Below are 72,089 nucleotides of genomic sequence, written 5' to 3'. Positions count from 1 at the left end.
AGTGTGAACTACTAAAGGCTTATGCTAGCTTCCTGTTCCAAAGAATGTCCTCAGGCAAACAGGAGTTATGGTGCAGAGCCAAAGACTGAATGATTAACAAAAGACTGACTCGTTTTGGCTCAAAGAGAGGAATAACTCTGAAAGCCTAAGTCATGTTCCAGAGCTTCCCCACATGATCGAGATGAAGCAAGTCTCCACCTGAGCACTACATACTTGCTCAGCTTTTTACCACCTTACACTGGTCCCATTACTCCCCTTCTCTGGGCAACATCCCTTTGGAAACTTGAACAGAATCCACATCTCAGGCTCTTGTATATTATCTAACTGAAGACAACATCATATTTTCCTCAGAGAATATACCTTCTTTCTATTATGGAGACTAAGCACATAAATAAAATACCTCTAAAATTAAAACAAACAAAGCCAAAACAAATTATCTGCATACTCAGTAAAAAAACAAACTTTAGGGGTTAAAAAGAAGTTAATCATAATAGGTTATGCTAAAACTGGAGGGATAACCCCACCTTCCCTTCCTACTTCGAAAATAAGTGATGGGATTGTGAAATGTTATCTTGGTCTAAACTTGAAATTGAGATTCTTACAAAAATTCAGTGTTCAGTTATTCATTCTACAAAATGGAATAATGCATAAAATACATCAATAATCATAAGAGAAATTGTGGAGGAACAAAATGCACATAAATGTTAGGGTAAAGAAAATAATAAAAAAGTTTAGAGAAAATTATGTTCATAAAGCCAATGAATCTCATAATTGATAAACAAAGACTTCTAGCCCACCTGTAATTCCCTCCAGAGCGTTTCAAACTACATTAATTCTTAATAAACATAAATAACTATACCAAAAATTCTTACTTCTAAGGCATGAACTAGAATGCCTGTCACATTTTGAATAATGTTTTATTGCTATAATGTAAAGAGACAAGATTAGGTGGTAAATCAATTTCTCACTGTACTTACTGAAATTTTAAATTCTTTTCTACTTATATATCCCACAAGAGAGTGACCAAAATAATCTGGCTTTATAGCGATAGAAGTCTAAAAAGCATTTGATGTATACTGTCTTTAGAAGGAATCTCTAATTTGTTACTTATATATATAATAGGACAACTTTGTGGTCAATTAATGTAGGAGGAAAACACTAATGCCTGTAAATTTTAATATTTAGTTGTACGTAATTTGTTTTCCATAAATACTGCCTTGTTGAAAACATAGGAAAAAAAACACATCACATGAAATTTGATGCCATCTCTTTTCAAGCATAGTGACATGTCACTTCATACAGCATGCTTTGGAGTTACTAGGCATGAATTTGGTAAACTTATCATGCTAACATAGTACATCATTCATAATAAAAATATGCTTGCAAAAGAATTAATTTCCTGGATTAAAAAAAGTGGGATTACGCTTTTAAAAAATTGAATAACATAAAATGGAAAGGCGAGTGTAGAATCTCCATATACAGATATTTTGCAAGTTAATTTTATATTAATTCAGCTTATTGTTGATTTGATTTTGTCAAAAGTAGAGTCAGATACTTAGCTAAAGGATTTAAAACAAAATATTTAACCTGAGGGTCAAAAATATCTAAGTACCTGTCTTAACTTTCTAATAGGAAAGAAACCTGTATTGAACTAAATAAGAAGAAAGTATAAATTTTACCTCCTAAATTTAAAAAAAATTGGGGTGTGGATTTGGAAATGTCAAGAAAAATGATAAAAGCTGAAATGGGACCAGTTGTCATAAGTTTAACTTTACTGTTTTTTTTTTTTTGCAGGTTTAGAGAAAGTAAATCCCAGTGTGAATTGATTAGTTTCCCCCATAAGTATAGAGTTTATTAGGCAGTGATTATCACTTATTCTCCATTTCCGTGGAGAAGCTTTAAATGAACATGAAAGACATTTACATTGGGTACATTTATGAAGTTCTTAATGCCTGCCTTTACAGCAGAAATGTCATGATAGCATCTTCAGAAAGAGAATAGACTATACACTTTACTAGAAAAAAATGCCTACCAGCATAGAGCAGTTGAACAAGATGGATTCTCAAATCTCTTTTACCTCAAGATTTTATATATGTGTTTTTATCCCCCCAGAAATTAGAGCAGAATGAACTGCATTAAGAGCTGTACCCACAGAGGACACAAGCAGGCAGTTTGCCACAGGCTCTTACTTTCACAGCTCTGACAATCATTTTCTTTCTTGACCTGTTTGGAAAAAAAGAAAAAAAACTAAACTTTTTACTGTAACTTTGTATACACAGTTTTTGTACCATCTCAGTAGACCGGAAACCCTTATATATGAATTCCCTTTTAATGCAGGAGTAGCTCGCCATAAAAATCAATGTGTTCTGTATTTGGTTATGAAGCTGTCAATAGAAGCCTTTGTTGATTCATGATCTTTTTTTTTTCTTTTACTTCATTATAGGTTGGTCTTGTTATTAAAATTCAGCATTAAGACAAAGTTATTGTTTGTAGTGAAAGTCTGCAGTGAAGAGTGGAGGAGTGAAAGGAAAGGCATTTTCATAAATCATCAATGATCCAGGGGCAATCTTATGGAAATCTCCCTCCCACAACATGTTGATTTGAGTCTCTGATGAAATTGTGCAGGAGTAAATTATTCAACTTGAGAAAAACAAGTTTATTCTGATAAAAGAAAAAAATAGTAAAATGGAAAGGAAATAATTTTATAGATTACTATATGTGGCAAAAATATTTTCTTCTAATTGCCTCAAAATAAAAAAAGTTTTATATTAATTGCCTCAAGAGTTATTCATGATGTCTCTTGTCTGTTGGATTATTCTTGTCTTATGTAAAAGTATAGCATTTATTTCGGTGTTTCTCAGACAGTGGAATGGAATGGGTGCATATAATGGGGGACCTTCAGCCATCCTAGAACACTAGTCTTCTGATCTAGCCTCTAAAGGGGCTAGAGTCCCCTGATCTAACAGAGGATGGGTTGGGTAGCATAATAATGAAATTGAAATAGTTAGAAATTCCTAGTCTGGAGCCTCCTAGACAAATGTGGGCCACCAATGTTTTTGAAATCTATTGACAAAATCTGTTAGTATGATGGCAATTATAAAACAACAGACTCTTAAAAAAAAGGAAAAAAGAAAAGCCCCGATTTATAGTAGTGTCTGCAATTTTCTGTGGTGTAAATATTCTAAACAATGTTGATTCCAGACTAATGGTATATCACTGAACACCAGGGGAAAATGTATAGTAGCATACTATTGTACTTTATTTATGGCATACTGAAACCACAGAATATATAACCTTAAGAGTATAGATAAAAGTATATTCTGAGTTTGTGTTTTTTAACTATTTGCCTCTTTAAAAATAATTAAAATGTACATCTATGCAATTTGAATAGTTTTTTTTTTCAGTTTGAAAATTCCTGAAAAAATAAAAAATAAAAAATTGGTTCTTATGAGCCAGGATGAATTGGCTCCAGCAGACTATTAAATACAGTCACATTCTCATATATGTGCACACACATACACACACACGTATGTCTAATTCGAGCTGCTATATTATAGACAAATTGTAGTAGTTAGCCCTACATCTAAAGTCTACAATGTCAACTACTTTAAGGATAATCTGGCGACGGGATGCCTGGGTGGCTCAGTCCGTTAAGCAGCTGCCTTCGGCCCAGGTCATGATCCCAGGGTCCTGGGATCAAGTCCCACATCGGGCTCCTTGCTCAGCAGGGAGCCTGCTTCTCCCCCTCTCTCCCTCTGTTTGTGCTCTCTGTGTCAAATAAATTTAAAAAAAAATTAAAAAAAAAGGATAATCTGGTGACCAAGATTAAAAAAAAAAAATCGGTCAATACAAAATAGTATTTGCTTTGGGAGCCTTTCTTGAGAGCTTAGGGAATTGTCCATAAGACACTTACCAAGACACAGAGAACTAAAGTTCCAAATCTTCAGTGCTTGTGGCCATCTGATACTAAATTTAGGAGAACTGAGTATACATGACATAAATAATACTCCTAATTCTTAGATGATCCTTCTGTCCCAAATTCCCAGTGAGGGTTCTATCTTGGTGTACTGTAATAAAACTCCTGGCAAGTGTCCTTTTAACCCAATCAATTTTTTTTTCTATGAAACAAAATCATCCTTGTTTGTTCTCTTTCCACTTGGCCTTCTTCTGCCTTGAAATGCCCATGGGAAGAAGAGGATTTCCTAAGTAGATTGCAGACCATCCCCAGTAAGAGATGGCATAACTTTACATAGCAAGCAGAAGGAAGAAATTTTGACTCTATTTTCTTTTTTAAAATTTTTTTTCAAAGATTATTTATTTATTTATTTGACAGAGAGAGACACAGCGAGAGAGGGAACACAAGCAGGGGGAGTGGGAGAGGGAGAAGCAGGCTTCCCGCAGAGCAGGGAGCCGGATGCGGGGCTCGATCCCAGGACCCTGGGATCATGACCTGAGCCAAAGGCAGACGCTTAATGACAGAGCCCCCCAGGCGCCCCTTTTTCTTTTCTTTTTTTTTAATGAAGATTCCATCCCAAAGTACAATGGCTCCAGTGTGCCACTGATGAAGTTAAATTTAAGGAAGGAAAATGGCATAAAAATAAACTTTTAGTTTTTTCTTCATTATATATGTATAGCAAGGCAAGGATCAGAAAAGTGAAGTAATTAGTCCAAGAGTAAATAAAATATAATAAATGCCAATGTGTGAACCCAGGGATGCCTGGCTTTAAAGCTCATCCTCCCACCAGCTCCTCTTAAACTTAGTTCTATATTAAATCTCAAAATTAAATGAACACTGAGGGTTTTAAGTGTACTAGTTTGAAATATTAGTCCCCAAATACTCCTCTATTTCAAAGAGTCTCAGTGAAATCTCAAACAAAGAAACTGCAGTTAGCTTTCAAGGGAGAAACATTATGAGAAAAGACCGATGATACGAAGTGATGATAATGGTAAATAAAATAATTAAAATTAATTCATTGACCAAAAAATCAGGCAATTTAACACTTGTTCATAAGAATATTTCCATTATTCCATAATCTAATTCAATCAAAATTGTGCAAATTAGACGTAGAGACATGGTCTAAGATAGTGTTTTCAGAAGTTTTAGAACATGGTTCAGAGTGGGTAAAAAAAGAAAACAAAGCAACTTTATGTCATGACAGAGCACATATACACAACACTAAAAGCAAGCAAGCAAGCAAACAGAAGTGTTACAAAGCAATGCTTATTCTTGTTAGGTAAAACTTCCCCTGTTTGACCTATTCTATGTAATTCATTGACAATACTGCTCTGACCCACTAAACTGGCTTCATGCCTACTACTAGATTACAAACCACAGTTTGAAAATTATTTATATAAGGTATACAACACTTCCTAGCTTCGCTAAAATTTTTTACCCTATCTTTTAATCTTACATCGTTTCACTAAATCACAGAAGAAAAGATGAAGAAATTATATAAATGACCTAGTGTCAGTTCTGTTTTTTCATTCACATCTAAATATAGTATTTTTTGTTTATATTCCTCCTAAGCAACCACTAAATTCATTCTAATTTTTGGTAGCTTTTATTGATATGCTTTCTTTGTTTTATTGGGTAGAAATACTACTTTGAAACTTTCACTCTCTCATCCTTGATCTGGATTCTGGGGTCCCATACAACTCTTCTTTCCCTTTCCTGCAGGACACCTTAAATACTTGAAGAAGTCTTTCCTTTGTCACCTTATTTATTTATTCAAGAATATAAATACCCAGTTATTTAATATCCTCATATGACACAGTCTTGAGTATCTGCATTCTCCTGGCCACTCCTCCTGGAGTTTACTCCAACTCATTTACACTCTGGTTAGAGCACTTTGCACAGAACTGAGCACCATTCTGAAGGGTTGTCTCTCACTAACTCCCTTTAACTTTAACTCTCCTAAAATCCAAAACATTTATTCATATATTCCTTTCATATCCTCTTCATCTACTTCCTTTTTTACGTGTGAAAATTTATTATGGGACATAAAATGCAGACTTCAACTATGAATATAGAATTGATCTTCAAAGTTATTTTCAAATACTGCATGCAAAAAGAATTCCTAGCTCGCAGTTGTTAGATCATGTCAGCCAACATCCAATCTTTCTCCAAAACACATGACTCAATAGGATCTGTTTATTACAGACCTGCTTAGATTGCCTTTGGTATTTTTTGTGTTGAAAGATAAAACTAGTAAGGAATCATCTTCAGTTAATTGAACTTTTTGTTGTAGCTGAAAATCTAGTGTAGTGACCTCCAATTTTCTTCTCTCCTTAAAAAAAAATTCAGAAACTCTCATCTACTTAATGACTTTAGTTTTGGGTTAAAAAGAATTTGGACAAAATGGATCTATAGAGGTAGAATGGTGCTGTGGGGGAAATTGAATCGATAGATAATTAAAAGAATTTAAAAAATTAAGATGATATTAGCTTAGAAAGACTAATCAAACTTTAGTGAGTGAAAAGTAGATCTGAATTGTCTCACATTTTTCCCATTCATTTAACACCTATTTTTTGAGTACTTAGTTGTGTGCTTTTTGTTGTTGTTTTTTTCATTTCAGCCAAACTCTTTTTTGTATTAGAACTTGCTTACTATTGGAGGACTAAAGGATATCACCACTCTCAGATAACTTTCTCCTATTTTGAAGCCTTTATTTTATTAATCCACAATTGTCTGAGGTTACCATTATGTTATTCTTTTTCTAGGAAGTGAATTTTAACTCAAAATACCTTGAAACAGTTTCTTCTTTCTACTAGCCAAAATTAGCTACAAGATTGCACCATCCCAATGCCTTTTCCAAACTCATTTTTTTTTTCCAACTGTCAGTTTCACATGCCATAATTTAAATGTCAGGAGTTATTGGGTCCAAAGAGAACAATTAATGGTTACTTTCATTTATGTCTTTCCTGATGGGAGAATAGAAGTGCCCCGTGATTAATCAAAGTTATTAAAACAACTTCAGATGTAGTCTTTCAATTTAAATTCCACGTCTCTTCTCCTGTCATCCCTTCCTTTCTAAAATTCCCAAAACCCCTATATCATGGTCTTATTCTGATAGTACTCTACCAGATTTTGAGCTTTGAAAATTTTTTCCTTGTTTTAAGAGTTTATTTATTTATTTGAGAGAGAGAGTGAGAGGGCAAGTGAGAGCACAAGCAGAGGGGTAAGGCAGAAGCAGACTCCCCACTGTGCAGGAAGCCAGATGTGGGGCTCGATCCCAGGACCCTGGGACCATGACCTGAGCTGAAAGCAGATGCTTAATCAACTGAGCCACCCAGGCACCCCATTTCTTTTCCTTTTTAATAGGTCAGCACATCATAATCATAGTCTGCAGTATTATTTATTCCCTCTCTTTGTCTCTCTCTCCCTCTCATTGATATTGGTCATAGTTTTTTAGGAAGATGGCTGAAGAATGAACCAGAGGTTATAACTTATTGGTCTCCTATCCTGAAACTACCCATCATCCACTAATTGACCAAACCACACTTTAGCTCTATGGCTATCCCCCAAGAATGCAGTGACTCTGGGATAGAGCATAAAATATTCTCTCTGCCTATTTGAAGTATGTAAAAGTAATTCAAACAACAAAATTGATAGACTACTCAAAACACTATTTTAAAGAATTCCTACACATAAAATTTAAATTCTAGCCAGTGAATACTTATTAAACAAAGGACCATGGTTCTTAGGTTTTACACGGGGAAACTGGGTGACTCAGTTTGTTGAGCACCTCTCTCTTGATTTTGGCTCAGGTCATGATCTCAGGGTCGTGGGAGTAAGGCTCATGTCGGGTTCTGTGCTCAGCACAGAGAATACCTGAGATTCTCTCTCTCCCTCTCGCTCTGCCCCTCTTCCCTCTTGCAGTCTTCCCTCTTGCTCTCTCCTTCAAATAAATAAATAAAATCTTTAAAAAATTATATATAATAATCCACCTTTTTATGTGCCTATTTGATCTCATATCCATTTAATGCACTTCCCCTATTCTGCACCATATATTCTGCCCTGCAAACTACATTTGCCTGGTACCTTTGTGTATTCTCTTTTAAAGTAGATTTGATAAATGAGAGGCACTAGCAAGAGACTGGAAGATAGGAATTCCATGCCCTCACTCTCTCTCTTTTGGGCTGAATCTCTCACATTGTCTACATTTTCAATGTGGTTTAAATCCCCCATGAACAGCCCTCCCTTTCATGGACACGGCTCCTATTGGAAGTCCCCACTGTTGTTTCAACTCCTTCTTAGCCAAGACTTCAGGTTCTAGTAATACTTTTTTTTTTTTTTCTTGCTCTTCTATGTCTGGAAAGGTAAGAGCTAATATTGTTAATCTTGAATCACTTTCCCACCTTTTTGGGATATTGATCTTATAAGATTTGTAGTTATTAGTTTCATTTATTCCAGATATTGAACTAATTGGAATGGGATTTATTTTCCTGACCTGACTGAGACTAATACATTTTGAAGGGGTTCTGTATACCTGAGTGAATCTATGTGAGCTGCTGGGTTTCAACTTCAGTTAGATTCCTTGGTAAAGCACTTTGGAGTGATAGGAAGGAGGATCTTTCTCCACTTTATTTCCATTCCCCTAGCTGGAACCATACAAATTTCCATTAATCTAAATAAGCCTATCACATTTTATCACAGACCTTATACCAAAATCTATTATGTTAACAGCTAAATGCACACTCTTAAAATAACAATCAGAGGAAGAGATCATTGGGTACTATCCTTGACTAAAATAGGTCTGACTTTATGAATGATATATCTGTAGCCTAGCATTGTGATATTAAGGAAAGAGTTTGTCCTCACTGCCTATTTTCTTGCCTATGACATCAGGAAGATGTCTATTAAAAGACTTTTGAATGTAATTAATTGATGTGTATTTGTACTTAGAAAGTAATAAAGTATTAAAGCAATTTAAGACATATATGATTAGATGTCCACAAGAAAATAAAGTTCTAAAAAAAAAAAAAGTTCTTGGGATGCCTGGGTGTCTTAGTCAAACGTCTGCCTTCAGCTCAGATCATGATCTAGGGTCCTGGGATGCAGTCCTGCATTGGGCTCCTTGCTCAGCCGGGAGCTTGCTTCTCCCTCTGCCCGCCATTCTCCCATGCTTGTGTTCTCTCTCTCTCTCTCTGACAAATAAATAAAAATAAAATCTTAAAAAAAAATACTTGACCTGAAAATTATTCCTATTCTGATTAGTCCTTCTAAAGAAAAAAATATAAGCAATCTTATGTCTACACAATTTTTTTCACACCATATTATTAAAAAGATATCTTTGGCAAGTCTCATTTTGTAATGTGTCTTTCTGCATGATGATTTTTAATTTTCTTAAAATTTATATCTGTATTATTCAATGCTAGTTTTCAAGCTCCATCAAAATTCAAGTGAGTCATTCATTAATTTTTTTAAATGCAAATAATTAAACACTCAAAGTTCTGCCTTTCAGACCAAAGCAGGTTTAAAATACATAAACCCATTAAGGGGAATTCAATTCTTCCCTAAGAATAATTTCATTTACCAGTGCACCAAAAGTTTTCATCAGAATTTAAGTATGTGAAGTAATCTAGTATGCTTTACTTAGCATGGTACTTGCTAATTGATAGATATCTTAACTAAATTTTATAAACATTTTACCCAAATTAATAATTCAGAAGATATGTATATAAACCTCTGATGCAATGTCCTAATCCTTATACCAGCTGAGTAGGCACATATATTAAAGAATGTAGACCTTTTAAATGTCCTCAATTACATCAACTTCTACAAAGATGCTCCTAAGTATGTCCTGGTCAATGCAAACGTATTACAGTGAAATCAGCTGAAGTCCCTCTGCCCCTGATGTGGGAAATCTTTGATCATGTTGCTGTAACTCTGGGCCAAGTTGGCATTTCTGGACTGGTTTTGTCTACCTTAGTGCTCTATATTGGTAAATAAGGAAACAGTTTGGGAGTGGAAAGTAGAAAGTTGAATCAAGGACACCAATGAGTTTTGTTTTTGTTGTTGTTGTTGTTGTTGTTGTTTCCTGGCTGGAACCAGCCTTGTCTACTCTGGGCTGCAGCAGGCCTGACTGACCACAGGTCCAGTCTCCAGAGTCTCCCAAGGACACTGATGACTTTTGAGGCTTATAAGAACCTTCATTTTATTTCCTGCTTTTGACTTTAATATCCCACATTGCCAAATAGCTAAAGAAATGCATGTAAAGTTTCTTATCCTAGCTAACATCCATTTCATAGAGACCATTAGCTTCTAGTGACCCTTATTTCTTGACTCTTATAAACCCCTCTGTTCTGACACTTGTACACCATGACACCATATCACTACCAAACTGTCTTGATGTTGGTGCCATCCTATGCAAAGCAGTTTGTCCTGGAAGCAACAATCTGCACTATGCTCCATCAACTTTTCCAGCCATTGTCTAGTTTTGCTATCATTAAGACAGTATAAATTATAACTGAAATATACTAAGCCTTTAAGTGAAATTTAAGCCTTTACTTAAAATTTATTAAGTAAAATCATGCAAACTAAAATTTACATTATTATTACCAAATAGATGAAATACAAAGCCTAACTGTAACCAACATCCACAACTGTTGATCTTGCTTTAAAAAGCAATTCTTACTTAAAAAATTAAATTGGCTACCGTTTCCAAGCAGCAGATGAGTAGGTTTGGATCTAATTTTCTGCTACTGCTGAGTTTAATCTCACGATGTCCTAATTTACCTCTTCACTCTCTCCTTCCATTGTGTCTTTCAGATTCACCATGACAACTGCTTTTCTATTCACTTCTTCTATAGTTTCTTTTATCTTATAATTTAGAATCCCCTTTGCTCCGCCTAATCATGTTCTCATCCTCAGAGGAAAAGTTATGTATTTAACCTTATATATCCCTTTAATTCTTAGAAGTACCATGAGGACTTCATTTTCCAGAAAATGTCAATGATTTTTAATTTTAGTTCCTGAATGTTAAAACAAAAATCTGTGTGTTCCCATCTCTAAGATGCCTTAGAGAGGAACCAAGATAAGGAATCAAACACAGCTGTGGTAGATTAAATATGACCTCAAATTCATTGCCATTCCTCCAACCTAGAGAGAGTCTAGTTTCTTTGCTTTGAATCTGGGTTGATCTTAGAGACTTTCTTGACCATATACTATAGCAGGAATGTTACTCTGAGACTTCTAAGTCTGAATCATAAAAAGCCTAACAGATCCTGCCTAGGTTTCTGAGAACACTTGTTCTTGGAGCCCTCAGCCACCATGTATGAAGTCTAGCTACCCTGTTGTAGAGAACAAACAGCAGGAGATTACATGGAGAAAAAAAAGTTGTGCTGGTCTTCAAGTCATCTCTGCTAAAGTGCCAGACATATGAATGAAGCCATCTTAGACCATCCAGACCACAAGCTGAGTACCATTGAGCGACTCCTGTCAATACTATGCTGGAGAGAAAAGATCCCCCTGCAGAACGTTCCCTGTTGTTACAAAGTCACAACATAATAAGATGTATTAAATGACTGTTGTTTTAGACCACTAGTTTTTTGTTTGTTTTTTGGTTTTTTTTTTAAGATTTTATTTATTTATTTGAGAGAGATCATGAGCAGGGTTGAGGGTAGAGGGAGAAGGAGACTCCCCACTAAGCAGGGAGCCTGATGCAGGACTCAATCCCAGGACCCTGGGATCATGACCTGAGCCGAAGGCAGATGCTTAACGACTGAGCCACACAGGCACCCCTAGGCCACTAGTTTTGAAGCTAGTTTGTTATGCAGCCATAGATAAGTCGAACACAATTCAACTTCAAATGTATTTGCTGAGCTCATTGGTCAGATGACCAATGATAATAAGATTTCTGTGAGACCACTTATTACCCACAACCATGATGCAGGTTATATTTGGTATTTAATAATTCAAAATGTTGTGGAATCTGGGACAAATTATCTTGAGGTATTCAAATTACTAAACATTTAAGTTGTGATGCACCTTATATTAATGTCATTTTATTTTATAAGCATTATGATTTTAAGAGTCTTTTTGGAAATCAACAAGTAGTAGATTAGGAATAGGGAACAACTATGTTTAGAGTGAAAGTAACTTTATTCAAAAACTCCAACTTCCATTCAAAATCTCCCCAAGGAACAAATGTGGTGTGTGTGTGTGTGTGTGTATGTGTGATCTACGTCAACATTATTTATGGATTGATTTTGTTGATTAGTGGGCTACATTAAAACCAAGACACAATCTCAATTTCACTAGGTCTTAGGTTATATGGAAATATAAAGGTTTTCACATCCTGTCATTCTTAATTTTTATGACTGTATCTGCCGATTCAACAGCTTCTGCTGGCATAAACTGTGAATGTCTGTGAAGCAGTACAAAGGATAACAGGACAGCCATTAGCGCTTAGGTAACCCTCTCACGTCCTGAGGACATTACTGATGCTTCTTTTTGTTTTTGTTTTGTTTTGAATACATACACACCTGCAGAAATATAGGGCTGTCATTGTAGACTACTTTTAAGAAAGGCTTAATTCAATAGTTAGAACTTTCATAGAGGTAGGAAAAGAAAAACAAAGAAAGCTTATTTACGCTAAATGTGTTTGGTATAAGTCAAAATTGAATTGTAAATGGGGTTCCCAGCAACCTAACAAAGAAGCATAAGGCTTTTTCCTTCCATCACCTATGTCTTTATTCTACTTTTCTAACCACTGTCACCACCTAACTCTTGAAAATAACAAACCACCAACCAAACAGCGTTTTGCAGGTAAGCACTGTGGTCCTAATTTTACCTTTACTCTATAAGAAAGAAATTGAAATAAGCAAAATATGAAACTTTATATTATTTTACCACCAGCATTTAAGAATTTCTCAGATCTGTACCTCTGAAACAAATAATACATTATATGTTAAAAAAAAAAAGAAGAAGAAGATAATAGGAAGGGAAAAATGAAGGGGGGTGGAATTGAAGGGGGAGACGAACCATGAGAGACGATGGACTCTGAGAAACAAACTGAGGGTTCTGGGGGGGGATGGGTTAGTCTAGTGATGGGTATTAAAGAGGGCACGTCCTGCATGGAGCACTGGGTGTTATGCACAAACAATGAATCATGGAACACTACATCAAAAACTAATGATGTAATGTATGGTGATTAACATAACATAATAAAATAAAATAAAAGAATTTCTGACCATAATTTTTGTGAAATTAGCAAACGTCTTTGATATCTACATGCCCTGCTAAAATGTGTTTAGTTCTTTTATGTTATTTTTTTTTTCAGATCAATCTGGTTGGCTTCTCAATGTGAGAAATATATGAGCTTTTAAAACACAGACATTAAAATGTTTTAAATACTATTAAAATAGAATGACCTTTAAAAGATACAAGTTGTTGGGGCGCCTCAGTGGCTCAGGAGTTTAAGTGTCTGCCTTCGGCTCAGGTCATGATCCCAGGGTCTGAGGATCGAACCCCGCATCGGGCTCCTTGCTCCGCGGGGAGCCTGCTTCTCCCTCTCCCCCTGCTTGTGCTCTCTCAATCTCTGTCTCTCTCTCTCTCTCTCTCTCTCTCTCTGGTTCTCACTCTCTCCCTCTGTCAAATAAATAAATAAAATCTTTAAAAATAAATAAATAAATGATACAAGTTGAAATTAAAAAAAAAAAAGAAAGCCTATAGATTCTAATCCCTGGGTGAAGCAACTGGATTCTAATGAAAAGATCAGGTATATCTGCACAAAAACATAAAATCTTGACTTCTGTAAAAGGGGAACTTGAATAGTTGTCCCTGGTGGAGGCTTTCTAAAATTCCACTGAAAATACCCATGAAGATACTAGAAATACAAAATAACCTTCCCTACAACTCATAAAATATAACAACTCCTCAACCAAATGACAAATTTGATAGCAAGATCATGAATAAATTCCATACTCACAATATGGTAATTAGGAAAAACTTGTTCAGTTCCATCCTATTAAACAGATCACTTATAAAAGTAACAAGGGTTACTTGTATCTCCCATGTTGCCTATACTCACATTGAAGATTCCAGGGAGCCTGTCATGGCACTATCAAAAAACTGAATTTCTATGTCTCTTGAATAAGGAGTCAGAATTTGGTTTCCTTCTGCCTGTTTCATGCCCAACCCCCTTTATCCCTCTTAGAATATGGTCTCTTATTTTAAGAAATAGTGCTGCCCTCAAAACTACCAATACAAAGGACCCTAAAGTAGTTTTGGAAACTCCTTGGGAAGAGCAAAGAGTGGATGGTTTTGATGATTTTTTAAATTTTTTATATTAAAACAAAAATAAAAACAACAACAAAATCAGGACATGGAGATGAGAGAGGTTTCCATTTCTGGAGAATGGAGGATCACTAGGAGGAAACCATTTAAAACTGAGAAATTAACCCAAGGGTTGTAATCATCAGTTTGCTGCTTTGTAATTAGAGACCAAGATAACAATGGAAGAAGAACTTAAAGAATTAAAATAATAACCATAAGTTTGAACCCAGAGCCCTGGGAATAAACACAGCAGAACCAGGAAAACTCTTCTGTGAAGATTCAAAATAATATGTCTCAGAAAATTATCTGCTGGAAGATACCATGTAAATTTCACAGAGACAATGAGATAATAGAAGAAAATTGCAAAAAGTAAAAATAATGGTTAACTAGAGAGTACTTCTTATAGTGAAGGACACATATTTCAAAAAAGGAGGATTAATCTAGATGATATGAAACCAGAGTGAGCCATTACTGAAGAAAATAATTTGTTGAAAAGAAAAGAAGAAAAAATATTTAAAAAGTAGTTCTTAAAGGAAATAACTCATTAGAGAAGAAAAAATGATAAATTGAACAAGAAATAAATAAGAGAAGAAAGTCTCCAGCATGACAAATTTAGGTCTTTAGATTAAAAAGTTTGAGTGTCAGATGAACTAACTTAAAAAAAAATCCACTTGTATCTTGGTGAAATTTATGAACTCATATGATAAAAAATATATATAATCTGTACAGAGAGAAGAGTTGATGCATAAAAGAAAAAAAAACATTAGCATAGGAGTCAGCTTCTCACCCACGATACAAAAAACTAGACGTCAGTGGAATTTACAGACCTCAGAAAAATAGCTGACTATATATTCTGAAAACTTTTCCAGCTACAGAACACGGAAAAATGCTTGATAAAATACTGCAATCATTCTCTTTCCACATAAATACAAGCACACAGGTTTGGGTATTAAGAAAGTAAGGGAAAACCAGCCAGTGTAACCTCAGCATGAACTATGAGTTGCCCAGAAGATACTTGCTGACAAAAATCCTTGAGCCAACAAAAACCCGGTAAATGGGACTGACATTTTTGAGGACACTGCAATGCTTCCAGTACACCATGAGAAAGGTTAGAAAATAATTTCCCTCTTGCAGAATCATGTTTCTTGGCTGTACATTTGGATGGAAAATAAAGGGTCTCCCATAAGAATTTGTACACATAGACTTGCCCTATATATATTTAGGATATGCAGGTACTTTTTCTCTATGATCTGAAAACCATGAGCTCAGAAATCATTTTAAAGTGCTCCCTTCTTAGCAGTCCTCCAATCTACCAGGAAAAAATAACTAAAAATTGTCTCTGGAGTAACATAGCTTAAACCCAGACTTATGAGGTCACCCAAATGTGAAAACAGATTCCTGAATAAAGAAATGTACATGAACACATCAGAGAAGAAACATAAGTAAATATTTGAATTAGACCCATGAGTATTTCATATATAGATAAATATCTATGTAGATAAAGATATTGTCAGAAAGGAATATAAAATAAGTATATATGAAAGTTAATGAAATGAAAGGGGGGCTAAAAAATGAGCAAATAATTAGAAACTAGAAAAATGGCAAGATAAATATGAATAAGTAGGTATAGATTTTAAAATATTTTTAAATTAAAAATTAATAGGCTAATTTAAGGGAAGATTAGAAATAACTGAATATAGAATTAGCAAATTAGAAACTAGATCTGAAGAAATTACCCATTTAAATATAAGAGAAACTAAGAGCTTTTGTGGTGAGGGTGGATTGGGGGTGTATATTATTTTTCAAGGCAGAGGTTTCTGCATCATATTCAAGCAACAAAGTGAGCACTAGCTTCTAACAGAGAGGTGTGGGCCTCATCTGATACACATATGAGTGAGAGTAATCTGGAGATTGCAGCTATTTGAGAGAATTAAACCAAGTATCCCTGCTCCACCTTCCAAGGGCCTGGACCGTTGTGCAGCTGATAAGCCAGAATTGAGAATTCAACCTTCCCAGGAACTGTGCTATTCTTACATTTAATCCCTGCTTTATCCTTAGCTTTTTCTGCCTTAGTCTGCAGACAAACCCTGGCTTTCAAAATATGCCATCTTCAACTGGTGATTCATCACCTTCAGTTTTTCATTCAATGTACCTATAGCACCCAACAAGAGCTGTCCAATTCTATAATCCTTTTTAAAATATATATTTTTCCCCAAATCACCAGATACCTGAGATATTGGAGACATCATCGCACTCTGGTATCAGTACTCCATTAGTGCTTACCCTTGGAAAAGATTCAGTAATTATATTGAAACAGCATTCCAGGGATTATCAATTCTCTACCTACTTCCATTGCTGGGAATCCTCATTGTCAACCAGCCAATGAATAAAGACGATTTGTAGGACCACTTTTAAAAAATAAAGTTTGTTATTTAGAACAGTTTTATTTTTTTATTTTTATTTTTTTAAAGATTTTATTTATTTATTTGAGAGAGAGAGAATGAGAGAGAGAGAGCACGAGAGGGAAGAAGAGGGTCAGAGGGAGAAGCAGACTCCCTGCTGAGCAGGGAGCCTGATGCGGGACTCGATCCTGGGACTCGAGGATCATGACCTGAGCCGAAGGCAGTTGCCTAACCAACTGAGCCACCCAGGTGCCCTAGAAGAGTTTTAGACTTACAGAAACAATGAGAACATATAAAATTCCCATATACCCCAATACCCAATTTCCCCTATCAATAACATTTTGTATTAGTATTGTACACTTGCTATAAGTAATGAACCCATATTAATACATTATTATAACCTAAAGTCCATAATTTATTCAGATTTCCTTAGTTTTTACCTAATGTTATTTTTCTAAACCAGAATTCCATCCAGAATACCACACTGTACTTCACTGTTGTGTCTCTTTAGGTTCCTCTTGACTGTAATAATTTCTCAGTCTTTATTTTTTATGAAAATTTAGAGGAGCACTGGTCAGATATATTGTAGGATATTCCTCCATTGGAATTTGTCTGATGTCTTTATGATTAGACATGGGTTATGGGTTTTGGAGAGGAAAATCACTGTAGTAAAGTGCCATTTTCATCATGTATTATAAAGGGTATATGCCATCAACCTGATTTATCACTTTTGGTGATAGTCTTGATCATCTCGCTGAAGTAGTGGTTGTCAGGTTTCCTCACTGAAGAATGAGAGTTTTTTAAACCCCTCCTCTTCCTACTGTGCTATTTGGAATGAAATCACTATGAGAAAGCCACACATAACAACTGGAGAGTTATACTTTTTCTTTTTAAGGCAGACAGATAAATTATTTGGAATTCTTCTGTATAGATTTGTCTTTTCTCCCCCATTTATTAATCTACTCAATCATTTATTTGCATAAGTATGGACACATGAATATTTCTCAATACTTTGGGCTATAATCTAATAGAACATCATTTTTGCTCAAATTGTTCTAGCTTTGGCCATTGGCAAATTTCTCAGATGCTGCCTCAGATATGCCTTTCATTAATTTTTTTCAGCAGGTCTTTCTTTTTGTCACTACAGGAAGCTCCAGGATCATAATGTATATTTCCTAAATAGGAAATCCAAAAATCATTCCAAGAATCAGCCAAGAGTAAGCCTTTTCTCAAAGAGCTCTGGTTCTACTTATTGAAGAATGGGTGTTAGAAACCTAGAACTGAGTGTTAGGTAAACTCATTGCTACTGGGATACAATTTCTTTGGGGCCCTTTAAGCTAACAGAGCAAAGAAATGTATGTGTGTATATTAACCCTTACCTAGAAGTGTATATACCCACACCCATAATTATCTTTATTTGTAACCTTCTGTGTTATCTGAGCTAAACATGAGTTCATGCTGGTATCTCCAATTCTAATGCATTATCATGTAGATTATTTAGCTTCCTTAACTCGTTCATCTGTAAATTCTCACATACAACAATGACAAATCTGGCTTCCACCATGCGCAATAATTTGCTTGCTTCATTCCAGTGTACATATATAGCAATACACGAACCGATAACTACCCTGTAGGGGGAAAAAAAAAACTTTATCAACTAGAGTATAGGGCATATATATATACATATATATGCAGTTCCTTGTGCCTTTAGTCTTTAAAGAATTTTACTCATTTGCAAACTTGTCAGCATTCTTTCCTCCATCTCCTTCAATGAAATTGTTTCATGTTTGTAGTAGAGTTAGAGTATCTTGAAACAATTTACATTTCCTCCTGAGATCTCCCTATCTCCTAAATGATATTATTAAAATATCATATATTAAGGTTCATTTTCTATGTGCCATAAATTGTTATGGGTTTTGACAAATGCCTATGTCATGTATCCATGACTGGAGTAGCATACAGAATAGGTTTACTCTCCTCAATATATATCCCCAGCTTCACCTATTCATTCCTCTCCTCTTTTTTTTCCCTAATTCTGGCAACAATTGATCTTTTCACTCCTTTTATAGCTGTACCTTGTCCAGAATGTCCTAGTAGGGATCACATCATATGTATTCAGTTATATGAATGTACCACAGGGTTTTTGTTTTGTTTTGTTTGTTTTTTAATCCATTTACCTCTTCAAGTACATCTTGGTTGCTTCCAGTTTGGAGAGAATATGAATAAAGCTTCTATAAACATTCACATGCAGGCACTTGTTTACACATATGTTTTCATATTAATTTGGTTAATACCTAGGCATGGCACTGCTGGATGAGACAGTAACACTATATTTTGAGACTGTCGGCCCTCCGGTGTAATTCTGTGCCACTCTGCATTCCCACCAGCAATGAGTAGGGCTTCCTGTTGCTCTGTATCCTCAGCATTTGATACTGCTACATTTTGTTTTTATTTTAGCCATTCTTATTGGTATATAGTGGTACCTCATTGTTTAAATTTGCAATTATCTAATGACAAATTATATTGAACGTATTTTCATATATCCTGTCATCTGTACTTCTTCTTTGGTAAGATCTTTCAGGTCGTTGGCCTATTTTTAACTGACTTTTTCTTATTGAGTTATACTTGTTCCTTGCATATTTTGGATACAAGTCCTTTATCACATATGTATTTTGCAAGTGTTTCCTCCCATTCTGTGGCTTATCTTTTCATTCTCTTCACAGTATCTTTCACAGGACATTTTAATTTTACTGAAGTCGAAGTTGCCATTTTTTTCTCTTGTAGATCTTATTTTTGATGTTGTATTTGATGGCTCATTGCCAAACCAAAGTCACTTACATTTTCTACCTTTTCTTATAAAGTTTTATAGTTTTCAGTTTCATATTTAGGTTAATTGTCCATTTTTACTTATCTTATGTGGGATAATACTCTATCTGGACTCATTTTTTTGCATATGGGCATCAAATAGTTCCAGAGCAATTGTTGAAAAGCCTATCCTTTTTCCAAAAATTGCCTTTACTCTGTTGTGAAAAATCAGGTAACTATATTTATAATATATTCTAAGCTATCACATCCATTTGTCAATGTGTCTACTTTTTTCTAAAACTGCACTCTTTCCATTTCCAGTTATTTTCATCCTTGTTCTTTTTCAGCATTGTGTTGACTATTTTGAGTCTTTCTCATTTTCATATAAACTTTAGTTAGCATCAGTTTGTTGATATCTGCAAAAAGCTTACTGGAATTATAGTTAGCATTGTGTAGAATCTATAAATCAAGTGGGGAAGAACTGACATATTAAAGGTCTTGATTATCCTGATCTAGGAACATGGACCATCTCTTCATTCATTTAGATCTTTGATTTCTTTCATCAGAGTTTTATAGTTTCTTACATATGGGTCTTATACATATTTGTTGTATTTACACATAAGTATTTCAATTTTGGGAACTATGTATTATAAATGGTATGTTTTTAATTTCAAATATCAATTGGAATAGCAGTTCTAGTTTCAATATGACAGCAGTGAACTTCTGTACATTAATCTTGAGTCTTATAACTTGCTGTAGTTATTTATTACATCTGGAGGATTCTTGTCAATTCTTTGACATTTGCTACATAGATTATCATCATGTTATCCATGGATTATAACTTATTTCCTTTATTCATCTTATTGTACCAATTGTGTCTACAACTGTGAGAACAAGATTGTTGATAGGGTACATCCTGCCCTGTTCCTGATTTTACGGGAAAAAAAATCCTGTTTTTACCATTAAGTATGATGACAATGGTATATTTTTTCACAGGTATTCTTAATAAAGTTGAGCAGGTTTCCTTCTGTTACTAGTTTGCTGAGTTTTTTTTTTTTTTATATTATGAATGACTTCTTGGATTTTGTTAAATGCTAACTAGAGCTTCTAAATAACATTATTCACTAAATTATTTTTTAATTTTTTATTTAAATTCAACTTAATTAACAGATACTGTATTATTAGTTTCAGAGGTAGAATTTAGTGATTCATCAGTTACATATAACACCCAGTGCTCATTACCTCAAGTGCCCTCTTTAATGCCCATCACCCAATTACCCTATCCTCCCACCAAGCTCCCCTCCAGCAACCCTGTTTGTTTCCTATAGTTGAGTCTGTTATCGTTTGCCCTCCTTTCTGTTCTCATCTTATTTTATTGTTCCTTCCTTTCCCCTATGCTAATCTGTTGTGTTTCTTACGTATAAGCAAAATCATATGGTATTTGTCTTTCTCTGTGACTGACTTAGTTTAGCATAATACCCTCTAGTTTCACCCATGTTGTTGCAAATAACAAGATTTCATTCTTTTGATGGCTGAGTAATACTCCATTTTAAATATATACCACCTCTTCTTTATCCATTCACCTGTTGGTAGACATCTGGGATCTTTCCATATTTTGGCTAATATAGACATTGCTGCTATAAACATTGATTTTTGCATGAGCACCTTCAAATCACTGTGTATCCTTTGGATAAATACCTAGCAGTGCAATTGCTGGATCTTAGGAAAGTTCTATTTTTAACATTTTGAGGAACTTCCATACTGTTTTCCAGAGTGGCTACACCAGTTTGCATTCCAACCCACAGTGTAAGAGGGTTCTCCTTTCTCTGCATCCTTGTCAACATCTGTTTTTTCCTGAAGTGTTAATTTTAGCCATTCTAACTGGTGTAAGTTGGTATGTCATTGTGGTTTTGCTTTGTATTTCCCTGATGCCAAATGATGATGAGCATTTTTTCATATGTCTACCAGCCATTTGAATGTCTTCTTTGGAGAAATGTCTGTTCATGACTTCTGCTCATTTCTTGACTGTACTTTTCGATTTTTGGGTGTTGAGTTTGATGAGTTCTTTATAGATTTTGGATGCTAGTCCTTTATCTGATAAGTTGTTTGTAAATATCTTCTCCCTTTCCATAGGTTGCCTTTTAGTTTTGTTGACTGTTTCCTTTGTTGTGCAAAAGCTTTTTATCTTGATGAAGTCTCAACAGTTCATTTTTGCTTTTGATTCCCTTGCCTTTGGAGACATGTCTAGCAAGAAGTTGCTGTGGCCAAGGCCAAAGAGGTTGTTGCCTGTGTTCTCCTCTAGGATTTTGATGGATTCCTGTCTCACATTTAGGTCTTTCATTCATTTTGAGTTTATTTTTGTGTGTGGCGTAAAAAGTGGTCCAGTTTCATTCTTCTGTATGTGGCTGTCCAATTTTCTCAACCCCATTTGTTGAAGAGACTGTCTTTTTTCCATTGGATATTCTTTCCTGCTTTGTCGAAGATTAGTTGACCATAGAGTTGAGGGTCCATTTCTGGGTTCTTTATTCTGTTCCATTGATCTATGTGTCTGTTTTTGTGCCAGTACCATACTTTCTTGATTACAGCTTTGTAATACAGCTTGAAGTCCGGAACTGTGATGCCCCCAGCTTTGGTTTTCTTTTTCAACATTACCTTCGGCATTAGGGGTCTTTTGTGGTTCCATATAAATTTTAGGATTGTTTGTTCCAGTTCTGTGAAAAATGCTGATGGTATTTTGGTAGGGTTGCAATGAATGTGTAGATTCCTTTGGGTAGCATAGACATTTTAACAATATTTTTTCTTCCAATCCATAAGCATGGAATGTTTTTCCACTTCTTTGTGTCTTCCTCAATTTCTTTCATAAGTGTTCTACAGTTTTCAGAGTATATATCCTTTACCTCTTTTTAGGTTTATTCCCAGGTATCTTATGGTTTGGGGTGCAATTGTAAATGAGATCAATTCCTTGATTTCTCTTCCTTCTGCCTCATTGTTAGTGTATAGAAATGCAACTGACTTCTGTGCATTGATTTTATATCCTGGATTCACTAAATTATTATATTTACTAAATGGTAGTTTACTGGAGTTATTATCCAGTGAACTAAGATATGAACAATAAATATATGCAAGGATTTAAAAGGGAATGGTGTCTCATTTATGTTATATAATATTATTGCCTGCATATACAAATGGAGACAAAATAAGAGTCAACATGAAATAATGAAGAAATCAAAATATAAAAAAATACTACAGAATAGGAGAAGAAAAGTTTAGTGACACCATGTGGGTAATAGATATCTCAGAAGGAAAGAAATGTAAATTAAAATTTGTAATATCAAAGATATAATGATGACACATTTCTGAGAATTAAGGCAGATAGAAAGCTTCAGATTGAATATGCTCATAGAATCATAAATAGGAAGGATACAGGAAAAGCTAACCTAGACATATTATAATGTCCTTAGAGATTGTGATTAATTTAATTTTAAGTTTAAAGAAAAAAATATAGATTAACTACAGAAGACTAAAAATCCAGGTATAACAGAATTTTGAACACTATATTAGATACAAACAGATAATGAAATATTTTTAAGTATTCAAGGAAAAAATAAATTCTTGGTTCTATATTTAGTCAAATCACCATTCAAATGTGATGGTCTACCTAAAATGTCCAGAAGCATTTAGTCCTCAGAATATTTACAAAAGACTCACATTAAAAATATATGATAACTTGGGTGCCTGGGTGGCTCAGTTGGTTAAGCGACTGCCTTCGGCTCAGGTCATGATCCTGGAGTCCCAGGATCGAGTCCCGCATCGGGCTCCCTGCTCAGCAGGGAGTTTGCCTCTCCCTCTGACCTCCTTCCCTCTCATGCTCTCTCTCTACCATTCTCTCTCTCTAATAAATAAATAAAAAATCTTAAATAAAAAAATATATAACTTATTCAACCATTAAAAAGAAAGAATAATTAGTAGACTTTAAAAGATATGAGATGTAAAGCTGATCAAATAATTGGTTACTTATTTTTGTCAAAAGGAAAAAATAAAAATACACAAAGAAATACTATTTAAAAAAGAAAAAAAAGGAGAATGCAAATCCATAAAACCTAAAATTGAAATTTAGAAAGTAATAAAATAATGGGATGCTGTGATTTTGTTAGATTAACACTTGTTAAAGGAGAACCTGGGAGACACAGTCAGTTGAATATCTGACTTGGTTTCTGTTCAGGTGGTGATCTGCAAGCTGTGAAATTGAGCCCCATGTCAGACTCTGTGCTCAGCATGGAGTCAGCTTAGATTTTTCTCTCCCTCTGCCTCTCCCCTCTCTCTCTAAAATAAATAAATCTTAAAAAAAAAAAATCTGTGTAAATTAACATTTGTTAAGTGGAGCCCCAGGTAGAGTGTTGGATGTCAAGCCATGGTTCAACAAAGATCCAAGAGAAAATAAAATAGAAAAGTTTATTACTCAGAGGTCATGGAGGAGGTGCATGGGAAGCCTCAAGGGGTCACATGGGGAGATCAGAGAAGGGTGAAGGCAGAGTGCAAGCAGCAGGATAGGGCCCATGGGTAGAGTGATTCTGGTGTTCCAGAGTTAAGGTCAGATTGGTCAGTTCAAACCAAAAAGAGCTGGGGTTTTGATAAGCTCCACAGAGTTTTATCTAAGGAGTGTACTAGGGGAAGGATCTGGGAAGCAGGAGAGACTGTCACCAGAAGCACTGGGGAAGTCACATCAGGAACTTAAACTTATGACTCTGCTGACTGTTATTTAGGACATGGACTGATGACAGGGGCTAATGTCAATTCTAGGCCCCTGTAGGCCCTCAGTCACACAGAATGGATATGAAGGCAGCAATATTATGCAATTGTTTAAAATCTTAACATGGGAATTTAGGGGAGGCATGGAATGGTGTTGAACAATTGCGATCTAATTGTAAGTTACTGGAAAGATTGTATCACATACAAGTCTAGGGATAGTCTATCCCTCATTGTTGCTGAGTCTTTCTCCTTAATTTCTTATTGACTTTAGTTTCTAGATCACTTCAAATCTTTCTAATATGACTCCTTATCCATCTAATGTGACTCTAATAAAACTCCTTATATATCTTAATTCTCCATGACTTTGATACACACGTGGATGATTCTCCCAATATTCTGGCATCTCATTTCCTTTAACTTTCCTTCAGTGGTCTTGTCCATCACCCAGTATCAACTGCACATTCCATGGCCATATTGTACAATTCTTCTTTGCCAGTAACTGCAATCCTTCCATAAATTTCATATGCTACATTTTCTCATGACCACAAACCCACATAGGTGATACATATCACCTTCTCACTACTTCAACTACCTGACTCCACAGTTCTTTGCACACTAACACATTCAACCTATTTATTCTTTCACCATCCTGACTCTTCCCTTTTTACCCATCTAAAATTCCATGATTATCAAATCACTTCCTTGCAAATATCCTCAGTTTCCCCGCCCTCAGATTGACTCTTGCATCATCATGCTCACTTGCTAAAATCACCCCTGATTAAATATAATTCAGCCTACTCCACACCCACACTCATGCAACTGAATGTGGCTGTAGAAAGGAAAAAGAGCTATATTGACAAGTCCTACTTTAATCATGACCATTATCATAAAGTGGTCTTTAAATGTTGTATAATGATTACACTGTATTTTTCTAACCATATATTCCACCATTTCCCTAGATAACTATGTGTAACCTAAAAGCTATGACATATCTTCCCCTATACTTACTCTCAGCTAATGAACTTTTCCTATTTCACTGGAAAAAACAAAAAACAAAACAAAACAAAAAAAACCCTAAGCAATCAGAAGCAAACTTCCACAAACTCCCACAACTTCTTTTCCCAACCCTTCACCATCTGCACCCGTATTATCTACCTTCCCACCTGTTACTATAGTGAACCATCTGTGCTCTATATGAAGCCAATCTCTCCACTTGCATACTAGATATCATCCCCTCTCTGTTACTTAAGGAAGTGGCTCCAAGGATTTTTCCCTCTCCTGCTTTGTTAATGTTCCCTCTTCATCATTTCTTTTATTTGAAACATTGGCCACAGTTCATCCCTCTCTCCTTCTACACTTAATTTCTAATATACCACGATAACTTGGTTGTTTCTTACTTCACCGATTATTTTTTCTTAGTCAACTTTTCTCTCAAAACCCTTAACATTGAAATATCCCATGATTCAGTTCTTGGTTCTCTTCTCTGCTTTAATGACATTAATTCTCTTTGTGGTATCTTTAAAAACTGACCAAATTCTAGTGAGTCACAAATTTATATTCATAGCTCAGATTTATTTCCCTAAATCCAGAACCATATCCGACTCTCTTTTCAAAATCTCCACTTGGAGTTTTAATAAATATCAATATTTCATATCCAAACTGAACTTCTGTTTTTGCCTCTCAAACACATCTTATACATAATTTACTCCTTTGAGTTAATGATGATTCATAATCTGATTATTCAAACTTAGTATCTCACCATTTTTCTCTAAAACATCAAATATAATATTCTAGGAAATCCTGTTGGTCTACTATTACAAAATATCCAGAATCATATTACTTGTTAGAAACTCATAATTAAAATCTTGACACTTTCTAGCCATCATCATTTCTTAGGTAGTTTTTGTAATAAAGTCCTGTTTCCCTTCTTTCGTCTGTATCTAAAAAAACACAGTGATCCTTTTAACATATAATACTTTTAATTTTTCTTGCCTTTAAAGCCATTTTGTTGGTCTGCATCTCACTCAAGGTAAAAGCCAAAATCCATATAATAACACAGAGACTTGTGCAAAAGTTCCCGTTGGGGTGCCCGGCTGGCTCAGTCAATTAAGCATAGAACTCTTGGCTCAGGTCATGATTTCAGGGTTGAGATCAAGCCCCATGTGGGGCTCCACACTCAGCATGGAGTCTGCTTGAGATTCTCTCTCTCCCTCTTCCTGTCCTCCTCCTACCACTTTGACATGCTCTCTCACTCTCTCTCTCTCTCTCTTAAATAAATAAAATCTAAAAAAAAAAAAAGTCCCATTATCTCTTTGAGCTCACATTTACTACTCTGTCCCTCATACACTCTGCCACCATCACTCTTTCCTCTTTGCTTCTCCTCGGACACGCTAGACATCCGCTTGCCTTTATACTTTTGTACTGGATTATTCCTCTGGTACAATTTCACCCCAATATTTTCATGGAAAATTCCTTTATCTGCTTCAAATCTTTGCTAAAATTTCACCTTTCCAAAGAACATACCCTGACCAACCTGTTTGAAATAGTGATTCATGAACTCTATACTCCTTTGTTTTTTCCATAACTCTTATCACTTCCTAATATTTTATGATTTAATTATTAATGATTATTATTGCTTGTATCTGTTTTATTCACTCACATAGCCTAAACAAAATAATTATGCTTAGCATTTGGTAGACTCTTAACAAAGTACTTATTGAATTAATTGAAGAAGAGAATGCAAGATTGAAAATTAGGATGGAAAAAGTTATATAGCCACAAGAGAACAGGAGTTCAATCCAAGATTATTAACACAAAGAACAAAGAAGATTGTAAATTGGCAAGATAAAAAATAGAACAAGAGTATAAATCGTACACATTAATCTAATATAATTCTAATGACTATTATTTTGAGATGTAGATAATTTTTTGGCAGAAAATAATTATTCTGTTCCTATTTTATCAATGTTCTGTATATTAGAGGTAGATATTTCCCTTTCTAAATGCTTTTCAGTATCTATCATGTTTTCTAAAATTTGAATTATCAATATTCATACTTTTTATTCTCACCAAATCTATTATTGTGAATAATTTCAATCACTCCTACTCCCTCTATATTTTATTTATTTATTTGATAGAAAGAGAGCTCGAGCATGAGCAAGGGGAGGGGCAGAGGGACGGAATCTTGGAGCAGACTCCCTGCCGAGCAGGGAGCCTGACACAGGGCTCAATCCCAGGACCCATGAGATCACAACCTGAGCCCAAGCCAGAAGCTTAACTGACTGAGCTACCCATACACCCCTCCCTATCTTTTTTTTTTTTTAAGATTTTATTTATTTATTTGACAGAGAGAAACACAGCGAGAGAGGGAACACAAGCAGGGGGAGTGGGAGAGGGAGAAGCAGGCTTCCTGCTGAGCAGGGAGCCCAATGCGGGGCTCGATCCCAGGACCCCGGGATCATGACCTGAGCCAAAGGCAGACGCTTAACGACTGAGCCACCCAGGCGCCCCCCTCCCTCTATCTTTTAAAAGTACTTATCACCTTCTAGCTAGCTATACATTGTTTATTCTGCTTTATATCATTTTCTTTCTCTTAAAGTGTAGGTTTCATGAGGGGAAATAACTTTGTATTTGTTGTATTCCATGGTCATTTAGTTGTGCTTAGCACATAGATGCTCAGTAAGAATATGTTGAGGGCACCTGGTTGGGGTTCAGTCAGTTACGCATCCAACTCTTGATTTTGGCTCAGGTCATGATCTCAGGAAGGTGAGATCGAATACCCTGTCAGGCTCCACACTCAGTGGGGAGTCTGCTTGAGATTCTCTCTCCCTCTCCTTCTGCCCCTCCACCTCCCCGACATGTGAGCACACATGTGCTCACTCTCATCTCTCTCTCTCAAAAAAGAAAAAGATGCTGAATAAATGAATTATTATTTTTTCTATTATTGAACCAACCTTGAATTTCTAAGATATTTCATTCTTGGAACATATTATATTATTCTGTTACTACACTGCTAAACAGTTTACTTAAATGTATTAATATTTTAAAATCCATATTATAATAAATTATAGATCTATAGTGTCCTTTAATGCCCTGTCATTATCAAGATTTTGTATCATAAATAATAGCATTAGAAAGAATTTATTTTACATGCTCTGCTTCTGCTTCATTTTTAAGCCTGGAAACTTGGTTCTATAAATACAGCCCTTAGAGGTTTTATAACTTTAACTTAGTATATGTCATCACTAACATCTTAGTACTAATAAATTTGTCAATGGCCTTGCAACATGAAACCCAGGAAACACTACCCTCACTGGTATAATATGATGTAAACTTAATTATCACATTGGATTCAGCTGACTATCTGAATATAAAGTTCAAATATTTCTATGTTAACAAACACTATTTTTATAAGATAATGTAATAAGAAAGTGGATTAGGGATATAATACATTTTCCTACTTTCCAAATTATTTTTCTGTGAACTTCTTAATGACCTTTTTAATAAAGAAGAAACTAGACAGATAATTTTATTACAAAGAATTGCATGAAGAATTAAGGAGTTATTAAATCTAAAATGTTTATGTAAATTTATTTTTGTGTGTGTCAATATATGTAGCTATATTTGAAAATCATGAGGACATTTTTATAGTTCCTTTTATTCTAGCATTGAGATTAGATTAAAAGACAAAGTGTAAAGCCATCTGCTATATCACACATAATGAATTTAAGCCTGGTGATGGGAATGAGCTTAGCATGTTGAAAGAATATGTTGAAAGTCAGTGAGTCTGGTGCAGGGTGAGTTAATGCAAGAGTTACACAAGGTAAGATTTTACAAGTAGTTTGGAACCAGATCATACAGTACCTTGCAGACCATGGGAAAGGCTTTTGAGGTTTTTCTAAATGTTATTTAACATTTCAGTTACAAACGCTTTTTATTTATTTATTTATTTATTTAAGATTTTATTTATTTGTCAGAGAGAGAGAGAGAGCACAAGCAGGGGGAGCAGTAGGGACAGAGGCAGAGGGAGAAGCAGGCTCCCCACTGAGCAGGGAGCCCGATGCAGTGCTCGATCCCAGAACACTGGGACCATGACCTGAGCTGAAGGCAGACGCTTAACCGACCGATCCACCCAGGCGTCCCACATAAAGAACTGTATAGCAATACCTATTATTTGAAAGGGATGGACATTGTTAGTTTTACCTTGGAATTTCTTAGGTAAGTATAAGTACTCATTAAAATTACATAACATATTGACTTGTAATATATCTCTTACATCAAAGCAAAACAAAATAATTTTCTGCAACTTAATTTTATTCAAGTAGTAGGCTTACTTGGCCCACACCAAAAGAGGCAGTTATTTTAAGAAAGGGAATTATTTTTATTGGAAGATGGCTCAAAGTCAAAGTTAGTTTATATTCTGAAAATTCTACATATTTTACAATTTTATATAAGATATAAGCAACTAAATACTAGGTAATGTAGGAATTACAGCTATTCTTTGTCTCAATTTTCCTTACAGTAAACCACTGAGATATGAAAGTCAAATTTTGTAGTGTTACATATTTTGTGTTACTTAGTCCATTTCAAAATTTTCATTGCTGAAGAAAAAAAGCTTAGAAAAAATGGGGCAAGGGGGATAAAAATGAAATGTAGACACATCTATGATCCAGGAAGAACAATTACACATCACTGGTAAAGAATTCATTATTTACATGTATCAAATAATTTATCACTCCAGAAAATATAATTAATTAAGAAATTGAATTCAAATATGTGCCACTGAACATCTATTTGCCCTGGGTGAAGGTACAAAGTAAAAAATGTTTTGATGTTTTTACATTTTTAAAGCATGCAGAAAAACATATCTCACTTCTGGCATGATAAAGGCAGAGATTTATAATACCAGGAAGGTGAGGTCTAATTCAATTTCTTTCCCCCAAATATCTATAGACTAACATGGAGTCAAACAAAATAGAGAATTATAAAATAATATGTTGCTTTTTAAATTTATATATTTTAAAATTGAGTATCTTCAAGAAGCTACATTCTCTAAAAAATCAAAATAATGTCAATTTTAATGTTTTCCAAATGAACCATCTGTTTGTCCAGATACAGTTTTATTGGTTATGAAAGTATTTCTTTCTGCTTCAATGAAATTCTGCACATTGCCTCTTTTAATATTATACCAATTAAATATTCTTTTTGAGAACAACTGATATTTATTCCATTTCATGTATCTCAGAATTAAAAAAAAAAATACTGCCCCTGTATCTAGCAAAAAGAGAGAGAGAGAGAGAGAGAGAGAGATGAAAAACTAAATTGTTGTCTTTATAAGAAAACACATTGGATAAAAGTTGCAGTATCTTATAGTATATAATAAGTAACAAAGTTCAAGTGTATATGTGTTGTTCTTTTCTTTAAAATTTCTTTTTAGCTAAGATGTGATGATGCAGACACATCCATTAACTCCTTTTTAAAAATGAACAATGTCCTGAGGCAAAGGAGAATTTAATTTACTTTTAACAACAGTCAGAAATTCTGAATTATTTCACAGTCCCTATAACATTTTTGAATCAACCTTCATTGTTATATATTTAAAATCTAATTTAGTTCTATAGCTCCGTTTTCAAACAAGACATTGCCACTTGGATAGCTCATTAAATTGATAAAACTTGACATGTCAAAACATGAACACATTATCTTATTTCTCCATCTCCAAGCTTGCTTATTCTCACTACTATGGAAAATAAGACCACAGACAGAGAATTCAGAATCTTTTACAGATAATTTTAAAGGTCTTAAAAAATATCTGAATTGCAGGCAGGAAGGAAAAAAATGCTTATAAGTTAGGGGCTAGGGCCACCAGAGCCGTGACACATCAAAATTCTGGGTGCTGTGTCCAGAGCACCACCTAAGACCCTTTCTGGGAAAGCTCTATGAGCATCAGGGAGGAAGGCTCCTTGAGACTCGGGATTGTGCGGGAGGTGAGATAAGATTCTCTGGCACTCAGGCAGAGGAGATGAGTGCGACACTCTATAGAGAAGATGACATTTTAGTAATAAATTAAGAAACTTCAAAAACGCTATTTGAAAGGCATGCTGATAACGAATATTTGGAAAGGGCTACAGTGTACCTACACAATAAAGACTTCAGAAAATACTTTTTCTCATAAAGTGGTTGATTTCTTCAACTCTACTGCCTTGTATCAGGAGCCTGGTGTAAACTTCTGCAGCCATTAATGAAAGTCACCTCCATTTGATGTCTCCCTTCATTTTCACTTTTCATAACCAAACTCCTGGTTTTGTCCTTAGTCACACCATATAGCAACAAAAACATGTTCACTCTTGCCCTTGTTTCTGCATTTTCTGGTCAACCAGGAATAAACTTCTAATAGCATCATTTTATCATGCTAAGTTTCTTTATACAGATATATGGACATATTAATCTATGAAAGGATAAAATCCAAATTAACAACGTCTTTTAATTCTGTATAAACAAAACTGCCAAATTCAAATCAAAATGTATGTGACATCTAATGTTTAATGCTTTGAGCATGTTAAATTAATATATTTGTGAGTTTTCTTCCTGTCAGTTGCTAAACAATTCAAATCTAAGTAAGGTGATTATATTGTGTATATTTGAGGCACGTAGTTCTCATCTAACCCCTCTCAGGCAACAACCCTCATAATCATCAACACACAACAAAACAATCATATGGGTTAAATATGCGTCAACCAATTATTTCCCTGTTTTGTTAGAGAGAGAAATTGAAGGGGGGAGGTAATATGGCTTTTTAAAAATAAAAAATAAAATAGTCAAATTATATTAAAAGTATTTTTCCTATATAGGTTTTTCAATACATCTTGAATATTTTACTTTATGTAAAATATTTCATGACTGCATATTATCTGTTCCATCATATGGCTGTATAATAATTGTGGATAGAGATTATTAATAGTTTTTGCTAATTTGCTGGTTCTTGTCCTGTTTGTTCTCTGAACCATTTTTACTATGATCTCCTTCATGTCTCAGGAGACAGACTCCTGCTCCTTGTGCCGGGGGTGCTCCCAGGTCAGCTGTTTTCTGGCTGGTTTGATCAATAGACTTCGGAAGGCAGGAGGAAGAGAGGGTGTACTTCTTTTTCTCTTTTGGGTGAAACTCTGGCATCAGCTTCATCTTCTATGAGGCTCCAGCACTGGAAACACTCACCATGGTCGTAGGGCTTACTAGGTGCTCTCAATCTCTGGGTTCTAATAATGTTCTTCCTTTGTCCCTCCAGCTTATAGTGGTGAGGACTTTCTGCTCTTGCCAACCTTATAATCCCTTGTTGGCATCTCAACTCTTCCATTAACCCATGTAGCCAGTTTTCTATGTTGAATTCCCTCTGTTTTGCTTACTGGGACTGACTGATAATTAAGAACATCCTTGTGTATACATCTTATCTTGATATTGTTTTGTGAATAAAGGCCTTTACGTTCATTGCTTAGTTGAAGGTTGTGCTTTTGATACACATTGCCAAAATATTATCCATAAGTTTTGGATTCAGTAATAGTTTTAAGAGTATGTTTTAAGAATTGCTACACACTTCCACCAATGCTGAAACTAGCATTAAAAAAATAAACACGGGGTGCCTGGGTGGCTCAGTCATTAAGCGTCTGCCTTCGGCTCAGGTCATGATCCCGGGGTTCTGGGATCGGGCCCCGCATCGGACTCCCTGCTCCATGGGAAGCCTGCTTCTCCCTCTCCCACTCCCCCTGCTTGTGTTCCCTCTCTCGCTGTGTCTCTCTCTGTCAAATAAGTAAATAAAACCTTAAAAAATAAATAAACAGCATTGTAATTTAATAGTTCAACACATTGTTTCATTGTTTTCTTAATTTCCGTTTCTTTGATTATGGTAGACGTTGCAAAAAAAAATCTGATATATTTTATTAGGTAATTTAGAGTTTTAAATAAGTCCCAACTGATAAATTAATCCTATATTAAAGGTGGAATATGTAGCATAATCATATCATGAACACTTTCTCTCATAATGAAGTTAATTACATCTCTCAAGTCTGCCCCTGTGATTTTAGCACACTACTACATTGTGGCAGCAAGGGTGCTTCAAACCTCTGATCAGCTCTGCTCTAAATTATAAATGGATGTTTGAAGAATAAAACCTCATAAAATAGAATACATTTAATTAAGGGAAGAAAAGGCAACAATGTGAGGTACTATTATAAGAACAGATTAAGATAAATGGCAATTTAAAATTATATTTCTTATTACAGAAGTAACACTTGACTATTTAAAACTCTTTAGAGAACACAGAGAAACAAACCAAATCAGCCATAATTGCCTAATAAATAGGAGAAACCCATTGCAAACATAGTTGTCATTTCAGCGTTGTGAGGTTATTTCCACTCTTTATATCAAAATAAGTTTAGATGAACTTGTGTGTGTCATCTATATACATTGAAAACATATACATAACAGATATTTATGATATGCATAAATATAATATACTATAATGCATAATACTATACAGGGAAATTTCTTTGACCAGTAGAATAAATAAATAATCTATTAATTTATTTTTACATAGTCTAACATTTACCCATGCCTCAAAGCTGGATAAAGCTGAGAGAACTGGGCTCCTATTCAGAACTTATTTTTATCATAAATAAACAGACAAGCAAACAAACAAACAGGCAAATAAAGGAACTGTCCTCTGTTGTGTGATATCATCAGCTTATAATGAATGAGTTGCTATAAAGTTCCTTTTCCTAGCTATTGCATGAATGGGATGGAGCAGGCTCTTGATAACTCTTCCCTCTTTATAAGGTTTCCTGAGGAAATTCTTGCCTGGCTTTGAAGTACAGCAGGATACTTGTGCCTCTTTTGGGCAATGGATCTCTGTTTAGCTCTTGAGCAATGAACTGTGCTACTGAGCAAACTTTCCGTTCCATGTTGTCCGTAAGAAAACTTAATCAACTATAAGAATTTTGTAGGCCATGAATAAAATATTGAACATTTTTCCTGATTCTATTTCATCTCTCCACTTTTGTTAGTTTGATCTATCTTTGGTATATTTCTCCGTGTTACATATCTTTATAGTCCCGTTGTTGAAAGAGAATGTGTTTGCATTGCTTAATCACATATTTTGTAACTACACAATCAAATTATATACAAACTAAACAATAGTTCAACAACTTTCATCATAATGATGTGAATACAAGATAATAAGCTTCTGGGTTATTCATTTAATTTTATGTTATCTATAGACTTTTCTATTTTTGTACTTCAAAAAAAAACCAAGTAACTCAAATATGCATACAGTTTCTCTAGTTCTGGAATCCCATCTGTTTTTTATTCAGAAAAGTCTTCAGAAAAAGGCCAGAAATTGAAAGTATCATAACAGACAGACACAGAGCTTATTTAAGATTGAATTGTAATAAAAATATTTTTAACTAAATACAAATTACTGTTGAAATAGCATACTAAAATAGAGCAGGATTCAAAATTTTGCATCTGTTGATATATTTTTCCACCTGTGAATTTAAACTGGCTATATAACAACTTAATCCTAGGAAACATCCCTGTTCCTTGTAAAAAGTAAGATCATACTTTTAAGAAAGTGTTGGCCTATTAATTGTCCTCTGGGCTGTCTTACACAGGGCGAATTGAGAAAGAATTCATGATATAAAGCAGGGGTAGGCCGACTTTCTATAAAGAGCCAGATAATAAATATTTTAAATTTGCTGGCTATATGATCTTTTAAACAACTACTCAAATTTGCTGTTATAGTATGAAAGCAGCCATAGACGTAAGAGAGCAAATGGGCATAAATGGATATACCTATAATAGGTATACCTCTAATAAAACTTTATTAGAAAAATCATACACTGTGCATATATTCAACCTGTTATCCTTGTTTTTTCCTGTTAACGTGTTAATATTCAGGAAAGAGACTGCACCATATTTGTGTTTTGAAAATGCCCATCCTATGGTATTTTCATTTCCTCTCTTATCCAAGTTCTGTGATAGGTTCTTACAGAGTCCTGTACTCTGCTTCTTTTTAATTATCATCATAACCATGATCAAATTGCTTACCAAAAAGTTTATGCTAATATGCATTCCATACAACAGTTTATGAGTGTGGATTTTTAATAAGGTAACAAACTACCAATCAAGAGCTATTAGGGGGCCATCACAAACATAGTTACAAAACAATCTATCTCTGTAATTCTAGATTCTTAGAGGTATAAGACTAAAATTTATAATGCTCAGCTATTACCAAAAGGATAAATTTAGTGTTCTCAAGGACTTATACAGCTACTAGAAATAGTTAAAACGCTAGTAATATTCCTTTTAGCTCAGCACTCTCTACAGAAGTTATAAAATGGCTACATATTAGTCATGAGGTTTTTATGTTTTTACTTGTCATCCATTCATCTATCTAGATAGGAAAGGAAGGAGGTGAGGGGACAGCATCTATGCTTTTCTCATGTACAAACACAGCCACATTCCCTGTTTCAAGGGGCCTGCAGAAATGGTGATTATTGGGCACTGATAATTGAAATACTCTTGAAGTTTAATGAAGGTACTATTTGTATGGATTTCCATGGAAGTAGTATTCAAGACTTGATAATTTTTTAAGATATATAAGCTAATTAGAGTGTTGTCAACAATAGTAAAATTAAACAGCAAATGCAAAGATGCAATTAAATCAGAGAGATAGCATTAAGTACCAGGAATTTAAAAAAAGTTTGAGGAGGTTCTGGAAGTTTACTTGGAACTTTCCATTAGAAGGTAACATTGTATTTCACTGCCTCATCAGTATATGGGAAATACCTTCCACAACGCCCACTCGAAGGAAAATTACCTATATTGTTCTAACTGACAAAGAAAGTTAAAAACATTTTGGAAGGTAAAAGCACATATACAAACTAAAAACCCAACAACTTTCAATTTATAGATTTAAAATTGGTTAAATCGGGCGCCTGGGTGGCTCAGTTGGTTAAGCGACTGCCTTCGGCTCAGGTCATGATCCTGGAGTCCCGGGATCGAGTCCCACATCGGACTACCTGCTCAACGGGGAGTCTGCTTCTCCCTCTGACTCTCCCCCCCTCATGCTCTCTCTCTCTCTCTTTCAAATAAATAAATAAAATCTTAAAAAAAATAAAAAATAAAATTGGTTAAATCATGGATGTCTGGAAGGAGGGAGCCACTGTGGCGAAAATATGGTCATGGAGAATAGAAGGAAATAAGACTATAATGAAAATGGTATTCTTACCATCTAAATTTCAGAATGGCCACATTTTAGTGGTAAAATCTTCTCACTCTGATATATCTAGAAAACACCTAATATCTTTTCTCTCTCGGACGGAAATTTTGCTCTAGTTCTAACGTAATCAATCTCACATTGATAAGTTAGTCTTAAGAGTTTCCTTGGTTGAGTTCTAAACTTCTTAATAGCCTTTCTAAAAGGTTCATTATAGTATATTACTCTAAATCATTTCTCAATTTTATTCAGTTCAAAATGTTAATTGTTCCTGCTGTGGGCATGGTAAGCTTTGATGAGGATGTAGAAATATTTGAGCATAGAGCCTGCCCTCAGAGAACTTAAGAGAATGTTAAGGAAAGGGGAGATAGATAAAACCAGATTCCTAATGTGAGAGTGTGAGTAGTGCCATAAGAAAAACGCAAAGACCTAGGGAGGTGGGAGGAAGGAGATCACATTTGGCAAAGTGGATCAGGAATGAACATGACAGTGAAGATGGACATGGAGAACAGCATGATGTTACCATGATGAAAGTTACCTTGAGCAAATTTACTGAGATAACTAAGTGTAGGCATTATTTGCAGCATATGAACATTTCAGTTTGACTGAAGCCAATTGACGCCCAGGATGTGCAAAAATGATTAGGGTAGAAATAATGTGGGAAGGTAGTCTGATCAGAGTGTTCAAGAACTGGAGAATAATTCGTTCCACTGCTTTTGAACCTGGGGCCAGCTTTCATACCCATTTCATCACGACTTTTGGTTCAGGTGAAAGTTTTTCTTTTATTTCCTTATAGATGTATAGAAAAACGAAATCATTGACAGAGTGGGATCCAGGATTGAGATAATAAGGAAAAATTTAAGAAATATCTGTGCTTATGAAAAACATCACATCACTATAAAAATGGGCATCAGATTTCATGATATAAACTCCTTCTATTTTTGTTTGTGCTTTAAGGAATACAAAGCACTTTTACAGACACATTTATATTTAGTTCCCAACTATACCCTAACGTAGAAAGAGGATACATAATTATGCTACAGATGAGGAAACCAAGCATCAGAATATGGGGGTGGGAGGTTGTCTGAGGGATAACACCATCTAAGTTTTCTAAAGCAGGATGAATAATAAAACAAAAGTATTGTTTGGTACTAAGAAGCACTTGATGATTGTCCTGGGTTGATGTGGTGAAGAGAAATTCTACTGAAACTTAGAGATGTTAAGAATCAAGAACAACAACAACAACAAAAATAATCAAGAACAAGGTTATTTGTTAGGAAGAAGTAAATCTTATTTCAGTTTGAATTAGGAAAAGTAGTTTAGTTGAAGGATCAGATGGAGTTAAGCAGTGAGGGTTAACACAAAGTTTATTCTGAACAGAAACAGAAAATAGAAACCAGTAAAAATCAAGTCAATGCAAGCATTTGTAATGAAGGAAAAGCACACTGTGACCACATTCTTAATTTCCCTTGCGTAGCAAGTAAGAGATCTGTCCTGTAGGGTCATCCAGAGCATGTGACAAGTGCAAAGCAATTTAGCAAACTGACAGTGGTAGAAACCAACTAAACATTTAATAATAGTATACATTCATACTATCTGCCACCCCAATGTTGCCTTATGTGGAAGAATAATATTATAGTAGACTCTTGACTGACCCTGCATTTGGTATGAAGACTGCACTGGTGGTACCAGAATGTTGTACATTTATTTAGAGAGGCTTCAGGGAAATAAAAGAGATAGGGATCCTTTAGATAGTCCTCATAGAGGCTCAAGGTTACCTTACAACTTTGACTTACATTTGTAATACCACTGGCATCCCAAAGCCAACTCTTACTAAAGGGGATCAAGTCAAACATCTGTTTAACTGATGCAATGTTTTTTTTTTTTTATTTCTCTCATAAAAATTAGCTTCATTGATCTGATGGTTACCAGAGGGGAGGCGGGTGGTGGTTAGATGGAGTAAGTGATGGAGATTAAGTAGTGCACTTGCGATGAGCACTGGGTATTGTATGGAAGTGTTGAATCACTGTATTGTACACCTGAAACTGATATTAGATATTACACTGTATGTTGACTAACTGGAATTTAAATAAAAACTTTAAAAAAATTAGCTTCATAGGCTGCTCTAATATTTTCATTTTATATTAGTGATTACTGAATATTGTTATAGACCAAACCATTCCTAATGTAGTCTGTATCATATAAATGCCACTAACTGCTCTCCTTCTTGAACCCGCCCATCCTCCTTAAAATCAGGGAGACTATTTTTAATCAACTACAGAGAATATGCATTGAAATGCCGTTTAGCAGTCTGGACCTCACTCCCACAATGTGTTTCTCAGGAAATTACTGAAGGTGTCTTCTGTATTCTTTTGGGTAACACTACTGGGTGGTTGTAACATGATAAATTATTTACAGCATTGTTTTGGCCTCTTTTTCTCTTAATTTTTAACATAATTGTTAGCTTTGTTGAGAGCAGCCACTAAAATATTTAATTGGAATTTGATACCTGTGTCAGTGGCAACAAAATTATTCTAGCCCAATGTAAAATTGTGTTTTTTATGCTCTCTAGTACAATTGCTCATATCTCCAAAAGTCTTGTCTTCAATGTGGACTTTATTCTAAGTGATGACCAAGTAATCGTCCTTTCTTATGTGCAAAAAACCAAAATCTAGTTCAGGTTAATTTAAGTTAAAAAATATATCATTTATCTATCTATTTATCTATATCTATCTATCTATCATCTATTATTACTCCATCATCTATTTTTTCTTAATGTTTGTGTGTATGTATATAAATACATATATATGAAAGACTATATATATGTTCATATATATACATATTCATATACATGTGTGTGTGTGTGTGTGTGTATATATATATATATATATATATATATATATATATATATACAGGTACGTAGGAAATACAGTGAGTAGCTCAAATAAAAAAATATTTGAAATCTGGTAAAGGCAGGCATGAAGGGAACAAAGGCAAGCCACAATCTCATCATAGGAAGAACTGCTTAGGTTTTGTCCGGTGTCCAAGCTGCTAATACCCATTAACTGTCATGCTACTAGGCCCTCAAGTCTATCACATGTATAGCAAATGATTTCTGACTAGCATTCTCAGGAGGTAAAATCACATAAAATGTTACTCACAATGAATTTGACTTCGAGAGGCCAGACTCTATCACCTGCATTTTTTTTTTTTTTGGTAAACTTTTCCTCCAATAGAGACCATTTGGAAAACCAAAAATGGCAAACATATACTTTATGTTTAATATCTTTCTAAGATATTTAGTAATTAGACTGCCCCCTTTCATCAAATATCATCAAAATTTGCTCTCACCAATATGGTAGCTATATGGCATAGACAGTGATAGGACAGTGAAAGTTGATGGTAGAGAAAGAAAGAAATTTATGGTGTGTGGGTTGTATTTCAATCTTATTAAAAACATGAGTTTTTGTGTCGGCAGGATTTTGATTCAAAAGCCAATTCCTCAACTGTGTGTGTGGTATTAAACAATAATTTATTTAATCACACTTAGCCTTAGTTTTCTTATCTGATCTAGCAAAGGTAACATATCTGCCACAATAGACTTAATTGGAGTTACTTCTTGGCTGAGTTTATAGTAATCCACTATTTCTTCTAAAAGCTATCTGTTTTCTATAGGGGTCATACCAGAGAATTAAATGGAGATGTGGTGGGGACTACAGTCCCTATATCCTTTTGGGTCTTTAAGGATGTTACTATTTTCTATCATCCCTCCCATATGTACTACTGATTCTGATTTACTTTCTTGGCTGGGAATGAGAGAGCATAATCATGTCAAAGGATTCTATTTGGCCTTCTCCCCTGCGATAGGTCACGTAAGTCAAGAACTCAATGTGGTCATTGTGTCAGCTACTAAGTATATCAATTCTAACTACAAAATTCAAGAGTGGGGAAATGATTCCTAGTGTGTCTGTGGACCCAGTGAGCCCACTGTTTATTATACCTTGGCCAGACCTCCATTTCTTACCTGTCTCATGTACGCCTACTTTATTAGGGAACAATAATGGTAATTTAGGTACCCAAATATCAACATCAACATATATCCTGTATTTAAAAGTTCTCAAAATCTGAATAGTCCCCTTTCCCTAGTGTATGGTTATCTGAGTAAGATTTTTTGAGGAAGAACTCAAGAAATCATTACTATATAGTCATGTGATAGTGCTACAGGGGAACCCCATTCCACTTTCTCATGGTGTCCTGGCCTTTACTTCAGTCACAGTTTTTGGGGTTTGAGATTTAGCTCAAAGACAGAGATGTTAATTTATTTTTAACTGTTGTGACTGATAGTCCTCAGCCTCTGGACTATCCATCCTTACTTTTTAACTGTGTAGACTGATGAACACTCTTGTTGGTTACCCATCAAGAAAGCATGATTGGTCAAAGGAGAAGGTTGGATTGTGATGCTGTCACAACATAGGCCTCAGCCAGTTCCTGCTTGTGCTAGCCCTCTCTCTCTCTCAAATAAGTAAATAAAATCTTAAAAAAAGAATCTTCCTTAAACTAATATAAGAAATCAACTTATATTCTAGGGCATACACTTACAGACGAATATTGATGCTTGAAGTCACAGTACCCCAGGCACTCTGCCCTTTTTCTCAGAATTTTGAATGCATGATTTCCTCTCAATTTTAGGGCCTTCACACATGACATATAGAGTTTTTCATAATAAGCTTTCATACGGCATTTCTAGTTATAATCAATGTCTGGCCACACTAATTGAATCTCTGTGCCTTTAACATACCACACAACTTCTTAATTTCTGTCTTCAAAACTGTTACTCACTTTGCTTCAATTCATTTAGACTCTTCATTAGTGTGTTCGAGAAGTGTTTCATAATTTACACTAAATTTCTCTCAAATCCTTCTGCACATGAAAGGTTCTTCCAAGTATCCAATCACATTTTGTGCCTTGTTTATCATTCTTTACTTATAGGTAGACTTTTTTTTTGATTGACCATGCTATATTAGATCACACGTCTTAAATCCACAGAACCTGACACACAGTGAATAGTAGTAGTCACCCTCTGTTTCTTATACCGTCCGTGTTTTAAGATACCTAAAAGAGTAGTTGTTCATGTCCAGGAAAGCCAGGGAGGACATTGCCTTGCCTTTCATCATTTATGCCATCCTATTCTACCTTCAATAGTTACAAATGAAAGGTGCTTCATTTTGATATATTTCCAAAGTGATAGCCTGCTGCAGGGTATGAGATTATCCTATAAAGCTCAATTTAATTTAACAATTAACTCCTGTTTAAGTTCATTACTATAACATTTAGGAAGGGAAGACTTCAGGAGATATTAAAAAGTCCATAATGGTTTGGGTCTACATGTTGCATACAAGTGCTTAGATATGATTTTACACATTTTTGTTTAGTCCTCCCTATTACACCCCCACATCCCCACACTTTGCTCTTAGTACGTCATAGCACATTTACTTCTTTATACTTCTATCTTTGTTATCACACTTTTTGAATGAGAGGCTGTGCGTGGCTTGGCACCTACCCACAACCTACAGTGTGTGTTATATTAATATTAAAGGTCCTTTTAAATACACTGTGATTCAGACATTTGTCATTTTGTCAACAACAAAAATGTTGACATTTTTGGAAGTTGATCCACCACCAAAAGTGTGTGTTCATGCATGTGGGTGTATATATTTGTGAATTATGTACTTGTGCAATGAATCATAAGTTAAGAAGAGTGATCTGTGATTATCATCTAAATTAGAAATATGGAGAATTGGAAATAAAAGATCAGTGGTTTAAAAAGTTAACCACAATGGAGGAACAAAAAATAACCAGAGAGAGTGAAGGAAGAGTAGTGCCCCCACTACCTTTATAAGTTTTCTATTATAAAGATTCCAATTAGATGAAATGGTTAACTTTATATTACAAAATGAAGAAAGCTAGTATTGTGCCCTAAATGTTTCATCTGAAACACTGAAAAAGAACCTCTTATTTCCCCCCACTAAGAAAATCTTATGACAAACATGAGCTTCTTCTCTGCAAATTGGTGGGGGTCATGGTGGAGGCATTTGTAGATCTAGCTAAAGAACAGACTCTGGAAATTGTGTGTGGTTGACACAGCTACAAAGTGCAGAATGAGTTTACTTTTTTTTTGACTTACAGGGTGTTTGCAGAATGCAAGGCTATATTCACAGTTTTACTTAAATATCTGTTCCTGTGTTATCTGAGTTCCAGAGGTAGTTAATAATGAACTCTGGGATATATCATGCTTGTGTCAGCATGGGAAGTATAAATAAATACAGTCATCTTATAGGCATGGTTGTTAGGTTGGGATTTTAAGCAAATACCAATTTGGAAATAAACATGATGAATTTCAATGTGCAGTCACCCATTGGTGATAGAGTACCAAAATGCAATGATCAATATGCATTATTCTATGAATAAGTTGCAGATTTTACTGATTTGACTACTCTCTTGTCAAAGCATTTCAGGGCATAATTGATTAAAATGTTGCATAATTTCACAGATGCCCAATTTACTCAAAATTTTAGATTGCTGTACAACTCAAGAAACAAACTTTACTGATCCAGTTTAATTGTGTGTTTTTCCCAACTCACTGTACTTGATTGAGGTGCATGCTTCACTGATTGAGCCAAATATTTCATAGACGAAATTTTTAGTTTTTATCAATGGAAAAATATATTTTCATATCTTGATGTTTTTCAGTAGAGAAGTCAGATGAAAAATCAGAAAAATCCTCTTTGGAAGGCAAGCTTTGTTGTTTATGGATTGTCATTTTTGTTGCTATTATTTTTGTTATTTTGTTTAAGGTGGTTTCCAGGCTCATAAACATTCTCTGCAATGTAGTTCTTAAACAAAAAGACACAACAGAATTCACAACCTGCTGAGGTTAGGCCTCCCATTTAACTATAGGCAGTGTAGAATTAAAACGCTTGTCTTTTTGACAGTGTTGCTTCTTTTCACTGTACATGGGACAGATTGTTTCTGAAGCATACATTTTCTTAATTGGAATAATGCCTTAAAAAGTTTTTAAAAAGTAATAAAGAGTAAAATGATAATCATTTTCTTTAAATAAACACAGCATTCTTGTGTTATACTCTTGTTTCTTTATTTTAAGATTTTTGGAACATCATAGCAGATCTTCAGATTGGTAGAAAGAGACCACAGATATATTTGGCAAGACTAATTTAAGTTCCTAATTTAAACGGCAAGGATATCAAAAATTAGCTGAAGCTCTTTGGCAAGATGGAGAAAGAGAAGCAAACCTAACATTTAATAAACTTTCTCTACTTTTACAAGTTTTAGATTTACAGAAGAGTCTCTAGATATCGATGGGGGTTCCCTTATATATACCCTGCACCCAGGATCTGCTATTGTTTACATCTCAGATCACCTCCAATTCAGAAAGAAACCTCACAATCAGTAAAAGATATAGGAACATGCAGTTCACAGAGAAAGAACCTCAAGTGATCAATGATCAAATAAATAAACTCTCAACCCTACTAGCGTTTTTTGCTGAGTAAATTAACAAGAAAACCAATGTCTAAAGTTTGGAAAACATATGGGGAAAGAGAAAATATATTTTGGAGATAGTAAAATTTGTAACTATATGGCAAAGATTTCCAAGCAAAGAAGAAAAGGCATATAATTTACAACCCATCAATTCTACTTTGAAGTGTTAACCCCAGAGGATCCCTTATGTTTTCAAAAAAGACATATAAGAAAGTTCATTGTATCTCTATTCTTAAGGACTAAAAATGTGGAAATCTTAAATGTCACTCAAAGGTGAATAAATTAATTGTATTTTAGTTTATTCTAACACTGGAAGAGTATATAGTAATGGAAATGAACTCTATCTACATGTATCTCTGGATAAGTGTCAAAGACATAAGTTCAAGTTTAAAAAGCTAGTTGCCAAAGTATCAAACACAATGAAAATGGGGCAATTATAAAAATATTAAAGCATATTTATTTATTTACAAATTTATAAAAAGTGAAAAGGCAAAACTTGCATTGGAATGATTCACTCTCACATTAGGTGTTGCTTCCTAGAGGTAGAGTAGGAAAAATATGAGGTGAAGCAGAGACTTAGCAGTATCTTTTTTTCTTCTTTGCTTCTAGTTTTCTAAGTATTAACTTACTGCTGCAATGAACATGCATATGCATGTCTTTTGATAAAACATACATACATTTCTGTTGAATTTTACCTGGTGGTAGAACTACTAGGCCTTAAGGTACAGAAATATTTGATTCGATTATATTGCCATTTGCAAAGTTATTATACAAATTAATATTCCAACAGCAGTGTTTAAAAATTCCAGCTGTAATATGTCCTGCCAACACTTGATATTGTCATTGTTTCTTGTCACTCAGTGATTATTAACTCATATTATGTATAGATATTCATTTGAGTACCTTCTTAAATTATGTAATAAATCACTATTTATTAGCTTTTATTGCATAATAAAATGCCTAAAATTTAGTAGATTAAAGCAACAATATTTTGCTCAGTCTGTGAATGAAGAATTTGGATTGATTTCAGGTAAGCTCACTCATGCAACTGCAATCACTCTTCTGCTTAATGGTGTAGCTTTGTTTCTGGGATTGGCTTAAGTTAGATGATAGGGATGACTAAACCACATGTCCTTAATCATCCAACAGGCTAGCTTGAGCTTATTAACCTAACTGGCTGGGCAGGACCAAGAGCAAGAGCAAGACACATGAAAGACTTCTTGATGCCTAATCTTATATGTGCTACAACATTACTTCAGCCATGTTTCGTTGTCAGAGCAATTTGCAAGACTATCCCAAATTTAAGAGGTAGAGGATGTCTGTTCCTCTTGGTGGAAATAATTGAAAATCCATGTTTCAAATGGATACAAGAGTCAAATTTTGTGATCATTTTTCTACTCTATTACAAAGTATGAAACTTTAGCCATTTTGTTATTGTAAACATCTTCTACATTGTGGCTTTTTAATCACCTTTTGGGGGGGGATGAGTAGTATTTTAATAAGAAAAAGTTCCTAATATTAATGTGATTCAATTGATCAATTTGCCCCTGTGTGATTAGTGCTTTAGTTTTCTATGTAGTAAGACATTTTCAGCTTCCGAGTGACATGTGTTTTCTCCTGTATTATCCCTTAAGTGCTATCCCATCTAGCTTTTTAAATTCAGATTTCATTTCTATTTGAGATTGATTTTTGTGTTGGGGGGGTCAAAACTTTTTTTTACACTTTGATAGTCATTATCTCAATACAATTTGTTAAAAAGACCATCGTTTCCTCTTTACTCTGAAGTGATGTCTTTGTAAGAGATTAATAAATTAATGAATTAAGTGTCCATATAGGTGTTGGTCAGGCTGTTTCTTGCTATTTTATTCTTTTGTTCTGTTTGTATGCCTTTGGACCAAACTTACTGCTGTAACTAATATAGCATTCCAATGTCTTTTTAACCTTTATAGTGAGTCTGCCATCTGCCCACTTTGTTTTTCTTCTGTAATAGTGCCTTGGCTATTCTGAGCCTTTTGGATTCACATATAGAAGAATCAGCATATAACTTTTCAAAGGAAAACTTTTTGGAAGATTGAAATTTTATTCATTCTACACACCTATTATTCCCAATGATATCTTCTTATACCAAGTCTTTCAATCCATTGTCTATGTAAATCCATAGCAATCCATCGGATTATCTTTATGAAAGTCTTGCACATTGTTTGTCAGGTTTATTCCTAGGCTTTTAGAGTTTTTTCATGCTACTTTGAATGGTATCACTTCAAATTTTATATTCTGTATCTTTCGGATATAGAGTAATTAGAATAAGTTTTATATCAATCTTGTAACCTGCAACTTTGCTTTAGAATTAGTAACATATTCATTCTAATTTAAATTTTTTAAAAAATTCTGTGAATCGGTCATACCATATGGGAATAATACTGTTTTATTTATTTCCAACCCTATAACATTCAATTTCTTTTTCTTGCCTTAATAAACTGGCTAGCTCTAGTAAACTGGTAAATAAAGGTAGTGATAGTGGATATGCTTGTTTAGTTACTTGTTTTAAATGGGAAAGCATTCAACGCATCCTTAGGTATAATGTTTTCTTTTGAGTTTTTAAGGTTCCTTTCACTTCAAGTTCCTATTTTCCCAATTGTTCTAGAATTTTCTAAATTACATGGTAATTTTTAAATATTAGATAAATTTTAATATACAGAATAACATGGTTCATTCATTATATAAACATATGGATAACTTTTGATAAAAATTTTAAAATAATTTTGTGAGGTCCATGTTTTAGACTATCATTTCCTTTACATACATGTTCCTCTTATGCTTGGATATAAGGTGGCCTTACAAAATAAGCTGGGAAGTTTCCACCTCCTTTATAAGCCCTAGAAGTTTTCAAGTTATATTAATGGCTATCTTCCTCTCCGATGGGTAAAATCTTACTATCAGGGCCTGAGACAATCTTTGTGTGAAGATCTTTAAGTACAGATGTAATATCTCTTTTTAGGTATAAGACTATTCAGAGTTTTTATTCTTTATTGTGTCAGTATTGGTAAGTTTTATTTGTCTAGGATATTGCCATTCCATTTACATATTCAATTATATCAGCATAAAATATTTTCATGATATATTTTTTCATGTCTTTAAGTATGTAAGAACTGAGTACATATCCTTTATTTCAACTCCTTTCATGGATTATTTGTGTTTTTTTCTTTTTATCATCATTGTAGCTACTTATTTTATTAATATGTGGATCTTTTGGAAATAATTTTAACTTTGTTGATCCTCTGTTGTGCCTTTTTTTATAGTTCATAAATGACATCTCCCACTATCTTTTTTTTCTTTCTTCAAACTTTTGAGGAGTTTTCTTGGTTATTCTTATTACGTTGTGAGGATATGGCATACATTTTCTTTAATCTTTAACTCTTAATAAAATTAAAATTTCTTTAATTTTGACCCAGTTTTATTTACAATTCATGTTTAAACTAGAAGCAATGCTGCAATGATAATCTTTGTAGCTTTTCAGAATCCTTAATTATCACAGAAAATTTAGTGACAATAGTTTCTTCTTCTTAGGATGACACCCATGTTTTATCAGCTAGGCAATGTACAGCAGCAGCACCGTTCTTTTTTGGTTTGTCTCTCCTGGTATGGAAACCATCCCTTTGAGTGAGTTGGGGTAAGAAGATAAATGCCCCTGAATTCTTGTGTAGAGGGAAGATATCCCAACATCTTGGTCATAGTCACCTGGAATTCAGTCTCTTAACATAGAGCTTGTGGAAATGAGAACTACTGGTGCTTTGTCCCCTCCAAGAATATACCGGAGTTCATGACTGGAAGCTAGGAGATGAAGGAGCCTAATCTTAACCATACCCATTCAGATTGGAGTTTTGGTCACATTGACCTGAGGGTAGGAAACAAGAAATGGATTATGGACAACTGCCATGAACTCTCACTTTTCTTACCAAGATTTACTAGAATTTTTTGACTAAATATTTCTCCATTTGATGTATGCCTTTATGATAATTTCCAAAATTTTTGCTTTATATATAACTTTTAGCAGTTATGGTTGTTGCACTGGGGAGCATATCCACTGAGCTCCTCACATTATCATTCATGAAGTTGCTGCCCTATTTTTTTCTTTCCTCTCATTTATACTTTTTTATTTTCATTGGTGCATCTCCTCCTCCCTCCCAAAAATATTCTTTTGAGCAGAGGTCATCACACTACAGCCTGTACACCAAATCTGTCCCACTGCCTGATTTTGCAAATGAAGTTTTATTGGAACACAGGCATTTTCACTTGTTTATGTAGTGGCTATGCCCACCTTTGCTGCCTTTGTGTTACTATGGCAGAGAGGAGCAGTTACAACAATGACTACATGACTGAATGACCACATCTGCTAGCCTGTTCTTTACAGAAAAACATGTGCCTGCTCTGTTTTAATGCATTCTTATTCTCCCTTGTTCACTCATTTTTTTAAACTACTGGGCATAGATGATATACTCTTAAAATTTTACTTCCAAAAATATATTAAAATTTCTTTACAATGTTACATTTAATATTTAAAAAAATAATTCTTTCCTATTTGCTCTCCTCATGTTACTTTAAAAAAAATATTTTTCAATGGGTTAGGACATTTTCTCAAATACTTCCCTCATATTATTGATGTGAATGCTACCTATTTTGAAACTTTGCATAATTATATTTTTCCCTGACAAGTAAATAGTATTTTATTTATTTTTAAAAATATTTCATTTATTTATTTGAGGGAGAGGAGAAGCAAATTCCCCTCTGAGCAAGGAGCCTGATGTGGGGCTGGATCCCAGGACCAAGGGATCAGACACTTAATCGACTGAGCTACCCAGGCGCCCCAAGTAAATAATATTTTAATTGGGAATAGGATTTTGTTCCTTTAAGATATTTGTCCTCAGTTTATAAGACCATTCTTTTTAATCTTGGAATGCAAAAATTTCCCTAATGATAATTACTAATATTGATATTTCATTTTAATTTTTAATTATTTTTCATTCATCTTTCCTGGGTCTTATGTAAGCCTTCCAAGCTGCAGTCAATTCCTTATTTACATAATGAACATTTTTCTCTACTAATTGAGTCTACCTATATGTCTCTCTATATTTTTCTTTTTGGGAAGGCTTATATGTCCCATGTTATAGCTGATGTATATGTACACAGTCATCTATCTTTGCACTCAATTTTTCATCTCTTATTTTTGCTATGAATTTTAATATATTTATTCTACTTGAAATTCCAGAACATTTAGCTGGTTTTTAATAGTGACCATCTCACATCTACTCTGCCTATTAAATTTCCAGATTCAAAAATCCTTGATCAGAGTGCTTAAAAATCTTTTCTTAATTTATTCCCTTAGAAACTCTTACATTTTTCTGTGTATTTAAATTTCCCATGTGGATATTTTGTGAATTCTACTTCAATGGAAACTACCTATTCTTTAAATTCAGATTCACTTTCCACTCAGTAATCTGAGTCCACCTATGTTCAGCAGTACTCAACCTTGGCTGCATATTGCAGTGACCAGTGAAGCTCTTGAAATTGCTGTTTACTGGCTCCGCAGAGGTTCTAATTGAATTGTCCTAAGGAGGTCCCAGGTGATTTTAATGGGAAGTCAAGGTTGAGTTCTACTACTCGGTTGTTTTTGATTGATTATGGCTTGATGTACTCTTCTCCCCAACATCTGTTAGCTGAAAAACAATTATGAGAGTGGAAACTGGAGCAGGAATGTTGGATCAAATGTTAGAAGATTCACATTGAAAACTGCAGAGCCACAAATGGAAACAGCTAACACCCCAAAAACATTATTACTCCTGGGTCATATACCTGGAAAAATGGACTTTCAATAAAAAAATAAACTTCTGGGGCACCTAGATGGCTCAGTCAGTTGAGTGTCTGACTCTTCATCTAAGGTCATGTCTTGATCTCAGGGTTGTGAATTCAAGCCCCACATTGGAAAATATAAAAATAATAAACAAACAGACAAACTTGTAACTTATAAAGCCCATAATTTTTGGTCTCTTTTACAGCTGCTTTAACAATATCCTAAAGAATATAAGTACCTAAAAGATTCTAAGCGTTATGCCAACCAACAATGGGGGAATAAAAAGACAAATATAATTTTCTGGTCTCATATACCCTTCATATTTTCTTGGGCAAGCACTATTTTCCTTTACTAGATGCTTTTTTTCTGTATAAATCATCATTTAGCATGATGCTAATTCTATCTTATTCATAAGTCTGAATATTTTCTAATGATTTGCTAATGATTTACTATTTGCTAATATTAATGATTTGCTAATATTTTGCTTAATGATTTGCTAATATTAATTTGCTAATATTAATTAAAATGATTAAAGTGATTTGCTAATATTAATTTCTCTCTTGGGTCTTTCTAGCCTGAATAACCCCTGCTTTAATATACTCTACAACTCTAGTTGGCTTATACAAATAGAATTCCTCTATTAATATGCATCATAAGTTCAATCACTTTCCTATTCTATCCAACTCTGAACTTTTGGCTCAATGAACTAAAACAAACCACTAATTTTGACAATTATTCACATACTTTCTTGTGTAATTATGTACTTTATATCTATGTTTCTTGTCTTGATAAGTTACATAAAGTTAGAATCTCCACTTTATTCTTCTTTATAACCCCTTTAATTCCTGGCATCATGCTAAGCAAATGGCATATATTCAATAAATATGACATAATTAATTTTTCATTATTAAACTACTTACATGCACATATTGTAAGAAAATGGGAACATTATAGAAGCACAAAATTCAGAAAGCCTACTATATTCCCATTTTTTTCAAAGTAATCATCTATGAACTATTGAATATATTACTTTCCAGACAGTTTTCTGTTGGTATGCTATTATCCATCAAATTTATCAGTTACTCTTCAGAAATAAGGTCATTCCACAAATACTCTACAGCAATGTACTGTTTGCCTTAAGAAAATACCTTAGCTATATTTTTGATGTTAGCATATATTTTGTCTAATTTATTATAGGAGCTAAATAATTAAATTAATATTCCTGACCAAATGGAAATGCCTCCATATTATGAGGCTTAAGTGAGATTTATAGTTTTGTATGCAAAACTGAAGATTTTTAATGCCATATATTTAAAATAAAGATGAAAAATATTGAGAAAAGTGAAGGATCATTTTTTAGGGTTAAGGGGGGCAAAGTACAAAGATCTCTTTCCTTTGAACACTTCTTTACTTTCTCCTCTTCCTTATAACCCTTCTTGTCTTCTCTTTTTGGATCTGAGCTGATAAAAGGGAGCTGAATTTGCCTTCTTTATTGCGATATGTCACTCCTGTGATACACAGCACTAAGTGGAGGACAAGGTGGTTCCTAGGGCAAGAATGCATGGAATATTATATATGTGCAGCTTGGATCTAGGATTAACAGTTGAAAGTAATTTTTTATATTTCTAGACTGATTAGCCTAGGTCTCTAGAAAATTAAAATAGATTTCAGTAATAAACATGGCAAAAAAATCAAGAGCTCAGGCATATACGCTATCATTTCTGCTATCACTCTAAAATTTAATTAGAAAGGATTTCCAAAAAAAAAAAAAAAGAAAGAAAAGAAAGGGTTTCCATGAATTATTGGAGGTTGACTATCCACATATTTTCTCAGTCCAGTAATAAGGTAAAAGAGGCTATATTCCTGAGGACAAAGAGAACCAGAGAAAAGGCAACAGATTTGATATTTCAACAAAATTTGAAGACAAAAAGGAAAATGGAGAAGTGGTAACTGATTTGGAAGCCAAGTTATTACCTGGGTCTCTACAGTGTGGAATACCAATGAACTAAAGCCGCAGAACCCTTAATGCTCCACAGAACTCTTAAAGCCTCATTATGTGGAGGAAACAACTCAGTACTGCAGAAGTCTGGGACTGAAAAAAAGACTTGTCAAAATCTAAGTACAGAGCAGATGGAATCTCCAGGTCCCCTCTCCCATTGAGAGCCATCCAGCAACAATCCTTTTCTATACACACAGGGCATATAAGATTTATTCTTTGGGTAAATTGAATGTGAGATACTCCAGATGCGGGCGCATAAGCCACTTCAGAAGGCTGGAGTAAATTACAACCGTGCCAGTTAACATGTAGGTTTTTAATTAATTCTCCAGTTTGCAAAAGGTAATTTTCTTGTGTCCAGCTTCTGCAAAGCAAGTGGGTAGATTTATATCCTGTAAACAAAAGAGAGGCAAAAGGAATTCCCAGTTCATAACTGGGCACAAATCCAACAGTGCCAAGTTTAATTTGACGCTTGAGGATTGAGCACTGTAAGGAGATCTCCATGGATAAGTGGGGAGGATAATGGGGAAGATCGAACAGCTTGATGCTTTGTGGGTTTAACTTTGGCAAAAATTTTGATAGGTATATGACAGATCTATCTGAGCATTTGAAATAAAATAACAGTAGAAATATTGTTTAGAAAAACAATGAAAAGTAACTGCTAGAAGAAATGACTAAACAATATGGAGGGGTTAACTATGAGAATTGGGTATTAGGGAAGAAATAGGGGATGGGCATGTTGTTTTTCATTGTAACTGTTTTTAGGCTTTATTATTATTTTTTAATACCATGGCTTATACTACTTTGATAAACAATAAAGGTAATTTGAAAATAAGTAACATCTAGGGATTCAGAGATATACTGTAGGGCAAAAAAGACAAACATTAGGTAATTTCCCAGTTGTTCCCTTCATTCATAGATGGTGTTTATTGATTGTCCATAAAACTACACATATTAAGAACACACATATGTATATTAGTGAGTTTATTCTTTGAATAAGACATATGTAATTGGGTAAATATTAAACATTTTATAGAGAATTTTGGATGATAGAAAAAAATCACAAGATGGTTGGAAGTGGGAAAAAAAGTATGAGTGCATAGGTAAAATAAGGTTGCATTTTAAATGTGGATGTTTGTTACGTAGCAGAGGCAGAATAAAGCAGAGCAAAGAAATGGAAAACTTTAAATCAAGCATGAATAATTTGAACTTATAGATTTTGAAATGAATTAAAATATGTGATGGGTGCTAAATAGCATAAATTTAAATTCATAACATTCAAAAGAGAAAACTAATAAGTGTTATTGAAAACATCTCCCTGGGAGCATCATTTTTCTTTTAGGTTATGGCAGAGACGGGCAGTGTATTCACCAAGATTGTATCTTCTTTCTCACAGAGACCTAGACTACATTCACCAGCCTACCATACAGATGTCAAGGAGGGGGCTCTATGAACAACAAAAGCTTTTATCTGTCCATAAAAGCATCCATATATTTTCCTTCAAACTCTTTCTAGTTTCACTCACTTATTCTAGTTTTACTCACTCACTTAAAAGCACCCTGTTGAAAATGGCAGAGCCCCAAGGTGGAGGAAGCATGGATACATCTACCACCATTTTTAGAAACATCAATCAGAAACATCTTTTGGACTCTACATGAACAAAAAATAAACTTCTATTACATATGAGACTTTATACAATTTTTGACCTGTGTGTTATAAAAACTAATACAGCCTAATACATCCCCTACATAAAATAGGTGAGATGAAGCATGAGGTAAGATAATGATGTCAAAATAGGCAAATAACCCTCTACAGTTGGAATCAACAAGACAGCATGCAAGAACACTGGAAAAGGAAGAAAAAGTGTTCTCAATTGCCAAAAATAATCCAATAAATCATTAAGAGAAATCAGTAGAAGGATGCTTTCTTGATTTCTTGATTACACACGATGTGTTTTTTTCTAATACACAATTGCAAATAGTCCTCAAGAAATGTTGTAGCATGTAATAATCCTACCTGGAATTACAATGTTATGTTATTGGGCTTTACTCTCCTTAACTTTGCCAGTTCTTTCTCAGTTATTTCTCTTGTAGTACTTATCTTTTTCTCATTGCTACATAGATTATGGAGTAGAGAACTCTATTTATAAATTTTATGTACCTTATAGTTGTTATAAATATTATCCCTGGTGTGTTAATTGAACTTTAACTTTATTACTAATGGCTCTTTAATATTTCTACCAAAGCTGTACATATTCATTGAAGAAAATTTATAATGAATGATAATAAAATTATTCATTAAAATCACTTTCCACAAAGAAAGGCCAGGCCAACATGGCTTCATTGGTGAATTGTACCAAATAATTAATTAATTAATTAATAATTCAGTCTTTTCTCTTTTATTGAGATAAAATTGACATATAACATTGGGTAAGCTTAAGGTGCACAATGTGATGATTTGATACATTTATATATTGCAATAAGATTACCACCATAGCTTTAGCTAACACCTCTATATGGTCACATAATTATTATTTTTCATGCTGAGAACAGTTAAGATACAATCTCAGCATTTGAGGTATATAATACAGTATTAGTATGATCACTATGCTATAAGATCTCCAGAACTTATTCATCTTCTAATTGCAAGTTTGTACACTTTTAACATGTCCCCAGTTCTCCCACCATCCCGTAGCCCTTGGTAACCAGAAATCTACTTTGTTTCTACAAGTTCAGTTTTCTAGATTACACATATAACTCATATCACACAATATCCACCTTCCTCTACCTGTCTTATCCTGCTAAGCATAATGTCTTCAGGTTCCAACCATGCTGTCACAAATGACACGATTTCCTTCTTTCTCAGGGCTTAGTAATATTCCATTGTATGTCTATACCACACTTTTATCTATTCATTCATTAACAAACATTTAGGTTATTTCCATAGGTTAGCTATTGTGAATAATGCTGCAATAAAGAGAGGAGTACAGATATCTTTTCAGTACCCTGTTTTCATTTCCTTTGGATATCTACCCAGAACTAGGATTGCTGGATCATATGATAGTCCTATTTTTAATTTTTTGAGGAACTTCCATATCACTTTCCATACTGAATGCATCAGTTTAAATTTCCACCAACAGTGCACAAGGGTTCTTTTTTTTCCACCAACTTGCCAACATTTATCATCTTGTCTTCTTGATGATAACCATTGCAACAGTTATGAGGTGATATCTCATCGTGGTTTTGATTTGCATTTACCTGATGTTTAGAGACATTGAGCATCTTCTCATGTACCTGTTAGGCATTTGGATATCTTCTTTGGAAAAAAATATCTATTAAGTTCCTCCCCATTTTTAAATCAGATTGTTTTTACTGTTTTGATTAGTTCTTGCTGTTGCTACATATGGCAGTCTCAGGAAGTTCCATTCACATAGACACTAAAGCTTTGCTGTGTACAAACTGCACTGCCTCTCTGAGGCTCAGCTCTTTTCCTGGGTTACAAAAGTAACAGATGCCACACTCCAAGGTGAGCAGAGAAGCCACAATGTAGGGTTTACAAAGACTGTAATTGACCTAGTTACAAAACTCTAAAAACTTCACTCACGGGCGCCTGGGTGGTTCAGTTGGTTAAGCGACTGCCTTCGGCTCAGGTCATGATCCTGGAGTCCCGGGATCGAGTCCCACATCGGGCTTCCTGCTCAACAGGGAGTTTGTTTCTCCCTCTGACCCTCTTCCCTCTTGTGCTTTCTATCTCTCATTCTCTCTCTCTCAAATAAATAAATAAAATCTTTAAAAATAAATAAATAAAATAAAATCTTCACTCACAAGAAAATTATAATGTGTTGGAAGCTGTTGGAGAGCAAACGGTGTATTTTAATATTTTCCAAGTTGATGGTATTTCCTCTTTAGCCTAAGTGAAAAAAAAAGAGTTGTTGTAAGGACACATTCTCTCTCTTGGAAAACTTGATAAATGATATCTACAGTTTGGGGGAAGTAATGGACTGTGTGTGACTTCTGTCTAGAGAGTATAAAAAATGAGAGTTGGTCAGTCTGGCTGGTAACAATGGGTCCAAGGAGAGGTGGCCGTATTAGGATTGGCCAAAGCATTTTAAAACAAAAGGGAGTGACTCCCACAGACAAGATGTGGGTCACAAGTGGCAAGACGTGCAGGATGTCGCTGTCACCTGAAACGGGGGAAATATCTCAGCAAAATGAGGGGAGGCAACTCTGATGCCTGGGGGCTGAGAACAAAGGTGTAATCAACAACTACTCAATGGCATTCCTCCCTACATTTCACAGGAACTTCAGGTTTGAGACCTCCAAGTAAGGAGTTAGGTTTCTTTTAAGTTCCCGCAAAGGGACCCATAGAATTGAAATTGATTACTTCTTATATCTAAAAAAACATAAAGTTACTTCATAAGCATATTATCACATAGGGACTTCTCACCTGTCTCTCCATTGAGCATACTGGAATGGCTTAGAAATGAAATCTGGGTGGGAAATGTATGTGGTGATCATGCATCCCTCTATCAGGCTGAAGACCAACCTCTCAGTACAGGCAGCTACAACTATGAGTAAAGTCTAAATGTTTTATGATTATGCTATACTGAACTAGACATATTATTTATTAATTGACACTGTTATCTTTCCTGACAGTGACACAAAAAATCATGGAGCTCATCCTAATTTTCATTCACAAGCAGTAAAGCATCATTCACACAAAACAAATGTGGAGAGATAGTGATAGTAAAATATAAAACTCCTTCTGATTAGAGTCCTTGGGTCCTGTTTCATTTACATAACTATTATATTTATAGCTATTATGGATAAATAAAAATATCAATTTGTGCATATCTTTGATATATATTACAAATTATATCAGTATCTTAATACTTTTATATTAACAAATTAATATTTTTGCATAGTTCAAAAGCCCACTATAATTTGTTTCTTTTTTCCCAAATCTTGATCTGAAGTAGGAGTCAGTAAAGCATAGTTTGTAGGCAAAATCTAGGTCCCTCCCTGTTTTTGTAAATTAAGTTTTATTCGAACACAGCTTTACTTGTTTGTTTACACATTCTTTACAGCTACCTTTGGTTATAACAGCAGAATTGAGCAGTTGCAAGAGAGATTGTCTGGCCAGTAAAACCAAAATATTTACTGTACAGAAAATGTTTGTGAACTTCTGATCTAGAACACTATTCTAATCAACCTCCAGAGTCCAATGCAAGAGCAACTTCATCATATTAGGAGATTTTTCACTCAACAGCTGATTTTCAAATTGATAGTAACAGGTTGATTTTAAAGGAAAACAAAACATGTTAATGTGTTTATGTATATAGCATGCTCTCATGAAATCTTGAAAACTGCCAAAATATGCATCTTGCTTACAAATATTAATGTTAACTTCTCTCATTTGTTTGTTGCAAAGTTATGCCAGTATAGTTCCACTACTCAATTATACCCTTATTTAGATCAGGGGGGGGTGATGTATGAGGCTTAACATATTAATAAGCTTCAATCAAAATGATTTACAAGGGCCGCCTGGGTGGCTCAGTCCTTAAGCATCTGCCTTCAGCTCAGGTCATGATCTGAGATTGACCTGAGCCCCGCATTGGGCTGCCTGCTCAGCGGGAAGCCTGCTTCTCCCTCTCCCACGGCTTGTGTTCCCTCTCTCCCTGTCTCTCTCTTTCTCTGTCAAATAAATATTAAAATAAAATGATTTACAAGTAATGGACTTGACCTGGAAACATATTTTTTTCAAAATTCACAATAATCCTTCTATAATATTGAGTGAAATGGATTTCAATTTGTGGCAAAGAGAAAAATGAAAATATAATAATGTAAATATTGTAAAGACATGAAATGAGACTGAGACAAATCTATTAACTGTTAATCTAATAACTGATATCATGACATATATTCGCCATGTAAAATAAAACAGCAACATTAACCTTGCAACCATTCAGTGACACATCTACCAACATCTAACAAAAGCACAAAGTTTTAATGATATTGAAAATTCAGTATATTAAAAAAAAGAAAATTCAATATATTATATAACAAATTAGCTCTAGAAAAAAATGAGTGAGTAAAAATGAATAGATGGAGCATTTAAGATAGGAAGTCAGAATTAAGTCTGAATACATATGTTTTGTTTATTTTTGGAAAGTATTCACACATGAACATTGCCAAAACTAAAGGACACAGAAAGTCCTGAAGGAGAAAGATATGATGAGAGAGAAGGGAGGGGAATATAATAGAGGAAAGCAATCTACCATATTCTGCGACATGAAGTCATCTCATTACACATAGCCAGAACTGAATGTAAACTGGTCAGCTGCTCAGTTGTCTAGGACACTTAAATATAAAAGATGTTCAAACATAGTAGTTCCAAAATGGAATGATTTGGAAACATATGAATTGCTTCTGCTTTCATTTAGCATATTATCTGATAGAAGTCAAGCACACATACAATCTCTCTCTCTCTCTCAAATAAATAATAAAACTAACAAACAAAACTTATATCCAGTCATAGATCTATATTTCCCTATATTATGATAAGCACATAAAGTCATAAGTGAGCAGAAACTTGATAACCTCAGGCAAAGGAATTCTATGACAAAATCAATTATGATGTGCTATTTAGTAGAAATCAATGATGTCTTTTACTACCTAAACGATAAAACATTAACACGCCCCTGGAATGTTTCGGTTTGGCAAATGGCAAATGATTATTAAAGTAGACTACATATGGTTACAAAGGAAATGTTTCATAGGTTTTCTTTAGAACCCTGACCTGAGAAAATGAATTAGTATAGATATTGGCTTTAATTTGCAAATTTTAATTAATTAAAACTGGATGTTTCTACCCCTACAAAATCACATTTAACAAATATCAGACTGAAGCAAGGAAAATATATATTTTTTCTATTTGTATATATTTTGAGCCAAAAAATCCTCGACAAATTTATCCTAAGGAAAATAGTAGAGCAGGAACATATAGATTTCTTCAAAAATGTTCCACTTAACATTTTTCATAATAATAAATATTTCTCAAAGTTCTATTTGTGACTAATTAAATCTAGGGTTTGGGATAAAATTGGAGTGGAACTGGAGCCTGTCATCCCCAGAATGGAAAATAAAAACTGAGTTATTGGAAGAGCATGATCCAGGTAGTTGTGGTAAGTTGCATCTATCGTGAAAAGACTAATATCCAAGCCTAGGACCTCTGTTCCTTGGGGAAGGAGAAGAAGGAGATAGGGATGGGGGAGGAGGAACTCGGGAGGGAAAGGAAGGGGAAAGAGGAGATATTAAAGCTGTTTCTTAAGATAGGATATCAGAACTAAAGTCGCTGCTAAAACCCAGGAGATAATATGAGGGGCTCCCATCTGAGAAGACTAGCTACATTAAACTTTTGTCAATCTGAAAGACTGGGATTTATCTTTATGTAGACTTTTGACTTAATTGGTTGGGATTTGTAGATGGAAGGACAAACACACTTTATTAACAGAAATGAGTCAAGACCCCTACTATTCTGTTTGGAATATGCAATATCCCCAGTGGGGATTTCCATGGGCACAGTACTCTAAGCCCTAGTAATAATCCATGGTTTGGATCACAGGCCCAGAGCACTAGGTAAAAGTAGCAGTAAAACTGGTGGACAGAATGTGAGTGCAGAGGGAGAGAAGAAAAAAAAAATATATATTACCATCATCACTGTCAACAAATAACAAAGAGAATGACATACAAAACTTCCAAAAAGCACAAGATATTCTTTTTTTTTAATTTTTTATTGTTATGTTAATCACCATACATTACATCATTAGTTTTTGATGTAGTGTTCCATGATTCATTGTTTGTTCATAACACCCAGTGCTCCATGCAGAATGTGCCCTCCTCAATACCCATCACCAGGCTAACCCATCCCCCTACCCTCCTCCCCTCCAGAAACCTCAGTTTGTTTTTCAGAGTCCATCATCTCTCCTGGTTCATCTCCCCCTCTGACTTACTCCCCTTCATTCTTCCTCTCCTGCTATCTTCTTCTTTTTCTTTTTTCTTAAAATATGTTGCGTTATTTGTTTCAGAAGCACAAGATATTCTAATGTTAAAAAACTCAAGCAACAAAATAAACAATAAAATCAAGAGTTTTGTTTCATGGAGGTGCCTGGGTGGCTCAGTTAAGCCTCTGCCTTTGGCTCAGTTCATGATCCTTTGGTCCTGGGATCAAGCCCCGAATCAGGGCTCCCTGCTCAGTGGGGAGTCTGCCTCTTCTCCATCTGCCTGTCCCCCAGCTCATGCTGTCTCTCTCTCTCTCAAATAAATAAATTCTTAAAAAAAAGAGTTTGTTTCATATGAAATATATTTTATAAAATAGAAGACTTGAAATATTCTCAGGAGCATACAAATAAGAGGCATAATTTTACTTAAATTAATAAATTGGAGCACACAAAAAACAAAGTTTGGAAAACTATAAAAGCAAAAGTAGGAAATACTGATATAAAAAATACTGTGATTAGAATTTAAAATGCTATAAAATGCTACAAACAAAATGATCTCTAGGCAGGACAAGTTTAACAACAGAATTAGTGGACTGGAAAACCATACTGAGACATTCATGCAAAACACAGTTTTGATATGAGGTTAAAGAATTAAAGATATTAATAAGGATGGAAGTCAGATGAAGAAGTTATAATTCTGTCTAATAGGAAGGTGAAGAGCTTGGAAGGAATGAGAAGTAGCATTTGAGGAGAATTTCTTGAAGGTGTTCCTTAAACTCAGAGATTTATACACAGATGCTCAGTTGAAAGACGTGTTTCATCAAGAAGAAAATTGAATCCAGAAAGTGGAATGGGGCAGAAACTATTTAACTCAGAAATTAAAAATAAAAGTTTTTAAATGAAAATATATACTAAAATACATACAATGAAACATTTTGTGCATAAAATACAATAATAAATCTCTGAAAACTTTTACCTAGATGTAGAAATAGGTTAAGTTGCTTATCTTTGTCAGAGAGAGAAAAAAATAATTCAATAACTGTAGCATTTGTTATAAAAGGACTATAATTATATCCAGCCCCTAAAATCTACAGATAAACACCAAAGGAATTGAAATGTAATCTAAATTTTCTAATCATAGTGGAAAAGTGATTTTGGAAATTTGACTTATTCAAACAAAAGCCACAGAAATGGAAAAAACAAGAAAACTGAAGAATAAACAAAATGCAAATCAAGATGGCATAAAGTAATGCAAATACTGATATCAGTAATTATAATACATGCATGTGAATAAAACTTAACATTTAAAATAGAATTAATATATTAGCTAAGAAAAATACCCAGTTATTTGTTTCTTTTATCAAAAGATATATACCTAGAAGCACACAAAAAAAGGACAAATAATCCTAAGAAGCTATAAAAATCATGAACCTACATGGACTTACTAACAATTCCTTTATTCACCAGTTATGTGTTGCTTAATTGTCCCAGAAGTGAGAGATACCCATGAGACAAAATCTCTGATCTCAAAGACCTTATATTTTAGCAGTGGAAACTATACATTCCCTCCCTCTCTCTCTTTCTTTCTCTCTCTCTCTCTCTCTCTCTCTCTCTCACACACACACACACACACACACACACACTAGTGCTGTGAAGAAAAATAAAGCAGGAGAAGGGGGATGGAGAGAAGGCAATGAGGCAATGAGGAAGCTTGCCATATGGACAGCTAGGAAAAATTATAGGGAGCAAGTACAGCAAATATAAATGTCTTGAAAATTTCCAATTTTGAATTCATTTGATTTCAACCCTTTTATGCATTTTAACTCAACATTTTCCTTACTAAATCTGATTCTGGGTTCACTTACACATCTTGATTTGACTTTAGTCCTACAGAACAAAGAACATACCTAAATGACAAAATTATCCTTTAGTATTTGAAGCAAATGGCAGATTACATTCTAATTCAGACCTCCTTGTGAAAATCAGCTTCACATTAAATATATATTAGTACTATCTCAAATATGTTGTTTGAAAAGCAACACGTATAAAATGCAATTATATGCATATATATGTCTGTATGCTTAACAAGAGCTCCATGAAGTTTTAAGAATATCTAAAATAAAAGTTGCTTGCTGACCACCTTTTCTCTTCTATTGCAAGATATTTGCTGACATCTATGAGTAGATTTTAAAATGCTCATAACTCTGCCTAATTAATTTCACTTCCATGAAATTATAGTTAATAGGAGTGGAATTCTGTAGACACTACATATCTTATCATATATATTTATATTATTCAGATAAGTATGTATTTCTATTTGGGAGAAAGGGGTAAAAGCAGTTAACAAAATTAAAGGACAATGGAAAAAATCTTGGTTGCATATTAAATGAAAAAGAAAGGCCAGCAACTACATTTTATACTTACTATAAGCTAAACTCTAAAAATATGCATAGAAAAACTATAGGAAAGTTATATAGTAAAATGGTAAGAAGTTTTAGCATTAATCCAGGCATTAGAGGTGACTTTTTTTAGACTTGAGAAATTCACAGTGCATTTAAACAATTAATTAAAATTAATTGACACTGGATAAATGTTGATGATTATTGACAAATATATATACACTTGTGTAACTAAACTCCAAAGATCACCCTTTACATGCCTTCATATAGAATCACCACCCTCCCCGAAGAGAAATAAATATTTGATTGATAGTCCTATAGATATTCCAAAAGACATGAAATTACTGGGTCATATGCTGGCCACGTGTTGAACTTTTACGAAACTACAAATGAATTTTGCACCACTAATGTATCAGAGTACCAGCTGTCAGATATCTTTAACATTTGGTTTACTCCTTTAAATTTTAATCATAATAGTAGGTTTTTAGTAATATTTCATTTTGGTTTAATTGCAATTCACTAATGACTAGTGATGTTGGGCATCTTTTTACATCCTTATGGGACAATCATATGTCTTTTTTGGTGAAATATCTCCAAACTTTTTGTCCACTGAAAAAATGGATGTTGGAGTTATTTTATTTATTCTAGAATAAGGCCTTTGTCAGATATATGTATTATTAATATTTTCTCCAAATGTGAGGCTGGCCTATCATTTTTTTTTTAAAGATTTTATTTATTTATTTGAGAGAGAGAGAATGAGAGCCAGAGAGCACAAGAGGGAAGAGGGTCAGAGGGAGAAGCGGGCTCCCTGCTGAGCAGGGAGCCCGATGTGGGACTCGATCCCGGGACTCCAGGACCATGACCTGAGCCGAAGGCCGTTGCTTAACTAACTGAGCCACCCAGGCGCCCTGACCTATCATTTTAATAAGCAAAGACTTTTAATTTTTATGATCTCAATCAGTTTTCCTCTCTTTTATGCTTAGTGTTTTTGAGTTCTGTCTAAAAAAATCTTTTCTTACTCCAAGTTATCAGTACTTTCTATGTTTCTTTCTAGATACTTTATAGCTTTCACTTTCACATTTGGATCTACAATCCATCTTGTCAAGTTGCATATGCTGTAAATATAGCTCAAGGGTTTTTTTTTTCTTTTTTTTTTATATGGATTTATCTTGTTTTACCAATCTTTATGAACATCTATCCTCTTTGCTTTCATTTGCCCCACTGTCAAAAATCATTTTACTGGGGTGCCTGGGCAGTTGTTTAAGCATCTGCCTTCAGCTCAGGTCATGATCTCAGGGTCTTGCAGTCAAACCCCACATGGGGCTCCCTGCCCAGTGGGGAGTCTGCTTCTCCCTCTCCCTCTGCTCCTCACCCATTGTCACATGCTCTCTCTCAAATAAAGAAATAAAATTTTACTGAATATACGTGTACTTAATTCTGCCCTCTCTTCCAACAACTACTGTCTAACCTTACACAAATGCATTATTTTAATTATTGTAGTTGTATAGTAAGACTTAAAATATGGTTTTGTGAGCCTCTTGTTTATTTTTCTTTATCAAGATTATTTTGACAAATCCATGGATTTTGTAACACTATATGAGTCTCATTCTTAATTCATGAATTTCTTTAAAAAAACCATCTGGGATTTTGAATTACATTGGTTCTATAGATCAATTTGTGAAAAAAAATAGAGTCGATACTGAATATAACAACTATGATCATTGTTTACCTATTTAGATTATTGTTAATTTTTGTCACTAATATTTTGTGGTTTGAAGTAAACAGATTTTGCATGTCTTTTATTATATTTCTCATTTTGTTATATGTTTTCTTACTATTATAGTCAGAAGTTTTTTTTCAGTATATACTTTTTCTTTATAAATAGAAATGCATTTGATTTTCACATGCTAACATTTTTTTGTGTACCATTACTAATTTTACTCCTTAAGATATAATAGGTTTGAGGTAGATTTCTTTGTATTTTTACTTAACAATTATGTTTTCTATTAATAAAAAACAATGTACTTTTCTCTTTCTGTTATTTATGCTATTCATTTTTCTTGGTTTATTGCACTGATTGGGACCACTAGTCAATATTGAAAAGAAGTTGTAGGAGAATATATCTTTGATATTTTCTTAACCTTAGGAGGAAATCAATTCATATTTTGCCAAACCTGATAACTAAAGTTTTCTCTAGATACCCTTTCTTGGTTTAAGAAGTTCGCCTTTGTTCCTAATTTGCTAAAAAGTTTTATCATGAACAGTAAAATAATTTTCCTGCATCGAGATAAAAAGATTTTCTTCAGTACGTTCTATTAATGTGAAGAAATACATGGTTTGATTTTGAAATATTGAATCACTTTTTCATTTCTGCAAACATAAATCCATTTTGATCATAAAGTATTTTTCTTTTTTTAGTATTTCAGGAATTAATTTAATAATTTTCTTAAGGATTCTGGAAACTATGTTTGTGATGTTCCTTGATAAATCTTGATTTTTTTTATAATGTCCTTAACAGAATATGATGTTAGGGTTACGTAAGTCATGAAACATGTTGGGATGTTTTTTCACCTACCATTTTTATGACATAGTTGTAAACAACAGATTTCATTTTTTATTAAATGTTTGGTAACCTTTACCATAGAAGCTTTGGGGCCAGAATGTTTATCTTTTTTACACATTTACTATGAATTTATTTAATGCATATACGGCTTGTGAGGTTGTCTACTTCGTCCTATATCAGTTGTATAAGTTAAACTTTTTAAAGTATGTGGCCCTTTCATTTGTTGTTAGTTTTTTCAGCATAAAGTTGTTCATATTATTCTTTTAATATCTTTTAAAGTCTGTGGACAGGTGGTAATATCCCTCTATAAATCCCAATATTCATGTTTTTCTTTTTTAATGCTGTATTTATTTGAGAGAGAGAGAGAGAGTGTCGGGGAGGGGCAGTGGGAGAGAGAGAATCTCAAGCACACTGCACTGAGTGTGGAGCCCGATAATGGGCTTGATCCTATGACCCTGAGATCACAACCTGAGCTGAAACCAAGAGTCTTACACTTAACTGACTGGGCCACCCTGGCATCCCTTTTTCTTTTTTTGGAAAAGTATTTTAGAAATTTATCAATTTTCTTAATTATTCAGATAAATAACATTTAACTTTGGGTGATTTTCTCTATTCTTGCTGGAGCAAGAAAAATTGTCAGGCAGGTTGAATAAATTACCGTTGCATTTTCGAGACTTCTAGACTCTATTATGCTCCATTTGACCCCCCATCTTTGTTAATAGCTCAGCTGGACTCCCCCCATTTAGATAATTTTCAACAGGCCTATATATATCATCTGCCCACTTGCGTTGACACCATATATTTACCCCCCATGAAATTATTACCACTCTCTGTTCATTCATGATGTTCTAAATTCAGTTCATCTGTGATTTCTTGTAAATGTTCTTTAATAAATCCATATTTTTATAGTGTTTTCATGAAGTAAATATCTTATAAATCCTTTTATATCATAACCAGAAGTAACTCTCTATAGGTAATTTTAAACTTCCCTAAGGCATTTCTAATTTCTAATCTCAATAAATATAAATTATTTTTAGATTTAAATAGAAACTGTGCTTCTTTAAGAAATGGAGGGACATTTTTGACTTTTGAAAGACTCACTTATATATTTGTCCCTGTACTTTCTTTTAAAAACTATCAGCTATTGGTTTTCTTCAAAAATGGGACAATAACTATGAGTTTGCCTTTTTATGTTCCTCAGTGTCTGGCTCTAAGAAATGAGAAAATTGCAGGCCTTTCCTTTCATCTTTCTTAATTTTCTTTTTTAAAAAAAATGTGTCTCCTTTATTGTAAACTAATTGTGGAGTTAGAATAAATTAAAGAGGGCATGAGTTTATTTGTCACTCTCATGTGTAAATTGTGGTTGATTATGTTTCTGATGGATTTTCGCCTTGAAGGTAAGTTTAATGAAGTAAAATGTAATTTTGCAATCCAAACAAAACATGTAAGCATCTCTGAAAGTTTCCCCATACATATTTCAGAATGTGTGTTTCATATGTATTGCAGAATTGTTGCTCTATAAACTATTCTGTAGTACTCCTATCTTTGTAACTATATTTGCTGTAAAGAAAAGAACACAAAATGTATAATCCTAAGATTTGGGCTTGAATTTCATCTCTGCATAGAGTTAGCCCCTGTTTTTTCTTTCCTTTGTGAAAAATGATGCTATATTAGTATCTCTTTTCTATGCTGAAAGAGGCGAATGGGATAATGAATGAGAAAGTGTTTTTGTAAACAGAAAACCACCATATAATTGATCCTATTACTTAATTTATATACTAGAGTGGATGTAGGATTGAATCAAAAACAGAATGAAAAAAGCCTTGCAATGTAAATGTCCATCACCTGAAGGTGAATTGTAAAAGAGCTGAATGTTACTTGTCTAGGACTAGCTAGCAGAGAGCCCACGTTGAGTTAGTGTTTCAATTTCATTATGGATATTTAAAGAGCACACACATTCACACACCTGGGCCCAACTTTGTAAATTCTATTATGCAGCCTTGGCACAATCACTAAGTAGAGCCTCTATCAAAAGGTCACTTTTACTCATTCCTTTAGAGCCATTAAAGAATAAGCATTGATTCCATATCTTGCCTTGACTATTAGAAAGGTCAAAAGTTGTAAAAAGGCATACCTTTAACTTAAAAATGTGATTATGCTTCCTGAAAATCACAGCTTTACGTTCATCTGAAAAAGATAACAATATTTCCCTCAAAGGGCAAACACTGCAAGACCACAAAATGTTTTTTATACTTTCATGCTTCCTAGCTGATGTACAAATTATCCATGATGTTGGGGAAATAGTGTTAGGCAAAGAAAACAATGATTTAATTTAAAAGTATTGTGTTACGCTCATGATCAAAGAGATATGTTTATTGCAAAAAATAGAAACCAATTGCTTTGTTTCTAAGATGCTCACTTAAATCCAAATATTTTGATTATATTCATTTTCAAATTATCATTGAATTGACCAAAACAATTAAAGCAGATAAATTTTTTAAATCATTTCTAAAAAGCAGAAACATGTGTTATCATAGACTGAAATTACAGTGTATTTCAAAATTATATACTGCAAAAAGTTTGTACCTTAGAAAAGTGCTTACATGAAAAGATACTCAAAATCATTTATTATCTGGGAAAAAACAAATCAAAACTACAGTAAGAGATCACCTCACACCAGTCAGAATGGCTAAAATCAACAACACAAGAAACAACAGGTGTTAACAAGGATGTGGAGAAAGGGGAACATTCTGGCACTGTTGGTGCAAATGCAAATTGGTGCAGCCACTCTGGAAAACAGTATGGATGTTCCTCTTAAAGCTAAAAATAGAACTACCCTACAACCAGCAACTGTAATACTAAGTACCCAAAGGATACAAAAATACTAATTTGAAGGGATACATACACCCCAATATTTATAGCAGCATTATCAACAATAGCCAAATTATGGAAAGAGCCCAATTTTCCATTGACTGATAAATGGATAAAGAAGAGGTGGTATACACACACACACACACACACACACACACACACACACACACACACACACACACACACACACACAATGGAATATTACTCGGCCATAAAAAAGAATGAAATCTTGTCATTTGCAATGACTTGAATGGAGCTAAAGAGTATTATGCTAAGCAAAATAAGTCAGTCCGAGAAAGATAAATACCATATGATTTTACTCATATGTGGAATTAAAGAAACAACAAACGGGGGCACCAGGGTAGCTCAGCTGGTTAAGGATCCGACTCCTGATTTTGGCTCTCAGGGTCATGAGATCAAGCCCTCTGTTGGGCTCCACACTGGGCATGGAGTCTGCTTAAGATTCTCTCTTTTCTCTCTGCCCCTCCTCACTCTGCTTGTTCTCTCTTTCTCCCTCTCTCAAAAAAAAAAAAAAAGAAAAGAAAAGAAAAGAAAAAGAAATAAAACAAATGAATATGGGGGAAAAGAGAGGAAGGCAAACCAAGAAACATACTCTTAACTATAACGGATAAACTGATGGTTACCAGAAGGCAGATGGGTAGGAGGGATGGGTTAAAAAGGTGATGGGGATTAAGGAGGGCACATGTGATGAGAACCAGGTGTTGTATGTAAATGACGAATCACTAAATTCTATATCTAAAACTAATATTACACTGTATGTTAAGTAACTGGGATTGAAATAAAAACTTAAAAAACAAGAAAGGAAGTGCTTACAACTCTTGATTCAAAACCTGTGAACAACAGGACTATCAAATGTAATTGGCTTGTTTCCCTGGGAAAACACCAAGTACCGCAAACTCCCAGATGCACACTGAAGGAAGAGCTATTGGTCACCAGAAACCTACTTATCAGTGGAGTTGCTTCTGTAACTAATATCCTGATGCTAAAGTAGCAAAGACTAAATGCAGTGGTGACCAAAGACAGCCCATATGATAAAGACCTTTCACAGAAAACTAAATGACTGATATAACAACTAACCAGCCTTCCTTTGCCTTCGCAGATGTCATTGGAACACATGCCAAGTAAAGCAAGGGCATAATTGCAGTAGGTTACTTATAAAGGTTGTCCCCAAACACAAGAAAAATAAACATCTAAGCACAGAAGGGGATTTCTTTGCTGCTAGAATGCCAGTATTAACTTCCTCCCTACTCATAAAGTCAATCAGAACCACAATTTCTGAAAACAATATCAGAGAAAATACAAACTTAGGCCTTTTCCCTTTTACGATTAAAGATTTGCTCAGGAACAGTCTCTGATAGGACTCATATTAAATCACCGTAGTGGGAAAAGAGATGTCTCCTTCTATAAGAATGAGTAAACAAAGAATAATCCCTGGATACATATATGGAAGTATGCAGAGATGCAGATGTATTAAGGAATTCTGGAAAAATAGAGCCAATGTTCTCCTAAAAGCAGACTATAAAAATGCACAACCACACACATGAAAATGGCCCTTTACTTGGTATTCTAAATGAGATATGAGATAGTGTTATATATCTGATAATAGCTATCATCTATTTAAAACATATTATTTGGCAGGTAATATAACTGTTCTCAAATGATATGTTCTTGAAACGTGACAAATCTTATAGGAAATAGATAACATTGTCCATAATTTAGTCAAAAAGGAACTGGATTGGGGGAGAGAGTGTTGGAAAAAAAGAGAAGTAAGCAAATAAAAATAACTATTTTTTGCTCAGGGAAAATATCATTTTGTCCTAAAAAGACGACAAACAACAAAAAATATACAAAAATGTCCTGTTAAATTTTAAATATTGATTTTATTTTCCCTGAATTATTTTAAAAATAATTAAATAGAAGGAATAAAATATAAAAAAGTAGATAAACTATGGGTCGATACATAGAAAAATTACATTAACATTTTACATATGTCATTTTATGATTTTTAAAAAGCAAAATAATATATGTAAAATGAACCATGTTATAAATACTCTAAGAAGTGTGTTTTTTAACATACTAAGAATGATTTATCATACACCTATTTTTTCTGTGTGTCATTATTTTTAATGACTGAACATTGTTCTATTAGATAGCTGTAATTATTCTTCATTATGGAAAATGTATTTCTAGGTTTTTACTATTATAAAAAGACATCCTTTCCTTTATATATTTGTTCATTTTCCTTGATATATCCCCAGTAATAAATGACAACTCTGGAATCACTGAATCCTTTAGGGTAAGGAAGTTTTAGGGGTTTTGTTCCACGTTAACAATTTCTTTCAGCCACTCGCATCAATTTATTTTTTTAGATACAATGTGTGAACTTTTAGTAGCAAATCATTTCTATCCCATTACCTGATGAGTTTTGAATCCACAAAAAAAAAAATCAAGGCTTAGATATCTTAACTTCAGAATAAGTTATATTGTTGAATTTCAAAATCAAGCTGTCCTACCCTCTTGCACAAAATTGCATTGTAAGACAACTGAACAAGACACATAATTCTGAAACAAACTTTGTCATCTGTGAATTCTACATCCAGCAAAAGTGACTTTGATCTGTGTAGGCTGTCATTCTCACATTTCCAGGAATTCAGAACATTTACAATCATTGTATTCGGTTTTCAATGTTTGTTTTCTTTAGCTTTTAAGTAAGAGATCATTATTTAGTAAGGTTTCATAAGATAAAAATTTCTGGGCCATTCTAATGAATCTAAGAGGCAAGATGAAGTGGGGAAAGCAAAAATGTGTATCACTTGTGATTAAGTAGGGGAACTAAATAAACACCACTGTATCCTTGAACCTGATTAGTAAAGAAATATATGCTTTATAAATTTGTACACTAAAAAGTGACCCTAGATGACAGATTATATATTTCCTAATTTACTAGAAGAAAACAAACACACATACCCACCCATAAAACAAAACAGAAAAATCTGTGTCTTTTATTAAAATATAGCAAACAAACCATAAAAAGCACAAACATAAAAATATAAATTATGAACTAAAATACAACTTGTATTGAGCACTAATTATGCATAAGCATTGCCTTGGAGTTTTACATGTACTAAGTCATCTAATCTTCCCAACTAAACTATAACTTAGATATTTTTACAAAGCTCAGGCTCTGAAGCCAGACTACCAGGCATTTCTTTCTTTAGCTCTACCACTCACTAGTCATATGACTTTATTCAAGTATTACATGCTCAGGGCCTCAGTTTGTTCACTTGAAAGGTGGGAGGATAACACATCTGCCTCAAAGGATATGTTTGAAATGATATGATATGAAAATAAAATTTTCAGTCAAGAGCCTGACATAATAAGCCCTCAATGGAAAGTTGTATTAGTTTTGAAAGCCCATTTACATTTGCTTTCTACTTCATTGATCTGATTTTTACAGTACTGTGTTTGCTGCATGTTATCTCTAAACGTCTGATTCTACAATGCTTTACATTTTTTTCTGAGTATTTTCCCTTACGATTATTAATTTCACAGATATACAATGATCTCTTCTATCTGCCTGACACTCCTCTATGCACTATAGTTGCAACAGTAAACCAAACTGTTGACATTTGTCTTTATAAAGTGACATTCAAGTGGCAGTAATCATAATCATAATAGAATAGACAATCATAATTAGAATAAATAAGAAATACATAGTATGTTAGACAATACTGTGGTCTAAGGAGTAAAGTATGGCAAAGAAAAGGATGTTTCTGCATGTTTATTTGCGATCTTAAATACTGTGGCCAAATATTTAATGATGATATCAGACACCTTTAACAGGCAAAGCCGGAATCATGCAGATATCTCTGTGAAAGACATTCCAGGAAAAGGGAATATACGTAAAGTTCCTAAAGCAAACGAATGCCTGGTGTGTTCTGGGACCAGAAAGGAGGTGAGGGTGACTGATCAGTATGAGTCAGGGGAAGAATATTGGAAATAAACTCAGAGGTCCCAAAATGTAGAGCCTCACAGAAGTAAAGTGATAAAGAGAAGTTAACAGCAAAGTAGATTGAGACTGAGCGGCCAGTAAAGTAGAGGGGGAACCTGGTGAATTAAATAACCTAGAAGCTGGGGCACCTGGATGGTTCAGTCATTAAGCATCTGCCTTTGGCTCAGGTCATGATCCCAGGGTCCTGGGATGGAACCCACATTGGGCTCCCTGCTCAGTGGGAAGCCTCCTTCTCTCTCTCCCACTCCTGATTCTGTTCCTGCTCTTGCTGTCTCTCTCTTTCTCTATCAACTAAATAAATTAAATATTTTAAAAATAAAATAA

Source organism: Eumetopias jubatus, unplaced genomic scaffold (assembly GCF_037043125.1).
Source record: "Eumetopias jubatus isolate StellerSeaLion01/CBP00866 unplaced genomic scaffold, mEumJub1_p1.0 scaffold_9, whole genome shotgun sequence".
NCBI lineage: Eukaryota > Metazoa > Chordata > Mammalia > Carnivora > Otariidae > Eumetopias > Eumetopias jubatus.
The sequence above is the reverse complement of the archived record's forward strand: the minus strand, read 5'-3'. Positions refer to the sequence as shown.